The sequence below is a fragment of the Chenopodium quinoa genome, unplaced genomic scaffold (assembly GCF_001683475.1).
Source record: "Chenopodium quinoa cultivar QQ74 unplaced genomic scaffold, ASM168347v1, whole genome shotgun sequence".
NCBI lineage: Eukaryota > Viridiplantae > Streptophyta > Magnoliopsida > Caryophyllales > Amaranthaceae > Chenopodium > Chenopodium quinoa.
In genome coordinates this window covers 83,564-155,652 of record NW_018744589.1, presented here as the reverse complement: position 1 = coordinate 155,652, position 72,089 = coordinate 83,564, and the positions used below count along the sequence as shown (strand labels likewise).

Here is a 72,089-nt window from a genome sequence, read left to right as displayed (position 1 = left end):
TGATTGAGTTGAAGGAAAACGTGGTCAAAATTGAGATACTCGAAAGACCGAACTCCTGAAGAGCACTCTACATATTTCGAAGAGTCGGGAGTAAAGTGAATGCCAGATAATTATCGGCGCCGACATTGGAGCTAAGTAAGGGTAGAAAGGGATGATGTGGTATCAAGTCAGGCAGCTGCGTTTGACTGTTTTGTAGCTAGAGAGTAAACAAGGGAGTTGGGGATAGAAATTAGGAGTGAAACATTAAAGTTGGAGAAAGCTCGGATGAGGTAGGTATATAGGTTAACAAAGTGTATGGCGGCGATTTTATGGAGTTTGACGGTGACAGCGATGTTATTAGAGGTGGTGGAAGACGGGTGGTGGTGGATCATAAGACCGATAGTTGGCCATGAGTCGGTGGTGCCAGTAAAGGTGGTTAAGGTTAGTAAAAGTAAGAAAGAGAAATTCAAAATTTCCATTGTTAGAAGCTTTAGCTCAAATGGTGGAATGAGTGTACGAGGGGGAGGGAGGTTGTCAATGGAATAATGGTGTTTTTTTTTTTTTTTTTTTGGAATTGCAATGAAAATGTGGAATAATGTTTGTTATGGGGAGATTTCGTTAAAATGTTACTCCCTCCGTTCAGCAATGATATTCTTGTTTGGAATCTTTGACTTTTTTAAAAAACGAAATAATCCTCTAAATTTCTCTTAATCTATAAGAACAAATATAGTCATGTGGGATCTAGTTTAATTTGATTCGCCTTTGTGAGTAGATTATGAATAGCTAAATTTTACAATTTTTGCTAGTGTGAGATTAAAGATATTTGCGGTCAAAGATGGGTAAAAATTTGCATTGATTTACGAAACAGGAACATCATTCTGAAACGGACGGAGTATTTCTTCTTTTTTTATTTAAGTTGTTTCATTAGAAAATTAATTGATGATTTTGGGTCTTTATCTTGTAGTCATGTTAAAATTGGACGCGCCGGAAATAAACGCAAAGGCATTTTTACGCTTTCAAAAACAAAAAAATTGTATGAACTATTTTTCCAAAAGCCTAAAAATACAATTCCCCGATCGTGTTTCTTCACTCAAAAAAATTAAGCTGTTTCATTTATCAAGTTTGTATGTATATAACTTAGATATCTAAGCAATTGTAATTCCTAATGAGTAAATAAACGCATTTGTATGAACAAATTTTCCGAAGCCTACAATATAGTTTCCCGATCGTGTTTCTTCAAAAAGAAATTTAGTTTTCTTCATTTATCATATCACGTTTGCTCCTAAATATATCTAAGCAACATTTTTTATTCCTAATGAGAAAAATTATAGCTAATACTACTATGCACTCCGTATATATTGTGATAGAATGTATAAAAACATAGCATATTGAAATTGGAGTGGAGTATTGGTATTGATGTCTGGTGACTATAGTTACAACATGTAAGTTTTTGGTGTTCTTATGTTCAAGTAGTACTACAAGCAAATACTAATAGTACTTTTTTTTAAGGAAAATTTTTAATTTACCACCCAAAAATGTAACCATTTTCTATCTAACCACCAAAAAAAAATTATTTTAAATTACCACTCCATAATTTAATTATATACTCAGATTACCACCCAATTTGATTTAAAGTCGGAATTCTGCCACGTGGGCCCCATTCAACGGCTAAAAATGGCTAATTTTTGCCTCTATTAGTTTTCCTTCCCCGATATTTCCTATAAATCAGTTTGCCTAACTCAATTTGCCATCCCATCTTCAATTTCTCCTCAAATTCTACAAATTGAAGCTCAATTGTAACTGCAGACGCAACCCTAACTGCCAGAGAAATTCATTTCGCTTTAGGTAACCATTTTTTCTGTAAAAATTAGGGTTCTTGTTTAATTAAATTGGGGGAATTTGTGTGGTTACTTAATTAGGGCTTTGCAGGCGATTTTATTGATTTATGTAGGTTATTAGGTTATGTACTACTATTGAATTGGGGTTTCTGTTAAATTGTGTGGTTGAATTTGAAATAATTTTGCTGAATTTATAGTTAAAAATTGTTGGGATTGTTTGAGTTGATTGCTTACCTCTTGCAATGCCATTCAGGAAGCAAATGACTTCTTACTGACCTAAGCAACTGGTCCCCAACAAACAGGCCCAAGATGGCGATTTCTCTTCAGCACAGCTTCTCTAGTAAAACCAACTACCCTTGAATAAATGCGTTGCAGAACAATTAGGGTTTAAAAAGAAAATTAGGGTTCTAATCTAAAGATGTGTTCAGAATTAAGAAGAAAAGGGGAATTTGCTGTGAATTAAGGGAGAAAAATGAAAAAGAATGAAGTTGGTTGACAGAATTGAATGAGAAAGAGAAAGAAATCAAGAAAAAAGAAAAAAAAAATTGGAGGGAAGAAACTACTGTGGGGCCCACGTGACAGAATTCCAATGAAAAATCAAATTGGGTGGTAATCTGAGTATATAATTAAATTATGGGGTGGTAATTTAAAATAACTTTTTTTTTTGTGGTTAGATAGAAAATGGTTACATTTGTGGGTGGTAAATTAAAAAATTTCCTTTTTTTAATGGGAAATCTTTAATACATACTCTGTAGTACATGACAATTGTCAATTTGTTCGTCTCAACTACAAAGATATTGACTTTGGAGGGTACTTTATTATTTGATTATATGTTTGAAGCCTAAGGCGACTAATTAAGCTAAAGGTGTTTGGTTCAATGATCAAGGGCTTGCTGCGTTGAACAAAGTCTAAAACCTTTTTCTTCGTTGCAAACCATGAATCGAAAAGGCCATGAGATTGAAGTTAAAGACCCAAGTTGGATAAATTATAATTTCAACTAGGTTTTTTTTTTTTAACAAAATCAATTCATTTACATATTAAATCAAAATTAACAAATACATAATTTCAACAAGGTTGTAATTGAACAAATGTTGCTAATAGTAATTAAAAATAATACAATTACCTTTTTGTAGGGAATAAATTCAAGCATTAAACCCATTAGCTTGAACTCCACTGTAATCATACACTAAAGTACGGTGGCGTCCAAAAGGGAAGAAGATAGAGCAAAAGAATCGCCAAAAAGTTTTAGGAACTTGTAAACCGTTCACGAAGTGAAGATTACACCCCTTAACGATCCAAGATATCTTCAACTCCATAAGGTCTAGAACCAAATAAGGGTTCGGGGATGAAGGTACAAATCCAACCTAAAAGAGATTGAACCTGCCCTAATAATAGGCCTCTACTTTATTCTGATCATATTCATGTGCGCTTTCTAATTAACATATAATCAATAGGATTAACCCTAAACTTGTTTATCTATGTTGGTTGAATTTAATGCACAAATAAACTATTATTGGCGATCACTTGAATCATAATCAAAATTAAACCTAAACAAGATTATTAATTATCTTATTAAGCGTGATTACAAATACCAATTCCCTTTAAACATGCATAAAAGGTGTGATCAAACAATAACAATAAATATCAAGCAACATAATAAATAATCATCATAATTATCATAACAATAAAATTAAAATCATCAAAATAATAATCATAATAAATAAAATAACCATCATCGAAATAATAATAATAATATTCATAATCATCATAAATTATAACAATTATAATCATAATCATATTCATGTTAGAATTAAAGCATAATAATAATAGCAAGATCTTAGGCATGATACTAACAAGATTAATAACAAACCCTAGCATGTCACTAAGCAATAAAAATCAAATCTTTAACCCTAACATGATACTAGCAATCATAAATATTAGGAAGAACATAGGAAGCATCGTAACAATCATATTTAATATTAAAATTACCCTAGACATGATACTAGGAATATCATAATAACAATATAAACATGATTTCTATATCATAACATCAATAAAAACCATTAAAGTACTTACTTTGATGCCTCGTACCTCTTTCTAATAACAAAATACACACGTTAGTAACTTCAAGGAAAATAATAAACAAACAATTAAATTAAATAATTGAAATAGAGATTTGGGACCAAACCCTCAGAAATTAAACCTTTCACGTCTAGGGCGAAGACAACTTCGAAAATGGCTAGGTGTTTCTAGATCTTGCGAATGCGGAATTTTGTATGTAAAAGCAAGTTTATAAAAGAGAGAAAGAGATGAAGAGAATGAGAAAGATGGTGAATGATTAGAGAAATCTTGATGAGAATTAGCGAATGATTAAAGAGAATGAAAGAGAATTGAAAACTGATTGTAGGTGAATGAAAATGGAGTTTTTACTTCATTATTTATAGAGAAAATCAGTCAAAAAGATAAAATTAACAGAACAGAGTCCTGGCGTACCTAAAACAGAGCTGGCGCCAACATTGGCTAATTGGCGCCAGACGCCAACACTGGCGCCAGGGCTAGTGCCAAGCGCCAATGCCTGGCGTCAGGCGCTAGTCCTGTTTTTTGACGCGTTTTAGAAAATCAGATAAATTTTCCGTACTAGAGGATAAAATCTTATCTTTTTCTCGAAAATGCTTTTTGATTTTAATTAAAACTCTGAAAAGTCAACAAAGGTCAATTTATCAATGCTAATTGAATTAGGAATGAAAAGAACCTTCTAGAAGAATCTAGAAGACTAAAATTATTCCTAATTGCATTAGGAATGATAAATCATATTAGGCCCTCCCCTAGATCATTGGGCCGTACATAATGCTCAAACCGGGCCTAGTTTAGTAAATTGGCCATAACTTCCTCAATATTCATCGGAATTGGGCTTATAATATATCGTTGGAAAGCTCTTATCAAGCCCCATCCAACTACACTACTATTAGACCCATATCATGGACCAACCAAACTGGATTGGCTATTTTCTTAAAATAAGTTTTCAAAAACAAAGAGAAGAAAAGAAAATAAAACTATCCGCAACACTAAGCTTTCCACACTTTCGCTTCATTCGATTATGATTCGACGCGAAAGGTACTCATCACTGGGTTTGGTTTTGGGGAGACACATTTGGGTGTCTACAGAAGCCCCCACTTTGACTGAGTTTGGAGAAACGCAAGTTTCGAAAACAAAAGTCAAATTAGCGATAGGGACGGAGAATGGTTCAGAACGTTTTGCGATCCTAAATCACTCTTGTAACGCCGATACCTACAAACTAGCGTTAGTTAAACAGATAAAAGTGTTAAGAAACGCGTATCTTGCACCGTCGAGCACACGTCTCTGAAAGTAACCGATTTGCTGCCGCTTCACTGTTGTTTTGATGACCTCCTGCAAGCTAGAGAATGTCATCCCGCTTGAAAACTGCTATACCCGTAACTGCTTCCAATTTGGAAGATTGCTTCGCCTGAAACGATCCTCCTCCGCTTTGATAATATTCCACGTCCAAGGGAATACTATCGAAGATTGCTTCTCTTGAAACAATCCTCATCCGCATTGATAATATTCCACGTCCAAGGGAATATTATCGAAGATTATTTCTCTTGAAACAATCTCCAGTTTCTTGTTGACAACTTTCCACAATCTATGGAATGCCATCTTGCTGTTTGTTTTGACGATCTTCTGCAATCTAGGGAACGCCGTCGATCAATGTTGCTACATCTCGAGCCTTTTATAGTGACAACCTTTCCAATCATAGCAAAAGTCGTCGAAGACCGCCTCATCATGAACCGCTCTTCTCATATCTTGGTGACAACCTCCACAATCTTAGCGAACGACGTCGAAGACCGCTCATCTCGTGCTATCTTCTCAAATCTTGGGTGACAACCTCCACAATCTTAGCGAATGCCGTCGAAGACCGCCCATCTCTTGCTATCTTCTCAAATCTTTGGTGATAACTTCCACAATCTTAGCGAATGCTGTCGAAAATAACTTTACTTGAAGTCATCCTCAGTTGTTGCGATAATATTCCGAAGAAAAATTTCCGAAGACCAACGACTGTCGATCTTTAAAGCTCGTTTGAACTTTGCTTCCGCTAAAACCAGTATGTCGGTGTCTCCGTGATGAGCCAATTCTTAGGCGCTTTAAGTTAAGTGAGACGATCTTTCATCAGGTCGACCACTTATGTGCGGTTGTAATCAAATCGGCTACTGAATCATGTAAAATTGCTGATAGGGGCTAACTGGCATACCAAGGAACCCGAAATTTTTGTTCTGTTGCTACTGAGATATCTCTGGCGCCAGGAATTGGAGTAGGGTCTTCCCTATTCTGCTGCACCTGTATTTATTTTGACTATAGAACTTTGCCAATCTCTTTAATTATCTTAGGGTTGACCTAAGGTTTAATGTCTCTTGACTCATCGACTTGACACGACTCAAGGTATAAACTTGACTCTCTATGATTGACTCGAGGTTGACTGGACTCGAAGTACACATGTATTAGACTCAAATCAAAGTGATATGACATGACATGACTCAATGTGTACATGACTCGTGTGTGCATTGTAATGTGATCGTGCGACTCGAAAATGCAAAAAAGCAAAAAATTTCCGTCATTTTTGTGGAGGGTACCGACTTTCTCCCGAAAAAGAAAGACGCGAAAAAAGAATCAAAGTTTGAAGGTGCATGTGGAATGAGCTTAGTCAAATGTTGTTTGATACTATCTCTCAAGGTGCAAGGATTAAGTCATCCTAGGCTATCTCAATTGTTGATTCAACGATGAAAGTATTTGGGTAACTTAGGCACGGAGGCTAAGTATTTCATACTTCGTGATGCAATGACAATTATGAGTGATTTTGACATGACAAGGCATGCTTCAACTTTGTGTTAAGATTTCATGACAAAGGGTTCCTACGGGAAGTATATTTGGTCATGTATCTGTGCAGTGTGTGAAAGTGACACTAAAGTTAGGCTGCAAGAGCTAAGTGTGTGGAAAGATATTATTTTTAGAAGAGTCAAATAATGGTGACTCTTAGGCTAGGTAAGCTAATGATGTAGGGATCAATCCCCCAATTCTAGCTCTACATGAATAGGGATGAGCATAGGATATCTCTTGATATGATCATGGTGTAAGTGTGTGAATGTGAATATGAATGCATGTTTATTACGATCACACCTCGATGTGAGGTTGCCTACGTATCCGTTAGGAATCAGGCCGAATGTAGCTCTAGCCGAACCTCGCACAAGTGTATGTATACCTCAAAAGGTCTTTTTAAGGGTTGTAACGTGGTTAGGCTAAAGGTTTGAAGAAGAAGGGGATAAAGGCTCAAGACCCTAGATAAGCCCCCAAGGTGTGCAACTTTGCTTTTGAATCTTTGTATTTTGTGCTTGAGTTCCTACTCTTTTTTAGCTTTCTTTTTTTTTGCTTTATTTGTTTATTTCATTTTTATGAGTGTGGGCAATCCCGATCATGCGGTCTATCACTCACTTGACATTCATATTTCTCAGGCACGGTACCGAGCACTCGATAAGAGACACAATCTGAGACGTGTTCTTATCGAAGATATTTTCATATCAAAGACATTAGAACACTTGCCCTTTTGTACACTTTTATTTATTTTTTGCTATTTTAATCTTTTGAATTCACTCAAGCCTTTTTAGAATTGCATAAGTTACACACCATCCCATCCCAAGGTTAGGTAGATGTAGGTTGAAGAAATGAAAGGTTTATCGTTAGACGAGGCTCAAAGTGGTTTATGAAGAAAGGATGTATAATTGAAGGGTGAAAGGAGATATGATGTGGCTACAAGGGGTGCCTCAAATCATTGGTATACCTTGTGCTTGATTCAACATGGATTTTTTTTTTATGCAATGTAATGAAATGATCATATATAAGGAAATAAATGCTCATTTTATTAAAAGAAAATATATAATGATCCTACAAAATAAATCTAAGGACAATAAAAAGGTGCCTATGCTAGACTTATTGGGTAAGGGGTAAAATGAAAAAGAAATAGAAAAAGAGGTCATGAAATCTTGTCGTTAAAGCTCGCCTCTTGTCTTGTGTTGTTTCCTTTATCATCACTCGCTCTTCTTGTTAACTGGAGGCATGGGAATCTTGTTATTATCAATCAAATGTTGGATAGCCTACTTTAGCTTCCAACAGCTCTCAGTATTATGACCCCTACCTTGATGGTACTTGCAGTGTTCGTTTGGATTCCAACTAGGCAATCTCTTTTCAGGTGCGGGATCTTGAATAGGTCCAATGGGATTAATGAGTCCTTTGGCATGGAGTCGATCGAAGGTAGTATCGTAGCTCATCCCAATGGGGGTGAAGTCTTTCCTTAGTTTCTTCTTAGATCCTTGGTTATCCATGGCTAAAACTTCAATGAGATCAAAGGTACTAACATTGTTACTAGAGTGGGCGTTTTCGGAAGAAGAAGGATTGTCGTTCTTCTTTCCTTTCCAGCCATCGTGGTTACTATTGTTAGTAGCTTTTTGCTTTGCGAGGTCATCTTCGATTTCAATTCCGATGTCATAAACGGCCTTGAAAGTATTCAGATTGTGTTGATATTTTAAATGCTTCGAATACTTCTCTTGGAGATTCTTGATAAGCATCCTCACAGACTCCTTTTCGGTGGGGATCTCAATCATCTTAGCGGAAGTTTCCCTCCACTTATTAAAGAAAGAAGTAAAGCCTTCATTCTCTTTTTGTCTTAGCATCTCAAGTTGTCTATGATCGGTTTCAACTTGAATATTGCACTTGTACCTATCAGTGAAAGTGTTTACTATCGATTCCCAGGTAGAGGTTTTCTCTTTGTCAAGGGAGAAGTACCATTGTTGGCAAACGGTCTCAAGAGATAGTGAGAACAGAGAGGGGAAAACCTTCTTATCGATACTCTTAATGTTCATTATGGTTTCAAAAGCTCTTAGATGAAAGTAAGGATTATATGTTGCCTTGAATTTTGGGATGTCAGTGGCGTTGAACTAATGCGGAAGAAGTTCCTTGTCCAGCGAGACCCCTTGTGAACTCATGCCTTGAAATTTATAGTCGCTAGATAGCTTGCTTAGACTCTCTTGCATGAGGTTCATTTGTTGTTGCTTCACGGGGTCATCAATCTTGAGTGTGAGTAGCCTCAGTGTCTCAGTCACGGTAACCAATTGGTTCCTAAGCTCATTGACTTCCTCTTGAGTTGCCATTATCTTCTTAGCCTTCCTCTTTTGACGAATCGGTTTATAAAAAAGCGAGACCTGAATAAAGAGGTTGTCCTTGATTAATCGCCCTTCTCTCCTCGACCAAGTACTGTGGAAAAGGAATTTGGGGATATTCATTGTTAATTATTTGACTCAAACTTTATTCAACATGCAATGGATGGAGGAAGTGAAGAAAGATTGGAATGGAATGTGAAAGAAGAATGATGTAGATGGAGGGATATAAAGAATTAGGAATAGAATGTACCCCCCAACTCAAATGACGGAAAAAACCGACAAATGTATGAACCTAAGACATGGTTATGGTGATAGGTGTACTCAAAGTGTGTGCTAAGACTAGTGTGTGTAGGTGATATGTTAAGACTCGTGTCATGACCATGTGGCTAGACTACGTGACTAGACTCAATTAATGACTCGACAAGGCATGATTGACAACGAAAATTAACCGAATTAATTAGCAAACTGGTTAATTAGATACTAGGTGATGACTCGACCAATAATCTGAACTGTCAGCCAAGCGAAAGAACTGGCGTCACACTGTGTAGCTTGGCGCCAGACGACAGAGCTGTCGCCAGGCGCCACACTGTGGCGCCAATGGTGGAGCTTCAATCTGATACTATTTTCGGTATTATTAATCAACTGGGGTATGCCTAAAGTCGTACTAGGTCAATTCCGATTAAAATATTAGACTTTATTTACTCAAATTAATTAATTAATTAATTAATTAGGCAAGTTCTTTAAGTCATTAATTTATTTAATCTCAACACAAGTCAAACAAACGGTTAAGAGAAACATAGAATATATGCACAACTAATAATGCACAATTAGTCAAGTAGGCACAATATGATGCAATGAGTTTGCAACCTAACCATGGCTCTAGTTCTCTAAAGTTCGGGATATGGTTTAGTCAATAGAGGTCCATGGTTAGTTGTCCGGATGCACCGCGCGAAAGCCTAACCGTGAAGGGTTGGCGCGAGTGGATGGGACACCGCAAGTTTTAGAAAAAACTCGCTTCCATGGTTTGGTGAATTCAACATCTCGGATGTACCCTTTGTTGCACGGAGCGTTCAATCAGGTAGATGGAGCATGAATTCCCATAAGGTTATGTCCATATGTAGAACACATATGGGTTTCAGAAAAGTGAGAAAAAATTCAATCAGGAAGTAGGATCGAGCAAACAATACGAAAAACCGGTCGAAATTAGAGCGCATATTTCTAGCTCGGTATTAGGGGAAATTGGCGCCAGAAATCAGAGATTAGCGCCAGTTTTTAACTGTAGCTCCTAGCGCCAATGCTGGCGTCTGGCGCTACGGCTAAAAATCTGGCGCCAAGCTCTGGCCTCCGGCGCCACTTCCCACATGCCTCAGCAGCTTTCTGTGCTCGATAAAATTTTCCAGTTTCGCGCGGTGTTATTTCGGTCCTAGTTGTGAAAGATATTTCTCAAATTTCCTACGTGTAAAATCCTATGTTTTTAATTCATTACGGATGGTATTTCCAATGAGATCTTTTTAATGCATATGACAATAATGTTAATCAAAATTACGCACATGAAATACTTAGAACATTTCGAGTCTCATCCACTCATTCTAAATCGTTGCCAAAACAAATTCAAGAATTAAAATAGAAATCCTCCCCAGTGGAGTCGCCAAAATCTGTAGGGAATAAATTCAAGCATTAAACCCCTTAGCTTGAACCCCACTGTGATCATACACTAAAGTACGGTGGCGTCCAAAAGGGAAGAAGATAGAGCAAAAGAGTCGCCAAAAAGTTTTAGGAACATGTAAGCCATTCATGAGCTGAAGGTTACACCCCTTAACGATCCAAGAGATCGTCAACTCCACAAGGTCTAGAACCAAATAAGGGTTCGGGGATGAAGGTACAAATCCAACCTAAAAGAGATTGAACCTGCCCCAATAATAGGCCTCTACTTTATTCTGATCGTATTCATGTGCGCTTTCTAATTAACATACAATCAATATGATTAACCGTAAACCTGTTTATCTATGTTGGTTGAATTTAATGCACAAATAAACTATTATTGGCGATCACTTGAATCATAATCAAAATTAACCCTAAACAAGATTATTAATTATCTTATTAAGCGTGATTACAAATACCAATTCCCTTTAAACATGCATAAAAGGTGTGATCAAGCAATAACAATAAATATCAAGCAACATAATAAATAATCATCATAATTATCATAACAATAAAATTAAAATCATCAAAATAATAATCATAATAAATAAAATAACCATCATCGAAATAATAATAATAATATTCATAATCATCATAAATTATAACAATTATAATCATAATCATATTCATGTTAGAATTAAAGCATAATAATAATAGCAAGATCTTAGGCATGATACTAACAAGATTAATAACAAACCCTAGCATGTCACTAAGCAATAAAAATCAAATCTTTAACCCTAACATGATACTAGCAATCATAAATATTAGGAAGAACATAGAAAGCATCGTAACAATCATATTTAATATTAAAATTACCCTAGACATGATACTAGGAATATCATAATAACAATATAAACATGATTTCTATATCATAACATCAATAAAAACCATTAAAGTACTTACTTTGATGCCTCGTACCTCTTTCTAATAACAAAATACACACGTTAGTAACTTCAAAGAAAATAATAAACAAACAATTAAATTAAATAATTGAAATAGAGATTTGGGACCAAACTCTCAGAAATTAAACCTTTCACGTCTAGGGCGAAGGCAACTTCGAATATGGCTAGGTGTTTCTAGATCTTGCGAATGCGGAATTTTGTATGTAAAAGCAAGTTTATAAAAGAGAGAAAGAGATGAAGAGAATGAGAAAGATGGTGAATGATTAGAGAAATCTTGATGAGAATTAGCGAATTATTAAAGAGAATGAAAGAGAATTGAAAACTGATTGTAGGTGAATGAAAACGAAGATTTTACGTCATTATTTATTGAGAAAATCAACTAAAAAGATAAAATTAACAAAACAGAGTCCTGGCGCACCTAAAAAAGAGCTGGCGCCAACACTGGCTAATTAGCGCCAGGCGCCAGGGCTAGTGCCAGGCGCCAATGCCTGGCGTCAGGCGCTAGTCCTGTTTTTTGACGCGTTTTCGAAAATCAGATAAATTTTCCATACCGGAGGATAAAATCGTATCTTTTTCTCGAAAATGCTTTTTGATTTTAATTAAAACTCTAAAAAGTCAACAAAGGTCAATTTATCAATGCTAATTGAATTAGGAATGTGTAGACACCTAAAAATGTCTCCCCAAAACCAAACCCGATGATAAATAACCTTTCACCGCCACTGTTGGTCGGGTTTAGTATTTAATCCCGAGAGTGCTTGAAAAATCGTATTTTATTAAATTCATACCTTTGAAAGATCCATGGATTAGTCTTGATGTTTGGTAAAAGTATAGTTTTAATTTTAGCCCAAGCTTGTTAATTAATTTTAAGCCCAAACCATTTTATTTTATTATTTTATTATTTATTTTTGGCCCAAATATTTTATTTATTTTTATTTCATTATTTTCTTATTTTAGCCCGAATAATAAAAGTCAGGAAAAAGCCCGAAATTATCAATTGGCACTTAAAAAGCCGAAAGAAATTAGGGTTAAAAATGAATTGAGACGGAAAAATAGACTGGAACTGACCGTGTCACGGTACAGCCTGACCGTGTCACGGAAACCCTTCCCGTCTGACGGTGGGACTTCCCGTGACACGGGAGGTCTGTCGTGACACGGGATGTTCCGTGTCCTTTCCGCGTAAACCCTTAACGCGTTTTTCATTCCGTTTTCAGAAAATTTCCCGCGTCACTCCAAAACTGACCGTGTCACGGGAAAGTGTACCGTCTGACGGTACAGTCTGACCGTGTCATGGTACAGTCTGACCGTGTCACGGAATACCTTTTTAGGGTTTTTATCATTTTAGGGTTCCGTGTGCTCCCTCAGCACATTTCCCTATAAATACCCCCTCATTTCTGATGTACGGGGCAACCAGAATTTTATTATTCTTATTTTCTCTCTTCTATGCTATTAATCTAAACCCTAGCCTACCCTTTTCACTTCAAAATTCCTTCTTCAAGCACTCAAAGGAGTCCATATTTTACTCGAGGTTTTTTCCTTAAGCCAAGGCGTGAAAGGTAGAATCGTTTAAGGGTTTGGCCCCAAAATCAGCCTTATTTTATTTAATTTAATTTAGTTATTGTTTTATTATTTCCTTGGAGTTACTAACTCGTTTATTATTTTGTAGTTGCAAGCAAACAGATTCAAAGTAAGGATCATGCTCTTTTATTATTATTATTATTATTCTAACAATTTTATGTTGTTGGGATTGTGATTAAATTGGTTTTAATCTTAATGTTGATTCTATTATTATTGTTATTATTGATCACAATATTGCATGTTTAAAGGGAATATGTGATTGAAAATCACGCCTAATAAGATAATTTGGACAACCGGTTTAGGTTCCTTTTTAATCTTGTTATTAATTCAAGTGATCACCAATATTTTAGAATAATGTGTGCATTAATATTCAACCAATTTAGCTAAATAATAGTTTGGAGCGAATTGAATATTTTGTTTGTATGCCTTTGAGATCACAGGAATGCTTTTCAATATAAGAATCGAGTAGAGGCCAATACGGGCGAATGTGACTCCATGACTCACTTCGTACCATCATCCCCGATCCTCCTTTCGTGGTTCCAAACCATATGGAGTTAGTAATCTCATGGATTATGAATGGGGTGTAACCTTCACGGGTCAATCGTTGTTGCCTATCGTTGTCCCTTATCGTGGTTGCCTTTTATGATCCGTGAACGGTTTACAAGTTCCTTAAAAAACTTGTTGGCGGCTCCCTACTTTATTTGTCCCTAATCGTAATGTCAATTCCCACTTCCTATGAGTGCCAAGCATATTCACCACATGCTTTTAACGTAGGCGCACTTCGAACGACGCCTACAATTTGGCGACTCCACTGGGGAGGATTCTAAATTATTTATCGATTTGAGTGATCGGTATTTAATTAAGATGAGTAGATGAGACTTGAAAGATTCTTGAAAAAATATTCCTGTGATTAATTTGGCATTTTTTGCATCTGCATAGACGTTTTAACGTCGCATTCAGGTCTGTCCCGTACGAAAAATTGGATAACTCGGTTGCGCGCAAAAGCAAACAGGGCACCAGTCAGATTTTCTGACTGCCGTGTCACGGTACAGTGTACCGTCTGACGGTATACTGTACCGTGACACGGGAATTTCTGTCGTGTCACGACAATCCTAAAATCTGTCCGGTGGCCTATTTTCTTTTCTCACAGTCGACTTCCTTCGATTTTTCTGAAAAAATGTATGTGTTCTACATGCGTCTTAGCCCCGGGGGATTTAAGCTCTATCAACCTAAAAACGCTCATGGCAATAAGGGTTCATCCGAGTCATTAAATCCACCCAAACCATGGAGTCGAGTTCGATTTCATCACGAACTCGCGGAGCCGCCCGTTGGCATACACCCTCAAGGGAGGCTGCCTTGCTAACGCGTCCAAACTCTTAACCATGGTACCCTTTTGACACCCAAAGCTTGACCAATAGTTGAACATAGATCTTGACTTTAGGTTGCGAACTTTTTTACATCATCGTGCCTAAATGCTATGTGTTTGTTTGGTGCTAACCCTCATGTGTTTGCTCTTTTTGTTTAACCCATGACCGAGGGTTTTTATTCTCACATAGTAATTAGTACGGACTTAAAATCGATTAAAATTTGAAAAATCACAAAACTGACCTGGAACTGCGCACCGTGTCACGGCAGGTTCTGCCGTGTCACGGTGAACAGTGCCGTGACACGGGAAAGTCTACCCTCTGACGGTAGACTGTACCGTGTCACGCCAGTCTTCACCGTGACACGGTGCCCAGGACAGTCTCCTGTCAGTCTTTTTTCTCGATTTTTGTGTCCAGTATTGAGTCGTGTCTAGCTATCCGATCAATACACGCGTCTATAACCTCACCTAATCACTCACATATTATGTCCACTCACTTTTTTTTAGTCATGCACCACTTTTGACCGTATTTTAGGGAAGTGCCGTTTTTTTTTTCGGAGTAAGTCGAATGGTATCCTCCCATGTTTTCTTTTTTAATAAGTAGAGCTTCAATAATATAAAAAAAAATCTTTTTTTTTTTAATTTGGATAGGTTAAGGTCAAGTTTGGTCATTAAAGGTGTGTTTGTTTCGGTGTCACGGCACTTGGGCAAGAAGCAAGGGTAGATTGTTACGGTTCGAGTCCATACCTCAACAACCTCTTATACCAAAGAGGCGTACAAGGAAACCACCTCAGTCATCTCCACAAGATCTGTCTCCAGTCTACTTTCAACCAATGGCCACTAAGGAAGACATCGAGAACCTCAACAGGACAATCGAAAGATTGTCTGACATGATGCAGATACTCACTACTAGAGTTAGCACTGTAAAGCAAGACAAGCAAAACAGTATCACTACTGCTGCGATGGATAAGATCAAGGAACAGATGAGCAAGATTTCCGAAGAGTTCACTTATGTGGAACAACCTATCACCTCCTCGTCCATAAGGGAGAAGCTTCCTGAGAAGTTTTCCACTGCTGATATTCCCAAGTTCAAGCCTACTGATAACCCGCTTTTCCATTTGAAGGCTTTTTCTGCAACTATGGCTCTTAAGGGAGTAGATGTGACACTCTTCCCTACGGTGTTTCCTCTTTCCTTAGAGCATGCCTGTCAACAGTGGTTCTATTCTCTGGAATCCAAGCATGTCGCGACCTGGGAGGATGTTACTGAAAGCTTTATGAATCGGTACAAGTGTAACATCCAGGCCAAGACTTCTGAACGTGAACTCTCCATTCTCAAACAGAAAGAGAATGAAGGCTTCACCACTTACCTAAGCAGCAGGAGAGAAACAGCTGCGCTCTTGGTGGATCCTCCCAAGGAGAAGGAAATGGTTCGCATGTTCATTGCCAACCTGACTCATAAGTACAAGCAACACCTGAAGTTTCTACCCCTAAGTACCTTTGATGATGTATACGATATTGGAATCAATATCGAAGACGAACTGATGAAATATGTTGGTAGCAACAATAACAACAGTACTTGGAAAAACAAGAAGAACGACACTCCTTCTTCTTCGTCTTCTAAGCCCAATAATGCTACCAACAATATCAACATCAATGATGTGCTGGCCCTTAATGCTCCTCCTCAAAGATTCCAAAGGCAAAGGAGGGTTTATACACCTTTGGGAATGACTTATGATGCTGCTTATGACCGTCTTCATGGTCAGGGACTGATTATGCCAATCGGACCGTTTCCAGAACCTCGACCTGAGAATAGGACCGCTAACTATGACCCCAACGCTTATTGCAAGTATCACCAAGGCAAGGGTCATAACACTGAGAAGTGTTGGAGGTTGAAAGACGCAATCCAAGACCTGATTGATGCTAACCAACTTCCTATCCCTCCAGGGGGGCAAGAAGCCTAACATTCAAACAGGTCCTCTTTCTGATGCTCTGGCTATCATGGGAGATGAAGTCTCCTTTGATCCGTCGATACTCATTCAATTTGTGAATGAACCTCTGCTGGAAGTTGTATTTATCTCAAGCACTGAAGAAGTGAATGGGATCTGGGATAGTGATGATGAAGACGTCTATCTCAAAGACATATCCTGTTCATCTCTCGGCACCAGTGAAGATGTTTGTGGGGACCTTGAGGTCAAGGTTCTCACCAGAAGTGGACGGTTGCAACAACCTAAACCACCTCCACCTCCACCACAATCAAATCCGATAGTTGATCCCATCGACCCTATGAATAGCGATGTGGTCAATCAGCTGCAAAAGACCAAGGTGGAGATGAATGTATGGAAGCTTTTGGCCACTTCCCACGAGCATCGAAAGGCTGTAATGAATGCTCTGGTGAAGATAGGAGTTGATGATGACATGACTCCTCAAGGATTGGTCAACTTTCTCACTACTGAGCTGCCGAGTACTAGCAATCTGATCTCCTTTTCTGATAAGGATCTACCCCCGGAAGGGGACCAACATAATAAGGCCTTACACCTCACTGTAGTGTGTAGGCAGATGAATGTTCCTATGAGCCTGGTTGATAATGGCTCTGCAATCAATGTGTGCCCACTCCGTACTGCAAGGAAGTTGGGTAAAAAGAATGAAGAGTTGACTCCCTCCACTCAAGGGATTCGAGCTTACGATAATACTCGCCGTCAAGCCGTGGGTACTATCATATTGAATATAACTACTGGGGCCATTGAACGTCGCACCAAGTTTCAGGTGGTGGACATTAAGGCCTCTTTCAATCTGTTGTTAGGACGCCCTTGGCTTCATGAGCTAAAGGCGATTCCGTCATCGCTGCACCAGAAAGTGAAAGCCATAGTTGGAGGGGTTTCGATTACTATCGATGCTTCTCCTATGCGCATTCAAGTTATTGATACTCCTATCGTCCATGTTGAACATGACGAAGAAGATGAAGATCTTTGGGGGTTTTCACTAGATGATGTTCTTGTGATCGAAGAAGAGGAAAAGTGTCATCTCGACTTCGATCCCTATTCAAACACCAGTATCAACGCCATTCTGAAGAAGCAAGGTCACTTCCCTGGAATGACCCTTGGGCTCAAGAAGAAAATGGCTAAATCTTGGGGCCATCCTGGTGCGCTCAAGAAGGATACTTTCGGCTTGGGGTTCGAGCCAACAAAAGAAGATCTCAAACAAGCTGCATTGAAAATGAAAGCTCGCAACAATGCTCGAATCACAAAGACGGAAATGGCCATGGATCCATATCCGTTCACCCTCAATGGCCAGTACATCAAAGAAGGGGAAGACTTCCCATGCTATGAATTCCCTGAACCATTTGTCCATAATGGGATCCGTGAACCGGGATTCGAGGTGTTCCTTGATTGTGACTTCATCGATGAACAGCTCTCCACAGTCGAGAAGTCAGCTAGCCTGAACTCTGATGATCTGGGAATCAACCTTCTTTTTGGAATGGAGAAGAATAAATCCAAGCCGGTCTGCAATGATAACTCTGAGCTCGTTCAAGCCGTCATAGCAAACAAGGATTTCAACCCCTCTGAGTTAATCGTCCAAGCTGACAACATTTCAAGGGGATGGCGCAAGACATTGAGGATCACTACGCCGAGTGGAGAGAAGTTGGAATTAACCGCTGGCGAGGGTCCTATGTTTGATGAGTCTGAATCGTCCGGGTCTGAGTCCGAGTCTGAGTCTAAGTCTGTAGATGAGTCCTTAGAGTCTGAGGCTGACCCTCTTTCTGCTATAGAGTTCAACCCTGAGTCTCTTGTTGAGTCCTATCCTTCTAGTCCTAATAATTCTGGTGAGGTCGCAGCCGACCTTGCCTCTCTTGATGTGTTAGCCAATAAATTCAATGAAATGAATGCCTTTGCTGACGATGCATGCCATTCCCCTAGCCCTGATCAATATTGCTTTGCTAATGATAAAAATGACAAAGAAATAATAAAAGCAATGGAAGAACACGAAAATAAAACAACAGTTATTGAAGATACAGAAACAGTTAATATTTCCAATGATACGACTGTTAAAGAAGTAAAAATTGGATTAACACTAAGTCAAGATGAACGCAAAGAGCTAATTAACTTGCTTAGTGAATTTGTTGATGTATTTGCTTGGTCATACCAAGATATGCCAGGAATTGACAAGGATATAGCTCAGCATACGATACAACTCATTCCAGGTATGAAGCCTGTCAAACAAAAGCTGCGCCGAATGAAACCAGATGTGGCTCTTAAAATCAAGGAAGAAATCAGAAAGCAATTGGCCGCAGGTTTCATCAAAGTATTCAAGTATCCGGAATGGATAGAAAATGTGGTTCCAGTTCCAAAGAAGGATGGAAGGGTCAGAATGTGTGTTGATTACAGGGATCTCAATAAAGCAAGCCCAAAAGATGGGTTCCCTCTACCTCACATTGACATTCTAGTCGATAATACAGCAAACCATGCACTCCTTTCATTCATGGATGGTTACGCCGGATATAATCAGGTATTGATGGCCGAAGAAGACATGGAAAAAACCACATTCATCACACAGTGGGGTACATATTGCTATACGGTAATGCCATTCGGGTTGAAAAACGCGGGTGCCACATACCAAAGAGCAGCTACAACATTGTTAAATGATATGATGCACAAAGAGGTGGAAGTCTATGTCGATGATATGATTCTCAAGTCTAAGGATCGCCCAGGCCATATCGTCACACTTCACAAGTTTTTTGAAAGACTCCGTAAGTACAACATGAGATTAAACCCAGCAAAATGTGCATTCGGAGTCACGTCAGGCAAATTACTTGGATATGTGATCAGTTCCCGATGGATTGAAATAGATCCTTCAAAAGTAAAAGCGATCATGGCCATGCCTCCACCCAAAAATGAGAAGGAGATTCGAGGCTTCATTGGAAGGTTGCAGTATATAAGTAGGTTCATATCAAAGCTCACAGCGATATGTGAACCTATATTCAAGAAGCTTAAGAAGAATGTCCCAGTCACATGGGATGATGACTGCCAAAAGTCTTTCGACAAAATCAAAGAGTATTTGGCAAACCCACCCGTGCTAGCGCAAGCAATACATGACTTTCCTCTTCGACCCTACCTTACGGTCACAAGAGAAACGATGGGGGCAATGCTAGCACAAGAGATCGAAAGCAAGGAGAATGCAATTTATTACCTGAGCAAGAAACTCCAAGGATATGAGACGCGATACACGCCTCTCGAGAAGTTATGTCTCGCACTCGTATGGGCCGCACAGAAACTAAGACATTACATGCTAACTCATACGGTGCATGTCGTGTCTAAGATGGATCGTCTCAAATACCTGTTCGAGAAAGCAACACTCAACGGCAGATTATCAAGGTGGATAGTCAATCTGGCTCAATTTGACTTGAGATTTGTGCCACAAAAAGCCATCAAAGGTTCCGCAGTTTCTGACTTCTTAGCAGACTTCCCGTTCGAAGAAGCTGAAAAAGAAGAAGATGAGTACGATTTCCCTGACGAAGATTTACTCATGACCAAAGACGATAGTTGGACGCTCTATTTCGATGGAGCTTCAAACCAGAAAGGATGTGGTGTGGGAGTCTTGCTCGTATCGCCCAATGAAGAACACATCCCAATTTCCATGAAGCTCGACTTTGATGTCACCAACAATGCCGCAGAATATGAAGCATGCATTTTGGGATTAGAAACAACTGTCGCCTAGGGAATCAAGAAACTCAGAATCTACGGTGACTCTTCACTAATCATTAACCAAATCTCTAAGAGATGGAAAGTGAGGAGTGAAAGTCTCGCTACGTATCAAGCTCATCTGGAAACTCTCACGGAGCAACTAAATGAAGTGGAATATACGTATTTGCCAAGAGAAGAAAACCAGTTCGCCGACGCACTAGCTAAGTTAGCATCAATGGTGCGAATTCCAGCTGACACGATCAGGATGCCACTGACCATAGAGAGGAGATATGAACCAGCTTATGTTCATGCACTCGATGATGAACAAAAATCACAGGAAGAAGATGAAGAACCATGGTATACAGACATCCTTAATTATGTGACAAGAGCAGTATATCCTCCTAATACTGACAAAAGGGCACGCCGTGCTTTGAGGCTCCTGGCCTCACAGTATGTGCTCATCAGGGGAGAACTCCACAAGAGAACCGCAACGGGAAGGAATCTCTTATGTATAGCCAAGAAAGAAGCACATAAAACCATGGAAAACCTTCATGCTGGTGTATGTGGAACTCACATGAATGCAAAGATGTTAGTCTAAAAGATTCAACGACAAGGTTACTATTGGACTACTATGGAGCGAGACTGTCACGAGTACGTCAAGAAATGTATGAAGTGTCAAATCTACACAAATTTACAGCATGTTCCACCTTCTCTTCTCTACACGTATACTTCTCCATGGCCTTTCTCCACTTGGGGCATTGACATCATTGGAAAAATCACACCACCAGGACAAGGGGGGCATGAATTCATTCTTGTAGCAATCGACTACTTCACCAAATGGGTCGAGGCAGCCTCATATGCCAAGCTGACGGCAAAACATGTAGCTCAATTCATTGAGAAAAATATTATATGTCGTTATGGGGTACCACATGAGATGATCAGTGACAATGGAACACATTTCCAAGCCGAATGCGCGGAATTGTTGCAGAAATATCATATCAAACATCATCGATCATCACCTTACAGACCACAAACGAACGGAGCAGTCGAATCGGCCAACAAAAATGTGAAGACCATCATCGAAAAGATGACGGAAAATTATAAGGATTGGCCAAGTAAGCTACATTTCGCCCTTTGGGGTTATCGAACCTCTGTTCGTACGTCGACAGGGGCTACCCCTTTCTCTTTAGTCTATGGCGTCGAAGCTGTACAACCAATCGAGCTCGAGATACCTTCTCTCCGAATCACATTGGAAAGCCAACTAGATGAAGCCGACTGGATTAGAGCAAGATACGACGAACTGGTCCTGCTTGATGAAAAACGCTTGGCAGCTTTGCATCATGTCCAAACCTACCAATAGCGTATGGCACGACATTTTAATAAAAAAAGTCAAGACCAGGAATATCATAGAGGGTGACCTAGTGCTTAAGGCACTTCGTAAAAATGTGTTAGATCCAAGAGGAAAATTTAGACCGAACTGGTCAGGCCTGTACATTATTAAAGCCATCCTGTCTGGCGGAGCGGCACAATTAGTAGACATGGACGGTAACGGCTTCCATAATTTAACTAACTTGGATCAACTCAAGAAATTATACGCCTAGTCGCATGGTTTCATGACCCAATAGAGCTACGTCTAGCCTAATTCCTTTTTTTAGGATACGTAGGCAACCCCTCAAGGGGGCCCGGCCACTTTAAAATAAAAAAATCCTCCTTCTATTGATCTAATATGCGCGTCGGTTCAGCATTGCGTCACGGCAAAAAAAAAAAAAAAAAAAAATTTGCCGTGACGCGGGAATTTGAACCGTGTCACGGGACCCTTTGACCGTGACACGGCAGATTTCTTCCCGTCTGACGGGAGAAATTCCAGTGTCACGGCAACCCCTGAACGGCAAAAAGGACATTGTGACTCCCGTGACACGGGATTTCTTCCCGTCTGACGGGAGAATTGTTCCGTGCCACGTCACCCCTGTCTGTCAAAAAAAAAAAAACTGCAGATTCCCGTGACACGGCAGTCTTAACCGTGTCACGACAGACCCCAACCGTGACACGGCGACTGTTTTGTGTCACAGGGGCTATTCAGAGCGTATTTTTACCTGTAGTAGTACCAGAGAGTCCTTCCTGATGGCTTTCCGGTCAGCTTTTGCCTCGTCAAGACCACGAAATGTTTCTCCAAAGCACGTCAGCATAGGAGATCTTCCGGATTCTACATGCTCAAGTACAGACGCTAGACAAGCATGTCCTACCCTACCGTTTGCAAATAGTAGCTTGCTAAACATGCAAAAAATATATGCCCTTCTACGATACACATGATAAGACTCATAGATAGGGCGATTAAAATATAAATTAGCAAGTTTTTCTAAGTCTACTTCATTACCACAAACAATTCTATTTAAATCTGGATCTGTTAGATTCAGATGGCGGTCAAAGTCTTGGTAATAATATTCACGTAAGGTAGGCATGGCAATAAGATTTCTAGCAGAAAATCCAAAGATTGCACCAAATTCCTCCGGCAGAGGACATATTTCATCATAATCAAATTTGAAACAGTGTGTTTCTGGACTCCAATAATCTAATGCTGCTCTAAGAAAATCATGTTCAATAGCTACATGTCGCAGGGCTAGCAAACCCCTGACATGAAATAATTCTAACTCTCTTTTTTCAGCATTGGTCAAAGAGTAAGACAAGTCGCGCAACGTATTATCAAATTCTAAGACATGATTATTGAAATATGAAATTCTAAATTATTTTGTGTTTCGTAATTATGCATATCATGAATAATCTGGTCTTATTTTATAGCAAAAGCGCTCGAAACTGCCCAGAATTTATCTTTTCACACGCGTAAAACAAACCGCGGAATAATACGCGTCCCGTGACACGGGAAATTCCACCGTGTCACGGGAATCTTTGCCGTGACACGGCAGGTTTTGCCGTGACACGGTGAACAGTGCCGTGACACGGCACCTTGCGCGCTATTTTTTTTCATCTTTTCCGTATCTATCCGGATTTTTTGTATTTTCTTATCTTTAACGTTTATTTTTCAGTCTTTTCTGAGAGTTTTATTTCTAATAAAATTCTCACCTTTTTTTATTTTTATCTTTATTTTATTTTAAGATTTTATTTCTTTTGCTTTTTATTTTATTTTTCTTTTGGGGAAGATATTTTTATTTATTCATCATTTTATTTTTATTTCTTTTCTTTTCTTTTCTTTTGGGGAAAGTAATTTTATTTTGAGTGTTTTTTATTTCTTTTCTTTTGGGGAAGGTCGGTACCCTCCATTACTCCACTTATATTTTTTCGTCGTGTCATTAATAAGTACACAATCACACACAAAGAGTCTCAAACACACACTAACACACACAATAGTAGATATATAAACTGTAAATAATGTACAAAGAGTCGTAATACATAAATGTGTCAAGTGTCATCACAGTATGCACAAAAACCCTCGGTCAAAAATCTCTAGAATCAGAATCAGTCTCATCTTGACCCTGTGCATGTGGACCTCCCTGTGTGTATGGGAACGTCGAACCGAAGAGTCCCTCGACCATCCGAGTACAGGGAGTAGCGTCCCTACTAGTCCCCGTAGGCCCGACAGTAGCTAAGCTCAAGGCAGGACCCGTCCAACCGGAAAATGGAGTAGACTGGTCCAAAGATACTGGAATCGTCAGCGAAGGCATCGTCCCATACATCAGAACCGAGAACAAGCCCGACAGCGGTGGAGGAATCCCGGATAATGGAGCCGAGAATGAACCAGGATCCAAAGGAGACCCAAACTCGGGAACATGAGGCTGTGAAAATGACGGACGCTGAGAAGTCTGAGGCTCTCGCTGAGAACGCCGGTGAACCTCAGGAGATCGTCTACCACGACCAAGCTCCTCCTCGTCCGAGCCTCTGGGCCTCGAGCGCGAGCGGGACCTCCGTCGCTCCTGAAAAACACAAAATCAAAAGGTGTCAATGATGCAAAATAAAACAAATGGCAGAAATGAAGAAATAAGTGATACCTCAAGAACGTCGCTAGAGCTCCGACAACTCGTACCACGCCGAAGCTTAATGATGCAATACTTCAGCGCGTCCACCAGCTTTATAATTCCCATCACCTCCGGGCGGTTAGGCTGAGGATAAAACAAAGAAAAATCAGTAATAAGCAGCATTAAAAGAGTGGATAATGCGTCGAAGAAAACTCACCGGCTCAAAAACCTCGGGCACTGACTCCTACGCCTGTCTATAACCCTCCGGTGCGTCAGCAATATGGTCCTCCGTGATACCGATCGGCCTAGGGTAGCGAACAGACTGAGGAGGAATCTGAATCCTCCCCACAGGGTGGATGGTCGTCTAAAAATATGATCGAATAATCAAGTTATTCGACTATTTAAAACAGAGACTAGCAAAGAAGATTCTCGAAAGAAATCATACCTCGGGAAGACGGGGTGGAGGAGCCAGATAGGGAAGCAAATCCCGCGCATAGTCGCTCTCCATGTGAACGAGCTCCTGCCACGGAAGAGTGTAGCGCTCTCCCCTGTTGATCAACCCTCTAATCAAGCGAGAGTCCAGCATCGACTCTGGCGGGGATGAAGGCACCACGAAACGATCGCCGCTATGCTGACGGATGACTCGCTCCCCCAAATACCAGACGAAGCGCCCAGTACCAACCAACATGGTACTGTACACTGAAAGACGTAGGGCCTCGGGTAGATCAGTCATCCCGGCCCAAGGACGATACTGGACATCGATGGGAACCTGGAAACCATATAAGATAGAGTGAAACAACAGAAACAACATCAGAAGGAAAAAACGCAACAAATCTAATCCTTACGCCAACGGAAGAGGTGCCTCGGCGTAGTAGCCCACGAAGCGCCGAAACAGACTCCACCCGTGACTCTCCTCGGTCACGCCAGCTGGCTCTGACGGGGAAGTCATGGACCACTCCCCGATGCCGGCGAGGAGCCAAGCCGGGAAGTACTCGTAGAACCATAACTGCAACAAAAATAACATTCAGCACACGAATCGAACAAGCCGAAATGAAACAAGAAGGGAAAAGATCATCACCTCTACGACTCTCCACAGGCTGTAAACGGTGATAGGGGACTCGTCATTCAGCTGACGGCAGCCATGACGTAGAGATAAAAGAAGATCCGCGTACCCAAGACTGGCCCAACTGTAGAATCCTATCTGGGGAATCCTGGCCAAAGAGGGGAGGTAGCAGAGGAGCACGCGTGAACTCCTGTCGGGAGAGAGGGTCATAGAGATCAGGATCAAGATGAAGATCCGCACCCGCTGCTCGGTCGTCGTATCCTCCATATCGAAGCCGCGAGAAAGAACTGAAGCCGACTCCGATCGTCCACTCCTAGGACCACCTCGAGACACCGGTCGGGTCCTGATGTGCTGAACGACCGGACCCAACAAATCAGCTACCTCAGCCGATGTCCAACATAGATCAGACATCTGGCCTACTGCCCGGTCAGTAAAGCGCAACCCGCTGATAATGCTGAAGTCCAAGGGGGTCACCGTCATCTCCCCCCAAGCAAAGTGAAACGTGTTGGTAGTATCCCAGAAATACTCCAACAATGCGCGAACGACCGTCGCGCCGCAACCCCGGGGGCTGCGAAACCCTACAACCGCCGCGTAGAAATCGACCAAGCCAGACGACTCCCATAGGGCGCTCGTAGCAGGATCCCCCGTAATGACCTGGTAAAGTCGAGGGATCAAATCACCGGCCCCGGAACCATGCTGGGGAAGTGTGCCATCGACTATGCCGGAGAGTGCGCGATGAGAGATGTGGTTTTCACGGTAGAAAACCAACTGGTCTGGGGTCCACGGAGGTGGAACCCACCTACCCCTACTCGTAGAAGTCCGAGGCTCGGATTCCAAGACGTCGTCGTCCACACCCTCAGGGATAGTGGGAGTGTCCTCTCAAAAAGCTCGACGTCGGCCGCGGGTCGAAAGGTCGCAATCTCGTCGTCTAGGCATGCTATTATAAAAATCTAAATGTTTAGCATCATTTCCTAAACATTTTTTAAGGTGCATATTTATAATAAAAAAATAAATATCTAAATACTTAGCATCATTTCCTAAGCTATTTAGTTGTTTATTGAATTATATGCTAAATTTTATCTAAATGTTTAGCTTCATTTCCTAAACATTTTATTCAAGTTGCATATTTAAATGTTTAGCATCATTTCCTAAACATTTAATTCAAGTCGCATATTTACAATAACAATCTGAATACTTAGCATAATTTCCTAAGGTATTTAGTTGTTTATTGAATTATATGCTAAATTTTTACCTCAAGGCTAAAAATTGGCAAAAATTATGGTATTTAGTTTCTCCATGACAAACTAATACTACAGTTCTCCTAGCCGCATGATACTATATTCTCCATGACAATATAGTACATATTCAAAATATGAATCAACACATCATTTCACAAGATTCACCACCATTTTTTCACCATTTCAAAGCATGAACATTATTTCACAAAGTAGCACCCAAAAATGGTGATTTGCTCAATTCTCCATCAAATCTTGCAATTTTTGTCTCAAATTTCTCACAAACACACATGTACACATATACAAGTAAAATCATGGCAAGAATTTCAACATAAAGCTTAAAAATAAAAAACCCCCAAATTGATTTTTTAGGGTTTGTCATGAAATTGTTAATGTGAAGCAAATTCAAAGCAAAAATCAAAGGGAGCTTACATGAATGTTTGTAAAGGGTCGAAAATGAGGAGAAGATCGAGAAATTACAACAAAATTGGTGAAATTCGAACTCCAAAACTCGAAAACGTGTTCCGGCCACCAGCGCAGCTGCCGCGACACGGGCAAGACTAACCGTGTCACGGCGACCTTCAAGCCTGACGGAGCTCCGACAAATCTGGGCGGCAACTCCGGGACAGAAACAGAAGCAGCAACGGAAACAGCAGCAGCGCAGTACAGTAGCCAAAAAACCGCAGCAAAACAAAAAAAGGGGGGGAGAAGAAAAAAATCACACTAACCGTGTCACGGTCGCCGTTACCGTGTCACGGCGAGCTTCGACGGCCGGCGGTTAACCTCAAGCGTGGCGCGGCAATTTTTAGTAAGAAAGGAGCAAGAATGGTGAAGGGTGAAAGCAAGTGTGAAGGAGAAATGTGAAATGGTGAAATGGTGAAATGGTGAAAGCAAGCATGTGAATTTAAAGACAGAAAAGGACAAAAAAGAAAAAAAATAACCGTTGTTGACTGATTCAAACAGCGAAAAGAAAAAAAGAAAAAAAAATAAAAAAAAATAGGAGTCCCGTGACACGGGATACTAGTCCCGTCTGACGGGAATCCCTGACCGTGTCACGGGAACCTGATGACGTGGCACGGCAAAACTGAGCTTGGTCAGGGAATATTCTTGGCTTTTTGACCAGTTTGGCTGACTTTCCGAGTTTATTGGGCGATTATTTTCCGCTACAGTTACGCGGAAAATCCCAACTGATATTTAAGGGGGGGCTAAAATTACCATCTTACCCCTGGCAAGCGTCAAAACCTAATTTTCGGCATTTTAAGCATTTAATATGGTCGGATAATCGGCTTAAAATTGTGAATCATCTGCGGCCCACGTTCGGGGATAATCGAACCACCATATACTTATCAATTTTCCACAATCGTCGGCTTTCCTCAGGCTTGGAAAGCGTTATCGGTGGATTTTTCTTCAAGTATAGAAAACCGCCAAGTCGGCTTTCCTCAGGCTTGGAAAGCGTTATCAGTGGATTTTTTCTTCAAGTATAGAAAACCGCCAAGTCGGCTTTCCTCAGGCTTGGAAAGCGTTATCGGTGGATTTTTCTTCAAGTATTAAAAACCGCCAAGTCGGCTTTCCTCAGGCATGGAAAGCATCATCAGTGGATTTTTCTTCAAGTATAGAAAACCACAAAATTCCTTTGTCGGCTTTCCTCAAGTTTGGAAGGCATTAGCGGTGGATTTCTTCAAGCATAGAATGACACCAAATTTGTTCGTCAACTTTCCTCAGGCATGGAAAGTATTATCCGGTAGCTTTCTTCAGGCTTAGAAAGGTACCAAACTCTTCAGTCGGCTTTCCTCAAGCATGGGAAGCATTTCAACAAATGTCACTCGGTGGATTCCTTCAAGCTTAGGAAGCTGCCAAACTCGTTTGTCACCGACACACTGGTGCCAGATACGTTTCTATCCCTTTACTCTCTTATTTGTGGAATTAACATTTTTCTGCAGGTATCGGCGTATGTAGAGTGATTTAGGATCGCAGAACGTCTTAAATCATTCTCCGTCCCTATCGACTACTTTGACTATCGTTTTCGAAACTAATGTTTCTACAAACTCAGTCAAAGTGGGGGCTTCTGTAGACACCTAAAAATGTCTCCCCAAAACCAAACCCGATGATAAATAACCTTTCACCGCCACTGTTGGTCAGGTTTAGTATTTAATCCCGAGAGTGCTTGAAAAATCGTATTTTATTAAATTCATACCTTTGAAAAGTCCATGGATTAGTCTTGATGTTTGGTAAAAGCATAGTTTTAATTTTAGCCCAAGCTTGTTAATTAATTTTAAGCCCAAACCTTTTTATTTTATTATTTTATTATTTATTTTTGGCCCAAATATTTTATTTATTTTTATTTCATTATTTTCTTATTTTAGCCCGAATAATAAAAGTCAGGAAAAAGCCCGAAATTATCAATCGGCACTTAAAAAGCCGAAAGAAATTAGGGTTAAAAATGAATTTAGACGGAAAAATGGACTGGAACTGACCGTGTCACGGTACAGCCTGACCGTGTCACGGGAATCCTTCCCGTCTGACGGTGGGACTTCCCGTGACACGGGAGGTCTGTCGTGACACGGGATGTTCCGTGTCCTTTCCGCGTAAACCCTTAACGCGTTTTTCATTCCGTTTTCTGAAAATTTCCCGCGTCACTCCAAAGCTGACCGTGTCACGGGAAAGTGTACCGTCTGAAGGTACAGTCTGACCGTGTCACGGGATACTTTTTTAGGGTTTTTATCATTTTAGGGTTCCGTGTGCTCCCTCAGCACATTTCCCTATAAATACCCCCTCATTTCTGATGTACGGGGCAACCAGAATTTTACTATTCTTATTTTCTCTCTTCTATGCTATTAATCTAAACCCTAGCCTACCCTTTTCACTTCAAAATTCCTTCTTCAAGCACTCAAAGGAGTCCATATTTTACTCGAGGTTTTGTCCTTAAGCCAAGGCGTGAAAGGTAGAATCGTTTGAGGGTTTGGCCCCAAAATCAACCTTATTTTATTTAATTTAATTTAGTTATTGTTTTATTATTTCCTTGGAGTTACTAACTCGTTTATTATTTTGTAGTTGCAAGCAAACAGATTCAAAGTAAGGATCATGCTCTTATATTATTATTGTTATTATTATTATTATTATTCTAACAATTTTATGTTGTTGGGATTGTGATTAAATTGGTTTTGATATTAATGTTGATTCTATTATTATTGTTATTATTGATCACAATATTGCATGTTTAAAGGGAATATGTGATTGAAAATCACGCCTAATAAGATAATTTGGACAACCGGTTTAGGATCCTTTTAATCTTATTATTAATTGAAGTGATCATCAAATTTTAGAATTATGTGTGCATTAATTTTAAACCAATTTAGTTAAATAATAGTTTGGAGTGAATTGAATTATTGTTTGTATGCCTTTGAGATTACAGGAATGCTTTTCAATATAAGAATCGAGTAGAGGCCAATACGGCGAATGTGACTCCATGACTCACTTCGTACCATCATCCCCGATCCTCCTTTCGTGGTTCCGAACCATATGGAGTTAGTAATCTCATGGATTATGAATGGGGTGTAACCTTCACGGGTCAATCGTTGTTGCCTATCGTTGTCCCTTATCGTGGTTGCCTTTTATGATCCGTGAACGGTTTACAAGTTCCTTAAAAAACTTGTTGGAGGCTCCCTACTTTATTTGTCCCTAATCGTAATGTCAATTCCCACTTCTTATGAGTGCCAAGCATATTCACCAATGCTTTTAACGTAGGCGCACTTCGAACGACGCCTACAGAATGAAAAGAACCTTCTAGAAGAATCTAGAAGACTAAAACCATTCCTAATTGCATTAGGAATGATAAATCATATTAGGCCCTCCCCTAGATCATTGGGCCGTACATAATGCTCAAACCGGGCCTAGTTTAGTAAATTGGCCATAACTTCCTCAATATTCATCGGAATTGGGCTTATAATATATCGTTGGAAAGCTCTTGTCAAGCCCCATCCAACTACACTACTATTGGACCCATATCATGGACCAACCAAACTGTATTGACTGTTTTACTAAAATAAGTTTTCAAAAACAGAGAGAAGAAAAGAAAATAAAACTATCCGCAACACTAAGCTTTCCACACTTTCGCTTCATTCGATTATGATTCAACGCGAAAGGTACTCATCACTGGGTTTGGTTTTGGGAAGACACATTTGGGTGTCTACACTTTTCTTTTGAGGACATGTTTTATTTTTCTTATTTGTAACAATATATTGTATTCTTTGTCAAAGATCCATAGTAATCTAATTTTGATAACAAATCTTTGTAAATCTTTTAAGCTTTTGAAGGTTTTTAAGGGTGGTGTTAAAAATATAGAGAGATCATGGGAGGTTAGAGAGAGAAAATGGGTTTTAATAGTTTTAAAAAAGAAATATGTAGTATTCATATATGATGTGACAAGTTGACAACGCAGTACTGGATGTAATATCACTCACTCTATGTTATAAAGTACAACAAAAAGTTTGTTTTGGTCGTAAGACCATAAATTAGTAGTGACTACTCTATTTGCTCTTAAATGCTTTGTGGTGTTTCTCATATTTCATGGTAATTAAGGAGAAACTAGCTTTTGGGCCAGCAATGCCTAGAGTCATCCACTGCCTAACAATTAATTTACATTTAACTAATGACTCAATTATCAATTCTTGTAATTAAAATTGTTATTTATATTATTTTTCACTATATAACAAAAAATTGTGGTGATCATAAAAGATCATAAAATATGACTTAGCTTGATGGTAATACGTTCAGTGTTTCAATTGGAGGTCACATATTCAAAATAATAACATTATAACATATATACATAGAGTTGGGATCTGGTGAGATGGATCTTAAAATGAGAAGAATGAGAAGGAATCTCAATCGTACAAAAAAATCCAATGATTCACGTTCACCTACGCAATATACATATGTTGTACAAAAATTATGCATATTAATTTTAAAAAATTGCACATTAATTTTCACCTTTATTTTTCCGAAGTTTTTCCTCTTCGGTGCGACAAACTTTCTCTTGTCTTCCATTAATGCTTGTTCTAAGTTTTAATTTTTCAACTATAGTGATGAGAAACTAATTGTGGTCATGAACCTCTTGCAAACACAACAATAAGCAATGAGTCATAGGCTTCGATACAAATCTAGGTTCTACATATACACTCTCATGTCGAATTGCATTCTCAATTTCATTGCGTCAAATATTATGCACACCATTTGAAATGTATTTGTCTTACCCTGAAAATGATTCATCCTATACCTTTACAAAAATAGGTTTTAGTACAGAAGTCGTCAATTAATTAACCAATTGCAGTTTGATTGCATACAAACATACTTAGTTCATCTTATTCATCTACATGCATAATTTATTTAAAATATATGCAGCTTTATTACAACTGATTTGCACAATTAACTCAATAAAAATGCATCTTTGGTACATAAGATTTGCAATTTCTGTTAGTAAATATGCACATATTATTTGTAAAATCTGCACATTTTTGTACAAGAATTACGCACATTTTTTACGAGAATATTGCAAATTATATTTGAAGAGAGGAAGAGTAACACAGGAGAAGAGAATGGGGAATGGGAAAAGAGATGAATATGGAGGGCAGGAGAGAGAGTGAGAGGAATAGGGACGAGAGAGACTTTGTCGGAATGGGTAAAACAGTGCTCTGGGAGAAAAAAATGGTGAAATGGATGAGCATGGAGGAAAGTTGATGAATAGGGAAGAAAAGTAACGAAGAAGAAGTTGAAAGAAAGATATGAGAATTTTTTTTAAAATAATATTTACGGTTTTGCCATTAATAAAACATTTGATTAGAGCCATTAGATCTCTTACTTAAACGAATAAGATTATATATGAGAAACGGACACATTGATCATGTGGCAATGTCGTTTACTTTACTGCCAAAAAAACAAACGATACCACGATCTTGTTTGGTAAATGACTTATTGGTTAGCTTTTGGATTTTGGTTTTTTTATGTGGTCAAATAGCAAAAAAAATAAAATAAATAAAAATAAATAAATAAATTGGTAATTGACTTTCATTTAGCGAAAAAAAGGATTTTAAGTCAAAATGAAAAAAGTGTTATGAGCAGGGTTTTTATTTTTATTTTATTATTTTATTTTTACTTATTGGCCCACAAATTATCAAATGAACAACCATCAACTAAATTTACCAAATACTTTTATAAATAACTAGCTAAAACAACCAATTTAAAAACTTATTATAAAAACTTATTATAAATAGTCAAACATTTCAACTATCAAACAAGTCAAGTGAACTAACCGACCGCCAATGCCGAAGGGCCAACACCAATTGCCAAATTGCCAAACGAGGCCTGTAAAATTTGTACAACCATGAACCATGTCATTTGACATCCCAAAAAGAGCTTAAAAATTGCAACAATGGAGAGAAGTTCAAATCTACTGGATGAAGCTCTTGGAATCTTCCATAACAACTCATCTTCATCTTCTTCCTCACTTCCCAGTGGCAGTTGTGTGTTGATTGAAGATTGCATCGAAACTAGCGGCGCTTTCGTCATCAATCACATCCTCAAGCGTTCTCTCTCTGCTTCTGCTTCTGTCATCTTCGTCTCTCTTTCTCATCCTTTCTCTCACTATGATCGCATTCTCCGAAAACACGTATGCCCCTTTTGTTCTTGCTATTGTCAATTTATTCCTTGCTTCTTGTTAATTGCATTCTGGATTTTCATTGTTTACTTGTTTTGTTTAATTTTTAGCACTTTGATGATTGTAGAATTTAAATTTCTGGTTTACATTGTGGTATAGCTTGAATTTGAACATTGATGGGTGTGAAAATTAATTAGGGTTTTACTGATAAGTTCTTAGTTTGTTATATTCTGGAAATTATTTCAATTTTCCTGCTATAAATTGTGGGTTTTGGTGTTTGTATTAAAATGAATTGAGATGGTTTATATAAGTTTGGAATTAAATGCAAAGTTATGGTCTGATTGATCACTAATTTGAATTTGCTAAGCTACTTGTATCATAGAATAAACAATTTCAAGCTACATTAGGCTGATGCTTAATTTTCATGGCGCCGTCGGGACTAAACTAGTGAAGAAAGTGTTTATAATGATTTTATGTGCATCTATAATGAATGAAGGAGAATTTTTTGTATTTCAATGGATAAGCAGTCGGGACTTACATCAGATGAAATTATATATGATGACTTGTATTTCCATAGGGGTAGTCATTGTTTCTTCTTGCTTTGCTTTTCGTTTCATGCTTGATTGGATGAAATGATAACATAGCTATTCCTTCCCCTTTCCGAATGGCTAATGTATTCTTCTTCTCGCTTTATTTAATGACTGATACTGTTTGTGAATGTTGGATATTGATATTTGGAGCTGTAACAGGGTTGTAATTTGGCTGCTCACCGCGAGAGTGGAAGGTTTTTCTTCTTTGACATGCTTATGCTAGGATGCACCGGTGAGATTTTCACATCTACGCTTGGGTTTTTTTTTTTTTTTTATCGATCATTTTAACTAAGTTTGCAATCTATCCTATGCCTTGTTAATTCCATTTGTACCTTGCATGGTGTCAGAAGATATCTGTTTTTTCTTTATGTTTTTTAGGCCCTTGGTCCTTTATATTTATGTTTATAAATAATAATGTATCAGAGTCACTTAGGAAATTAGATAAGGAGAACTAGTTTCATGCACTGAAAATCTGGTATTTATATTGATGGATATGTTAAGGTTCCAAAAAGTGTAATATAGGAGAGAATAGATTGGCATTATTATTTGGAAATGTAACATCTATTGTCACTCACTGGAAATGAGTGAATAGTATAACCTTTTCAGTTAGTAATGATACTTTTCCTCCTTCCAGAAGATAATCCCTTTGTATACATTTTTTTAAAGGCGTGTTAGTGATATAGGAGAAAGTGATGAGGAGAAAACAGTTTGATGCGGTTCCAAGGCATCAATATTGTTATTATAATTATTTTTATTGTTATTTTTAGTTTATTATTAGATGACCGAATTTATTAGGATATTTTTGTTAGTTTAATTCGGTTAGTATAAGATAAGCTTAACTTTAAAGATCATATTTGCAAAATATTATCTTTACAAGTTAGAGTTAGTAAGAAAGTTGGAATAGTAAAATTTTAGAGAGGGAGATTGTCCTTTTGATTGCTTTGCGAACCTGCTAATTCAAGAGATTGCTAGGAATCAGATTAATCTAAACAGAAAATCAGAAAAATTAGCCCCAATGATAGTTTGTATTGATGATCAGAGTAACCAACAATACAGCTCCTTTCAAGAGGAAGGATTCTCTCCCAGTCTTTACTTCTCACTATTTTTGCATAATTCATCCCACTTACAACTTCTCTATTTATTACAAGATTCTAACAAACTTCCTTCCAGCTAAGAGAGAATAACAAACTAATCACAATTTACTTAATTACCCCGAAATCTCTAACAAATTTCATAACTGCATTCCACCTCGTCATTCAAGTTGCAACTGGATTATTCTTGGCCTTTCTACGAGCGTAAGTGATCACAGGCCTGGGCTGATTGGGCTGACTCCTTGCAGAAATTCTCAAGACTCTTGAGTTAAGATGGGTAATTTGATTGTCCATTGACAAATTTTCAGTTTTTGTTTTATGGCATGGTAGTTATACTAGCTTTTGAAGTATCTAAATCTGCTGCAATTATTGATTAGTTCCCCTCCTTGAGATTTTTATGAACTAATGTATTGGAAATATTTAATTTGCACTAGTCTTGAGTTATGGCATGGGGCTTGGTATGTGGACAAGACTTAAATAGGAACAGGAGGCTTAGGACTTGACTAAACTCATGTTGTTAAAAACTCATGTAGATATTTTGATGATTGATCCTAAATGGCCAGAGTAGATTGATTATAGACTTTGGCTTGTACTCAACTTTTACACTGAAGTATCTATTTCTGGATGTATAGGCCTTTATCAGGTTGAGACATATTAGGACCATCTATAAATTTATACTCTTAGAAGTTCTTGAAAATGCTCTTTTCTTCTCATTCTTTTTCTCTCTTTTCTGATTTATGTTTGTAACCAGACCAGAGCATGGGAAACATACAGTCTGGTGGGCTGATTGAGTTTTACGGGAAAATCCAAAAAGTTGTAGAAGACATTATTTCCAGTAATGGAAACAGTAAAAGTATCACTATTATGCTTGATGATTTCTCCCTAATCGAGGTCGCTGCCAAGGGCTCTTTCAATCACAGCTTGGACTTTCTGCGATATTGTTACACTTTGACTTCAGAATTTGTAAGTTGATACGTTTTTTCTTGGTCCATGCATTGTTGTTTTTGCTCCCCCTCACAACTTAAAGAGAAAGAGAATGTTTATTTTAGTGCATGCTGGAAGGTAGCATATTGGCTTTGTGAATTAGTTCCAACTTCCAACTAGATTAGTTCAGTTCCCATTCTGGTACAGTGTTAACCTTTGTACCTGCTAGTCATAACTCATAAGTGCTGCAGGCCCGTGACCTGGAAAAATCTAAGAGATGGTCAAGTACTATATGGTATTATACTTTTGGGCTTCATACTAATCTTGGTGTTTTTATTTTGGACATTTGAGGTTGCATTACCTAGGTTGAGGAGAACGTAAATGAGAATAAAGAGAGTCGATTGACTAAAATTATACAAGTACAATGTTGATAAATGGAAGAACATAAATTTGGAAATTTTGTAATTCCTCTGTTCCATAAATATCATTTTTTTAAATAAAAAAATAACTTTTACTTATGGACCATTAAAGATATTAATCAATAAAGTTGTGTTGGGAAGTGTAAACCAATTCATGTTTTAATGATTTTGGAATGGAGGAAGTACTAATTAATTTATAATAAAACTCGAAAAGTAAGATGAAAAATATAATATAGGTCTTGGATTATGATGTAGAGAAAGTTGATAAGCTCATGCCCTCTTTGAATAAAAGATTATCCATTGTGCACCTGCAACAGGCATGTCCTGCACCTGTTGACTCATATTGAAGTAAAGAGATCCATTGTGCACCTGCAATAGGCATGTCCTGCACCTGTTGACTCATATTGAAGTAAAGATTTTTTTGAAAATTTAAGATAATTTCACTATGACAATTCAATTATGAGTTTGATGTCTTGCACAATTCGATGCAATCCAGGTTCTCAATAAAGTATGTTTTGATCTTCTCATTCGCCTTTCTCCAGGGATGTTCCCTTGTGATCCTTAACCATGAGGATATCTATCTTGGAGAGGAAAGTTCAACACCCATTGTACAGATGGAGTACCTAGCTAACATATTGATTAAAGTTGAACCATTGGCGACTGGTCTGGCAACCGATGTCCATGGACAGGTATTTGGGCAAATTTCAGTATGTCTGTTAGTTATGCTAAATCTCAATGTTCTGTAATCTGTATCATCTTATACTTGGCAATCTTTGGCAAACTTATGAGATTATAAGCTGCTTGTTACTTTGTTAGATTCTCATGCATGAGTTTTTGGGTGGGGTGGTGCAAGATTTCTTTGCCAAATCTCTTATATGAAGCTGTTATAAAAAGTTGCTAGGCAAATGAAGCGATTGGCATAATGGCCACGCAGAAATTTGAATCTCCTCTCTAAATTTTGTTCTGCAACTTGCAGTTGACTATACTGAACAAAGGAATGCTTGACGAGTCAAGGAGTTCAACAAACAAGGTGCAAAATTTCCACTTTAAGCTCAAGGAGAATGGTATCGACTGCTTTTATCCAGGGACTAGGGCGTGAGGATAGAGACCTTGGTGCCGCCGTACAATTAAGTATTCATCTCATTGGTGTGAGAACAATAGAATGCTGAGGATTTGGAGCCTTGGAGTATAAATTTGGTTAATGGGATTTATGAATTGTTTACTTCCCATTTAATCCTTGTAACAGAATGTATGAAATTTCCCTTGTGGGGTCTTAACTAATCAACTTATTTTCACTAAACAAGAGATTTTAAGTTATAAAGCAATTAGTACAATAGGTGGGTAGCAATTTCAAAAAGAATTGATTTGTCCTTGTCATGCTGGAATTGAAAAGGCAATTAGAGCAACAAATAATGTCCACAGTTTTGATTACAGATCTAGTTCAGTAACAAGTGTTTTGTGTTCAGACAACCAAAAGAGAATATACATTTTTTGGACTGTATGAGTAACATCAAATATTCTATTTAATACATCATTCGTTTTTAAAGTTGCAAGTTTTTTAATTTTTTATGTTAATGCATAAATTCTATCACTAATGTAGTAATGTTCCTCAATAAGAGCTTCACTTTGTATTTGGAAAATACTATACATTAAGATCCCCATGTATGTTTTTCCTTCAGCCTTCAGGTGAACTGCCAAAGATAGACATGAGAGAGAAAAGACCTCATTAACTCAAGTCATGAACGGGGATGGACTAAGATTTAGCTGCCTCCTCGAACCCCTTCTCCTTACGTAACACCTGCCCCTTCACCACCACCACCACCGGACCTCTTTTCACCACACTATAACATTGATTTTTTCCATAAACATCCTTTCAATCAATGTATTTACATGTTCTAATTGAACCATAAAGAAATTCTGAACCCAAATCAAATGTAGATTTGCATTTAACTCAAACATAACTTAATCTTAATGACCCAATTATAGATTGGATTATGCTAATACTCTTAGAAAGTTTGGATCAGCTAAGGATAAGGTCCAAGAGAAAACAAGGTATAAATACAACAAAGAAATTTTAGTAGTAAGCATGAAATTACAGTGATATTTACATAAATGAATAAATACAATTGTAACCATATCATTTTAATTTACAAACACAGGTAATATATCTACAATTCTTCCAAATCAATTGGTAAAACCCTGTTTTTGTAAAGAAAATTTTGCTTATCTTCCATTTCACATGTCAATTCCTCATCATCATTATCCTCCATGATTTTATATGAACCATAAATTTTGTTCATAACCAAATAAGAACCCACACCAAAAACCATCATACCTATGAAAAAACAACTAAACAAGATGTTAACCAACGCCTTACCGCGATGCAATGATTCGTGTTCATCACACTTAATCACATGCCGACCATAATGACCCAACTTCATTGAGCAACCTTTGGGAGCGAAATCCGGAGTCCATAGCATGAATCCCATGACAATGAGCCAAAGTCCTTGAAATATTATACCAAGTGACCTAATGTAGCACAACATGAAGCTCTTAGGCAACCATATGCTTAGAATAGTGGAAAATAGGCACACCATAACCACTAGTTGTTGGAGCAAATGGTATTGGCCCTCTAGGCCTACATGATCCGTTGTGTGGAAGTGAAAGAGGAGAAGCTCTTGGCCAAAGGCCATGGTCGCGAGGAAATGGCTTATATTGACATGAGCCTTGGTGCTAGGCCTAATTTTGTCAAGGATGATAGCAAAGAGAGCATGGAAGGAGAATGCCAAGGCAATGAAAGAATGCTCAAAATGGTGGAGATGAGTGGCTAGGATTGCTCCATTATGATCGAATGGCGAGCTATGGAGCTCCATGAAGATGAATATAGAACATCCACTCAAGATCAAGTAAAGTTCCAAATACCTTGAGAATGAGGAAGGAAACCAAGTATAGGATTTAAAGCATTTTAGAATTGCATGGTTTTTTAGATGATTGTAGAGATGCCAAAGACCTATTATTAGAAACACTAATCCTAGCAAAACATGACCATCTCTACCTCCCATGTTGTAGGTACCGTCTTGGTGGATTGATGTGGAGCAATGATAAAACACTCCGAGGGATGGATCAAGCTTTCAGGTCCGAAAGATTATGTGTAAAGGTCGTTTTGATATTTATAAATTTTGACTATATAGGAAGGTAAATTTGGAATAAAAACACTTCAAAGTTTTGAACTTCGTCATTGATGGGCTAGAGAGATTATAAACGGGGCGAAAGAGGGAATATTTTAAGAAGCATACTACAATAATGGTATGGTAGCATAACAAATGAGTAAACACCATTGTTAGTTAGTTAGTTATGTAATACAAAATATGCATGGTTGAAGTTTGCTGAGAAGCTAGGCAATGTTTGTCTCACTTTTAAACTACTCTTTCAAATTCACTTTAAAAACTAATTATAATCTCTCTTTTAAAAATTTGGTTTTGGTGCGTTTACGGTAAACTAATTATAATCTCTCTTTTAAACTACTCTTTCATTTTCACAATAGAAGAGAAATCCTTGTACTCTACCTATCAAGTTTGTTTGATGTGATATTTACCATTAACTTATGGAGTTTAGTTATTGGTAAATTTTGTTCTTGTAAACCAAGGATAATCATTTATCTTATCCCAAAAGCAACAACATTTAAAAGGAGGTAATTTATGTAGAGAGAAGTTTGGTAGACCAAACCTCGTATATATATGTGCAAAGCAACATACGAAGTATAATACGAATATTAAATTTCATATTACAAGTGTTTCGGGTGAAAACAATGGGACCTTGCCGAAGGTCTGATGAAGTGGATGAAGACTTATCCGGTCCAAATAATGCGGGGCCGAAGGTTTCCTGCACAGCAAATACACGTAAACTGGCCTCGGGGGTGGATCCGAGGAAGACCCCTCCGATGCCAAAGTCAAACAGTGTTTAGAGAGAGAAAGCTATGCGAGAGATTTTGTGCTTGAGGCTTTCATGTGTGTATATCATAAATGAATGAGTTGAAGGCTTTTATACCTTGGCATGACAAAAGGAGGAGAATGATTGGGCCGGATTGAGTCATGGGCTGACCATGACAATTTGGACCAATTGATACATAGCTGACTTGGCTTGATTGGAGGCTTGGGCCTTGACCTTGGAGCATTGAATCATTTAATGACTAGGCCCAATTAGATAAATTGGACCCAAACAACTTGCCCCCCAGACCCGATTTGGAAGGATGACGGGTCGGGTTTGAATCCAATAAAAATGGAGGGAAGTAAATGATTTAATTAAATCAAAAGATTTAAATTTTAAACAGTCATTAACTAAATAAATGTAATTAGGATGATTAATGGGAAGTTGAGTGGATAGTGGGCGGTTAATCAAGAGAGAGAGAGTTTAACGGTTACTTAGGAAGGCTTTTAAGAGGAATTAAGCATTCTGACCTTTGAATTTCTCATTTTCTGGAAACATAAGACATTTTCGCCATTTCTCTCCTCATTTCTTCACCAATCCCATCTCGAATCCTCTCAAGAAACCGTTGCTTCCACTTCGAAATTCCACTGTACACCCGAAATCAAATCTCGACGCTTGAACTCGCTGCTCCGACTAACTGAATCGGCGAGTTTCGATTCTCATAAAGGTAATTTTCCTCGATTTTTCCTTGATTCTCTTAGTTTTCTCAAAGAACTCCTCTTTTCCCAACTTCCTTTCTCGCGAATTTGTCCATGACTCGTTTAAGAGGTCGCCGGACTGGGAGACGAGGTCCGGTCCGGGATCCCCGGGACCGCGCCGACGTCTGGAATGGAGAACGTGTCGAGGAAGACCCAGAGAGGGGGATTCCGGCGGTCCCCCTGAACGCAGCTGCTCCTTAGCAAGGGGCCGAGGCTGGACCTGCCCCTCAGCAGGGTGCCGAGGCTGGGGCTGCTGAACAGGGGGAAGATCTGCCTCCTGTTCTATGGGATTTGCTACCTGGGCATGCTGAATGGCAGGATGCCGAAGCCCAGAGAGCTATGACTGACAATACCCCTTATTACTGGTGGGTAAGGCATGCCGAAGCTTATCGGTTTGCCGAACAGATCGAACTACACTACGGCATTTTCGAAGAAGACGGGTATTGGTGCCGAATGCCCTCGCCTACTCACAGAATTCATCGCCCTCCCCTGGGTATGTGGGAGTATACACTCGGCAGTTGCAGTACGGGCTTCGGTTCCCTTTGGATCCCTTCATCAGGGATATTCTAATAAAGTATAGGATTTCACTATGCCAATTAACGCCTGTCAGCATTCGGCGGGTGATGACTTATCTCTGGGTGTGCCGATTTTTTTCCGTTGAGCCGAATTTGCATTGCTTCCGAAGGATGCATCAGCTAGTGCAGAACACCCAGAGTGTGTACGGCCAGCACGGGTCTTCAGGCTGGTGGCGAATAGAGAGTTGCCCTCAATATTTGACTATGTGGCCGAATGACTCTTCGGATAAGGACTGGAGAGGGTCAGTGGATCTGGGTGAGGGCCCCTGCCGATCCGGAGCACCCCTACTTTTTCAGGGTCCCTCGCTATCTCTCCAGGCCCGATCCGATCATGCAAGATTTGGGTCCCGAAGACCCTAATGCCGCCAGCCATCCAAGTTATCAGCAGATGAGCTTCTTCGGGAAGCAAAGAAATCCTTGGGGGACCGGCCGGTTGAAGTCCCTCCCGACCCGATGGCTTCCCGATAAACATTACGTCTTCCAAGAGAAGATGCTTGCAGTTGTCGGCCTCAGCCGAAAGTATAGAAACGGTAAGTACCTTCGGCTGGGGCCGGGGACTTTATTTTGTCTTTGCTTTATTTGTTTTGTCTGTTTTGGGGCTAACCTTCGACTTCTCCTTCCAGAGTTGAGTGAGGCTACCTCTGGCATTGACTACGGTCGGCTGGGGGTGAACGCTGAAAGGGTCATCCTAGACCGAGCTCCAGCTATCACTGCTCCGAAGGATCGTACTCTGCACCTACACTCGACGGGCCTTCAGATCGAAGCTGCTGCAGATTATCTGAGGCAGAAGCCTTGGTGGGAAAAGTGGGATCCTTTGAGGCCATTGCTCGCCGAGGAAATACTCGCCGCTCAGGCTGCCAAAGAAGTGACTAGGGCCATCAACTCCCTAGAGAGTGGTGAGGGGACTTCTAGAGCTGCCGAGGTCCAGCCGAAGACATTGGTAAGTCTTTCAGCGCTTGCTTGTTGTTTTTTTTTTTTTTTTTTACTGATCCCTTCTTGCTCCCCCACTTCTGCAGTCTGAGGAAGAGAGCAGAAGGAGAGAAGGAAAGAGTCCAGCATCGTCAGACGACCTTTCAGAGTTGGAAACTTCTGACTCTGACGATATGGACGATCAACCTCTGGAACAGAGGAAGAGGAGAAGGACGGGCCCAGCTGTCATGGGTCCGGGAGAGTTAACGCTGGGGCCGAGACCCGGCGTAGTAATAAGGGAACCGGCTGCTGGACTGGGCAGGGTTCCGAGAAGTACAGGGGGTCCTCCGCCCCCGGTTCAGCCACCACCGCCGACCCCGTCGCCGCCGAAGACTCCCCCTCCAGCTGCTGACATGGAGGTGGACCAGCGGACTCCTGATCCGAAGGCAGGGGTTCCTGAAGGGGTTTCCAACAGGGGGAGCGCTGCTGAGCTCCCTGAAATTGAGATTGCTGAAGTACCCGAGGAGGCGGCTACTGCTGAAGCCGGGGCCCCTAAGGCCTTCACTGAAGAGATCCAGCGGGAGGTTGACGCCTGGATTAGTCAACCTATCGGCGGGGCTGAAGGGGTCCAGGCCGGAGGAGACCAGACTGAAGGAGGGGAAACGACTGAGCCCAAGAAAGTTGATGAAGTTCCGTCAACTTCGTTCCCCTCTTTCAAATCCTTCCAATCTGGGGACATGGGGTTCTCAGCCAAGAAGTGCTCTATCCCTGCTGGCGTTAGGGCCGAGATTTGTGGTAAGCACAAGAAAAGCACTGAGGCTTATTTCGGCGGGTGCTCCGACTTATCTGAAATGGAGCAAGTCCAAGAATGGTCTGTTCGGGCCACTGCTGGAATAGCCGAAACTGGTCCCTCAGTGCCAGATCCTGCCCGAGACAACCAGAGGCTGCTGATGCAGGTATGCACTTGCAACTAAATTCTGCACTTTCAGCGTCCCCGATTTATTCCATGCCACTTTTATTTGACTTAGATTTAATTTTGGTGTTGCAGGTTGTCTACAACCACACCATGACCTGTGAGATGATTGTCACGCTCCAAGAAAGGGTGGACATTGCTGAATCAGAGGCAAAGCTCGCCCAGCTGAAGCAAGAGAAAGCCGAGCACAGGGCTCAAGTTGTGATTGACTCCTTTGACACCTTCTGCGCTGAAATGGAGCGGGACATTCTGCCTCCAATAGATGAAGGTGAGGCCCTGCTCAACGCCTTCGGCGCGGTTGACGTTCCCAGCCTCAAGGCCAAGATCCAGCAAAAAATTGACACTGAGGTCAAATCTCAAGTGCTGGCCCGAGACGAGATATCTCGGGAGAAGATCAAGATCTTGGAGGGTAACGTCAAACAGCACCTTGAGGCCTGCGAAATGAGGGAGAAGGAACTGGTTGAGGCTGGGATTCAGCTGGAGTCTCAGCGGCAAAGCATTACCGGTCTGGAGGTTCAGCTGAAGAGTCAAGAAGAGCGCTTCTCCCAGGCCCAAGCCCAGGCTAAGCAGACTGAGCAGCGGCTTGCTGATGCCGAGGCCCAGTTGGAGAGACAACGAGAGACTTCCCAGAAAGCCATGGAGGAAGTGCAGAAGAAGCTGGCCGATGCTGAGGCCCAGCTAGCCCTCAGGGTTTACACCCGGGAGGAGTACTCGACTGCCTACCTCAACGGTTATGGGGTAGCTCGGAGACTGGCTCTTCATGCTGCGCCTGGCTTGGACTGGTATCAGTGTGAAGTCTGGGCTGAAGACCCCGCGGATCCTCATATGCAGCAAGCCAGTCAGCCTAAAGTTGACTTGTTGGCTCGCCTCCAGGCCGAGGATGCTGAGATGAGGGAGGCTGAGCTGAGAGAAGCTGAGATGAAGGAAGCTGAAGTCCAGGCTTCAGTTCGACCTGCTTCTTCTGCAGCTGGGGCTGATGTCACGCTAGATTCCACCCCCATAGGGATGCCAGACCCTCCAGCTGAAGCCTAGGGACTCGGGCAGTCGTCTTCAGAATCTTGCGGATCAACGTGCTCTTAAAATGAAAGATGCCGCTTTCTGACTGTTTTTTGCCTGTTTTTGCTTCAGCTTGCCTCAGTGTACAAACTATTTCTTTTTGCCTTGTACGCGTTTCGGCAGCTGTTATTTTCCGCTTGTGGGCGGCTGCCGATATAATCTTTTAGCTTATTTGAACACTTAAACTTTGTGGCTCGTTATACGAGCGTGATTTCATCAATCTGATATTTTTTCTTCACTTGCTTTGTCTTGTCTTGAATGCTTTACTTTTTCTGAACTTGAGAAATTTCGCAAAAATTTGCTAAGTACGAAGCTTTCGGCTTGAAGGATTCTGCTGAAGATAAACCTGCACTGATAGTGCCTCTTGCCCCCCCCCAGAAATCTGAAGACTCAAGTCTTCGGATTGCTGAGTTGGGTATTGTTTCTTTAACTTTCAGACAGAGCTGAATAAAAGATTTCTGACAGCTGCTGTTATCCTTGATTTTCTGTCTATCTTTTGAAATGGATATCCGAAATACAAGGCCAACTGAAGGCAATGTTTCGGATAATGGCTTTCTGGGATACAAGGCTCAGTTAAGGCAATATCCCAGATTTGTCCATGGACTCATGTCTTTAGAGAACAAGTCTTACTGAAGTTTGACTTCAGCTGAAAGACCAGAGTTCTTAAAAAAGACGAGTTTGTCAACAATCTGAAACCTAGTTACCCAAAGGCGAAGGTTTCAGACGAGGCTGAATAAAAACCCTTAAAGAGTAGATAGAATAAAGAAAACTTGAAAGAATAGAAAGTTGCAAATAATTATAGAAATGGTAGCTCTGAGGCCTCTCATTAATGATTCGAAATGTACTTACAAAGATTGTTCTGCCCCAAAGGGTTTACACATGATATTTCTTAAGTACATCAGCATTCCAGTGATTTTTCATCTCCGTTCCATCTAACTGACGAAGACGGTATGTCCCTGGCTGAAGCTCATCATAGATTTCATAGGGTCCCTCCCATGCAGCTAAGAGTTTCCCATGGATTCGGCCTTTCTGAACTGCAGCAGCATTCCGAAGGACAAGGTCTCCAATTTTGAGAGGCCTTGCCTGGACCCTTCGGTTGTAAAATTTGCTGATTCTCTGCTTATAAGCAGTCATTCGGTCTCGGGCTGAGTCCCTTACTTCGTCGAGGAAATCGAGAGATTCCTTCATAAGTTGCTCATTCTCAGCCGAGAAGTGGTGCACTCGTAAACTTTCAGAGCCGATTTCCACTGGAAGAACGGCTTCGGCACCATACACCAGCTCAAAAGGTTAATAGCCCGTTGCCTCTTTTTCAGTCGTCCGAAGCGACCAGAGGGTTCCTGGGAGCTCCTCTATCCACTTGGAATTTTGATCTTCAACCCTTTTCTTCAAAGCGTTGAGGATTTGTTTATTTGCAGCTTCAGCTTGGCCATTACTTTGTGGATGACACACTACTGAATATGCCAATTTAATGCCGAATTGATCTGTGTACCGCCTTAGCGGTAGATTATCAAATTGCCTCCCATGATCGAAGACAAAGACCTTCGGAATTCCGAAGCGGGTAATAATGTTCTGCCAGATAAATTTCCTAACAGTTTGTTCTGTGATATTCGAAGCTGCTTCAGCCTCAATCCATTTGCTGAAATAGTCGATACTGACTATTAACCATCTTTTTTGGTAAGGTGCATCTGGAAAGGGTCCCAAAATATCCAGCCCCCATTGGGCAAATGGAAGTGGATTAAGGATCGGCTGAAGATTTCTAGCCGGCTGATGGATGACTGGTGCAAATTTTTTGACATTTTTCACATTTTCGGACCAACTCATTAGCATTTGAGATCATGGTGGGCCAGTAATATCCGGCCCTCAATGCCTTGTGGGCTAGGGTCCTTCCCCCAATGTGGTTCCCACAGATGCCGAGGTGAACCTCCCGAAGGATGTAATCTGCATCTGTTGGTCCCACGCATTTTAGCAATGGGGCTGAGGACTTTTTCAGAAGCTCCCCTCTGAAGACGATGAACCTTAAGCTGGTTCTTTTCAGTTTGGAGGCCAAAATTCTATCTTCGGGAATTTCTCCCCGAAGCTTGAAAGCTAGGATGGGATCCATCCAGCTGGGCTCTGGGTCAGCGCAGCACACTTCAGGTGCTTCGTCGACACTTCTTTCTCGGCGCACCTCCACATATACAGATCTGTTCAGCTCAGTGAGAGTTGAACTGGCAAGTTTGGAGAGTGCGTCGGCTTGAGCTTTCTGACCCCTTGGGATCAGCTGAACTTCAAAAGTTCTCAGCTTTGCAATGACTGATTTGATCTTGGCAAGATAGGCTATCATGGAGGGCTCTTTGGCCTCGTAGCTGCCACCGATCTGATATGCAACTAGCTGAGAGTCTGTTTTCAGGCAGACATGTTCGGCTTCCAGAGAGATGCACAATTCTAGGCCAGCGATTGCTGCCTCGTACTCAGCTTCGTTGTTTGAAGCCTTGAAAGAAAATTTTAGTGCATATTCAAAGGATTTGCCTTCGGGAGAGGTTATCACTACCCCTGCCCCCGAACCATTTACGGTGGAGGATCCATCCATAAACACGGTCCAGATTTTCTTTTCATCGTCTAGCGTCTCTTGGTACGAGCATACGGCCAAGAAGTCCGCTAGAGCTTGGGCATTGATGGCTGCTCTCGGCTGGTAGCTGATGCTGAATCCGGTGAGCTCGAAAGCCCACTTGGCCAGCCTACCAGATTTTTCAACTTTGCCGAGAACTTTTTCCAGCGGCTGATCAGTTAAGACCACTATCTGATGGCAATCAAAATAGGGCCTCAGCTTTCGAGCAGCTACCACTACTGCAAAGGCGACTTTCTCGAGTAGAGGGTAGCGAGTCTCGGCATCCGTCAGAGTGTGACTGACGAAGTAGATCGGTTGCTGAATTTTATTTTCTTCCCTCAGCAACACCGCGCTGATGGTGGCTGGGCTGACAGCCACGTACAAATACAAAGTTTCTCCCTCTACTGGACTAGCCAGCGTCGGGAGTTGAGCTAGGTGCTCCCGAAGCTGCTTGAAGGCTTCTTTTTGCTCTTCTTCCCAAACGAGATCTTTTGTTTTTGGGAGTTTCAGGGCTTTGAAGAAAGGTAACCCCTTTTCCGAAGCTCTAGAAATGAACCTCGAGAGGGCTGCCATTCTTCCGGTGAGCCGCTGAACATCCCTCTTTGTTTTCGGCTCAGGAAGATCGAGCGCTGCTTTGACTTTGGAGGGATTGGCATCAATCCCCCTCTTGCTGACCATGAACCCAAGGAATTTCCCTGACTTCACGCCGAAGACGCACTTCTTCGGATTCAGCTTCATTTGATGTTTTCTTAAGGTGGCGAAGGTTTCAGCCAGGTCCTTAACATGGTCTTCAGATTTTTTTCTTTTGACGATTGAATCGTCAACATAAACTTTCATGTTTCGGCCTTTTTGATCGGCAAAAACTTGATCCACCAGCCTTTGATAAGTTGCCCCCGCATTTTTCAATCCGAAGGGCATCATTTTATAATTGTACACCCCGACGTTCGTGAAGAATGCCGTCTTTGCTCGGTCGTCGGGGTGCATGAAGATCTGATGATACCCCGAGAATGTGTCCATGAAACTAAGCAAGGCATGGCCACTTGCCGAGTCGACTAGCTGATCGATCCTCGGCAAGGGATAGAAATCCTTTAGACAAGCCTTATTTAGGTCCGTGAAATCAACGCACATTCTCCAGGTACCATTGGCCTTCTGAACCATCACCACATTTGCCATCCATTCTGGATATTGACAAGGCTCGATGAAGCCTGCATCTAGCAGCTTTTTGACCTCGGCTGCGATGTCTCGTTTCTTATTTGCGGAATAATTCCGCTTCTTTTGCTTAACTGGCCGACACGTTGGGTTGACGTTAAGCTTATGGGAGATGAGGTCTGGACTTATCCCAGGCATGTCAGCTGCCGAGAAAGAAAACACGTCTCTGTTGTCCCGAAGGAGTTGAATAAGTTCACAACGGGTGCTCGAATCAAGGTCCATCCCGATTGTTACACGTTTCTCAGCGTCTCCTTCGGTCAACTCAACCGTTTCAGTCTGCTGGTCCAGGTCCATTGTTGATGGGCTGGACTCTTCACAATCTGGTCTGTTGTCTATGTCAGCAGGCGTCCCAGACTTTTTCTTCTTCGGCTGGCTCCCAGAGTCTTTCGGCTCAGATGAAGAGTTAGCCCTTTCTTTTTCTGGCCCTTTTTCTTTGGGCACAGAACCTTGGGCCGAAACACTTAAACCTTTCAGCTTTTTTGTACTCGGCTCTCTTTCTTTTTCTTTCTCCTCCTCATCCTCATCGCCGTCATCTGGACGAGTAGTGGATGGCTTGAGGTAGTTGCACCTTTGGGCCTCCTTTTGGCTGCCCTGGATCCTTCCGGGGAAGCCGGCGTCTGAAACGTAGATCATCAGCTGATGATATGTTGAGATGACCCCTTGGATCTTGTGAATTATGGGTCTCCCCAAGATCACATTGTACACTGAAGGAGCGTCGATGACCAAAAATTCAGTCATGACGTTCCTAGCTGCTTCATCGCAGCCGATGGTGACAGGGAGCAGAACCTTCCTATCAGGATAAGTTGAAGCCCCATTGAATCCGGATACTGGGTAGGATACCGGCGTGAGGTGCTTAGGCTTCAGCTTGACTTGATTATACGCCTTTCGGAACAAAATATTTGCTCCACTACCACCGTCAATTAGAACTTTGCTGACGTCGTGGTTGGCCACCGTGGCGATGATCACCAACGGGTCCTCATGAGGGAACGTTACCCCCCGGCAGTCGGCGGCTGTGAACGTCATGTTCGGCACCGGCGACTGGGGAGGCTGCATGCTAGCGTTGTTCACCTGGTGGGTCAGAGCCCTAAGGTGCCGCTTGCGTTCCCTCCGAGAGCATACTCCTCCCGAGATAACATTGATTGGAGGGAATTTTCCCTCCGCATTTTTACTGTTCTTCCGGGGGAAGTCAAGGTCCTGCCGAGAGTCTTTTTCAGACTTCTCGGCCTCTTTTTTCTCGCGGTGATCCGCGATGTATTTTTTCAAGTATCCCTTCCGGACCATGTCTTCGATCTGGTCCTTCAGCTGGATACACTCTTCAGTGTTGTGTCCCGGGGCTTCGTGGAACTCACACCGCTGATTTTTGTTTTTGCGCTGATACCACTCGGGGAGTGGTCTCGGCTTCCTATAACTCTGCTCCTCCTTCGTCACGTTGTAGATCTTAGCGCGCGGAAGGGCTAACGGACTATAAGACTCGTATCTGCCTGCGTATGGGGCAGATTTTTCTTTCCTCGGCTCATTGGCCGAAGACTGCTACGAGGCTTTCGCCTTTCCTTTCGTCTTCTGGCCTTGGCCTTCATACGGCTGCCTTTGCTTCCCATTCCCAGATTGGGGTTGGGATTTTGTTTTGTTCCACTCTTCGGCTCGGATGAATTTATCCGAGGCATTCAGAGCCTCCTCCAAGGTCTGCGGGGTGTGCATGACCATGAAGTCTAGGAACTTTCCGGGCTGAAGGCCGTTCTGCATTGCAAAAACTGCTAGCCCTTGGTCCAGCTGAGACACGCTGGATGACTCATTGCTAAAACGGGTCAGGTAGTCTCGGAGACTCTCGGTCTCCCCTTGCTGCATGCCCATGAGCTCAGCAGTGGTCTTCTCTCAGCGGTTTGCCGTGGAGAATTTGCTCTTAAGCTTGGTGGACAGGTCGTCCCACCCCGCTATAGAGCCTTCCTTTACTCCCTTGGAGTTCCACGCTTGCGCAACCCCCTTGAGAGTGGTGGGAAAATATTTGCACCAGGTCGCTTCGGACCTCGGGCAGAGATGCATGTGAGCCTCGTAAGAGGCGATGTGGTCCTTCGGATCCGAAGTCCCATCGTATGTAATGTGCGACGGTATTTTAACCGTGGGCACAATCTCTTCCAGAATCCATTGCTCGAATGGGGAACTGGTGGGTAGTATAACGGCCTTGCTCTTGTTCCTGGCCGAAGGGACCGCGCTCCGCCCTCTTAGAGAGTTTGGAGTGGTTTTCGTCCCTGGCTGGGAAGTTTGGGCCTCGGCTACAGGGAACGCGAGGCGGCTGTGCACGCTCGGCTCCCTGCCGCCGATTCGGTCGAGTACGCTTCGGCGAGCAGTCTTAGGTCGCTCTCGGTGGGCAGATTCCGGCCGAGAGGCTGAGCTGCTTCTCTTGCGCGTTTCTGGCCGAGAGGTAGAGGATCCTTTGAAAAATTGAGGGTTCTTTTTCCTCTCTCTTTCAGTTCTCCAAGTATCCTCTTCCCACTCTTCCAGCTCCCGGAAGGAGGGAGGCTTCCCTCCGTCATGGTCTAGCTTCCTCCGCTGATGCCTTGTATGCGGAGGAGTCCGATCACGAGGTGGAGGCATATTTTGTGCCCTCATTGCCTCCATGAGCACCGCCAGCGCTCTTTCCACTTCTTCCGAGCTGGGCCCCGTCAAAGGGGTCCTCGGCTGAGCGTGAGAGTGAGAGCGGATGGTCAAAGGTTGGCTTTGTGGCACTGAATGAGTCCTATGATCGGACTGACTTTTGTTAGACCGAGGGGGACTCGGTCTATGGTGAGAATCGTGAATTACGGGAGAAAGGGAATCCTCCCGGTATGATCCTCCCCCCGAACTGGCACCCTTCGAAGAGTTCCTGTTCGGCGAAGGTGATGGTGTAGGAGTTTTAGGCCTTTCGCCCACTCCTTGACGTAGGCTTTTGTTCTTGCGGTTCTTAGCCATTGCTACTAAGATGATTGCAAGATGATTTTGATTGGCTTAAAGATTTTTGAAAGTCTTCCCCACAGACGGCGCCAAATTGTTTCGGGTGAAAAAAATGGGACCTTGCCGAAGGTCCGATGAAGTGGATGAAGACTTATTCGGTCCAAATAATGCGGGGCCGAAGGTTTCCTGCACAGCAAATACACGTAAACTGGCCTCGGGGGTGGATCCGAGGAAGACCCCTCCGATGCCAAAGTCAAACAGTGTTTAGAGAGAGAAAGCTATGCGAGAGATTTTGTGCTTGAGGCTTTCATGTGTGTATATCATAAATGAATGAGTTGAAGGCTTTTATACCTTGGCATGACAAAAGGAGGAGAATGATTGGGCCGGATTGAGTCATGGGCTGACCATGACAATTTGGACCAATTGATACATAGCTGACTTGGCTTGATTGGAGGCTTGGGCCTTGACCTTGGAGCATTGAATCATTTAATGACTAGGCCCAATTAGATAAATTGGACCCAAACAACAAGTTTCCAAGAGTTTAGTCTTGTAGGCATCCTCTAAAAAAAAAAAAAAAAAAAAAAAAAAAAAAAAAAAAAAAGGAAACTATGAGGTTATAAAATTTCTTGCATTTTTAACACACATAAGACAATTTTTTGGCGTCATTATAATTGAAAGATATAAATTTGTAGATATATGGCTAAACACAAAGTCTTATATGTGGCTGGCCTCACAGGCCAACTACTATAGGGGTTACTTTGCTAGTGTAATGGGGGTTACTTGATCAATGTTAAAGGCAGTGGCGAACCTTGACAATTTTCTTTTGAGGGGCCGAATTAAAGTTTAATTTCTAAATTTAAACCATAGCAGATACTAATACTATAAAATAGTTAACCTTATTTTTTTTTTGTAAAGTAGCTATTAAAAAAAATAAAAAGAATTATGAACAGCAAATACAGTACATATATATCATTGCTAATTGCCTAATAATTTTTTAAACATGAATAACGTAGTACGAGTACTTTATTATTGTTTATATAGAATTTGTTTTTTTTTTAAAAAAAAAAAATTAAAAAGTTGTACTTGACTGCCAATAATACTGTCATTTATGTATTGAAAGATGGGCCAATTTGTCATATGTCAAACTCACATAGGAGTTTGTGCCAAGTAAAAACATATAGAGGAATACTACACATATTCTTAGGTGCACACTTATGCACCTAGAAATAGGTGTAACAACAGCACAAAATGAACATTAACTTTTCAAAAAGTTAACATTAGGTTTCTTCTCCTTTATTTTTCTCCTTCATTTTGTATTTTCTCTCTCCTCTGTTTTTTTAATTTTTCCCCTTTTTTACACTTTTTTGATTGAATTTGTTTCTTACAACATGAAAGTAATTATTAAGCATGAATTTTTGTGTGAATTTTGATTTTGTGCTTTAATTTCGATTGATTAAGGTATATATGAATCTTTGAATTCACAAATTATACTCTATTTTTTCTCCTTCCTTCTTTAATTCCTTTTTCCTCTGTTTTTTTTTTCTATTTTTCTCGTTTTTCCTATTTAACGATTGAATATGTTACTTACAATATGGAATTGGTTGTTTATCTGATTTTTTAAATTCATATGAATTGAATTTTTTTTAGCTTCGATCAATTTCATTTGTGTATGAATTTCATTTGATTTTCTGCATTTTTTTTTATCAATGAACATAATCACGCAAAATATGAACATATGCATAGGTTCCCTTAAATGTGAACATTAGCTTTTCAGAAAGTGAACATAAGCATAAAACATATGAACATATGCATTTCAGAAAGTAAACATAACAATTCAAAATATGAAAGTAAGCATTGGTTTCCTTAAAGTGAATATAACCATTTAAAAGGTGAACATATGCGTAAAAACTATGATCATATGCATTTAAGAGAGAGAAGATATGCATAAACAGACTTGTTGAGAACGACAAATATTTACTATGAATATTTACATTATGAACATATAAAATATTATTATGAATATAAGACATTTTATTATGAACATAAAAAATTGAAGAAATAAAATAATATGGTTATGAAACATATGCATCATAATTCATAAGTATTAAAAATATGAACATATGCATTCAAAATATGAACATATGCATTGGTTCATTTTGAATGCGTATGAACATAATTAAGCATTTCAGAAGGTGAATATATACATAAAAAATATGAACATATGGATTTAGAAAGTGAATATAAGCATTTCAGAAAGTTTACATACGGATTCAAAATATGAACATAAGAATTCAAAATATAAACATATGCATTTCGAAATGTGAACATAAAATATCCGTTTGATTTCACTAATTTTTTTGACAATTTCAATAATAAATTTTGAACAATATTCAAACAAAATTAAGTGATAATCATATAAATTCAAACAAAATTAAGTGAAATTTACATAAAATTGCCTTTTTGGGGAGGATCCTTTTGATTTTGCATCTCTTTCCTAATGTCCATAGATGTTTTTGCAGCTTTTTTAGTGAAAGAATGAAATAGAGGAGAGAGAAAGTGAAAAAGAGGAGAGAGAAAATCATATAGAAGAAGATATTTGAGTTTGAAAATGACGTTACATTTATTGGGTGTGGGTGGGTGTATTGCATTTTTCGTATTTTTTAGTTTTAGAGCTTTTTTTAATTGGGTTATGTGTAATTAGGCTTTTGGGCTATGTTGTTACACCTATTTAAGGTGCACAAGGATGCACCTTAGACTAATTGGGAATACTAGATGGTACATAAGGTGTTCCTGAATTTAAGTCCAATGGGCTACAAAGTGGGCTTTTTTTTTTTTTTAAACTTGCTTCTTAATAGAAATTGGATCAGATCTAAGGGGGGCCAAGCCCAGGCTAGCCCCTAGAAGATCCGTCCCTGGTTAAAGGGGTTACTTCATCATTGTTATAGTCCTTATAAAGTTACTCGGTCAGTGTTATAGAGGTTACTTATTGGTATTACATGGTTACTTAATCAATGTTATAGGAGTTACTTTAAGTGGTCACACGGTGTGGCCGGCCGCACACAAGACGAGCTTAATCTCATCTAAATAACGTAAATAGGTTAAAGGTGATCTATCAACGCCCTATAAAAGTATACAAGTCAAAAACCTGTTTACATGTTAGATTTTTGTGACGATATTCTAACTTTATCCATTCAAGAGGAACCATAGCTACATCCCAAAAGAATTTTGGAACCGTCATTAAGTAGATTAGAATTGCTTGTACGTTTTAACAGTAGGTGGATTTAAGACAAAAATTGTAAAGAGAGAGGACTATAGAAAAAGAGTGGAGCCTTTTAACACGTTCTAAACTTCTAACCCATATTACTAATGACCATTGGATCATTGCTTTAATTTGATTGTTCTTTCTTTATTTATGTTAACGTTATTATGTAAAACTGCGATTTATAATTTTTTTTTTCTATTAAGATTTTATAAACTACCTTCGTTTTATGATATTTGCAATGATTATACATTTTCCAACTCTCTCATTTTATATCAAATCGCTACAAATAATATGAAATCAAGTTTTAGTTTTATAAGCATTAATATACTGTCTTTTGGACTTGAATTAATACATACACGGTGCATACAAATATACAATAATGTCTTGCAGCAATATTATTAGGTGGATTTACAAATATGTCCATGAACTTTTTATGGACTTTTAACACTTTTCTCATTAGTTTGTTTATTAATTTTCTTATACTTTTGTTTTAATTCATTTTTGTCAAATTTCTTATCTCACAATATTTACACTTTTTTTTTTCACTCAATTTCGCAATTTTCTTACACTCACCCACCTTTTTACTCCCTCCCTCTCTTACTTACAACACATTTTCCACCACACTTTAATTCTCTCCAATTGCCTAAATTTCCGAAAGAAAATTAGATGTTAAGAACAAATAGAAATAAATGTCTTACAAGTACTTGATTTTCTCATGTTTGACTTTTTAAAAGAAACGAGTTGTTGTTTGTCTCATTCTCTAACCAACAAATTTTAGTCAAGGCTCCTATTTAAAAGTGCTACAAGCAATTTTGTACGATTCTGAGCAAAACATGGTTTTAATCTTTGAAAATGTAAAAGAACATAAGTTACATAACTTCCCTAAACTCATTAAAATAATTACTTTTTATTCGAACTATCATCTTTTGTAAAGCTAAGGACTTACGAGAACCTAGCTCCTTAATCATGTGTTTTGTATAAATCTATATTTGAGATTATTGTAGTGTTCTATTCTACATGTTTTACAAGCTCTCTAAGGTAGATGAAAAGGTGTCATGTCAATTGTACAAGATTGAACAAGCTTTATTGGTAAATTTAAGGGAGCGAAACAATACCTGAAACAAGTACAAATTACGTCTACATCAATGCTTACGTAGCTTTTTACGTCGTTCCAAAAAAAAGGTACACCTATACGGCTATACCTCCCTTCAGGCCTTCACATCCTTCAGTTTGGACGGATTGGCAAACACTTACAACCATTTAGGTACATCTTTGTATTATGAGGTATGTACTATGTACTATCATTTTTTACAAAAATTGGTATGTACCATCACTATACAAATAGTGGCAATATTTTTTCAGTACAAACTTTGTATTCATATGGCATATTGCATATATGTGTGGAATGTTATTTGGGAAAGCAAGAGGGTATAAGCATACTCGTCTTAGTTCGAGTGAGTATAGATATGATTTTAGTTTATAGTAGGCGGTTATAAAAATTAAAAGCCATACTCATCATGGATCTCACCCGCTCTATTATTGGAAGCCATACTCAAATCTCAAGTGAGTATAGATATGATTTTAGTTTATAGGTGATGATAAATTTGAAATACTACTCACCCAGCATCTCACCCGCTCTATTATTATTATTATTATTATTATTATTATTATTATTCCAACTAAGTATAGTTGTATAAAGGCCTAAAAAAAATGTATAGTTGTATAAACTGGTAGTAACAAGATAATAGTTGAGTTTATATATGTAGAAAATAGACGGGTAGTGAATATCTATATGGGTGGTATAGCAAGTTTAGATTTATAATTATACCTAGGCCACTTGGGTGTGTGGATATAGATGTTAGATATATGCGTAGCCTTTGTTTGGATATCTATATTGAGTGATGCATAATCCTTTGTTTGGATATTAAATGCGAGGGAATGAAAGGGAATTATAAGATCCATTTTTCTTCTCCTTTTGTAAACCAAATTCCTCCAATGTTGGAGAGATTATGAAGGAAAATGAAAGGTCACATTCTCGCTCCCCTCACTTCTCCTTTCCCTTCACTATTGTTATTCAAATAGAGAGTAAATGTATAAAGTAAGAAAGATGGTGTAATGATGGATGGATGTACCGAACAAAGTAGATAAAAGCATGAGAGAATGAATGAATTAGTGTAAATAGTGTGGGACGAGTCTTCTAAAAACTCATAGCAGAAAGTCAGAATTTTAAGAAATCTTTTGTTGCTTGATAATATGAATTATGAATATAGTGAATACCCTTGTGAGGATCTCTTATCCTTTCCCATCACTTAGCAAAACTGGACCAAAAAAACCTTGAGCATTAAGGCCTGATCAATCAAACTATATGAAAAAAAAAAAAAAAAAGAAAAAAAAAAAAAAAAAAAAAAAAAGAAAGAAATGGTGTAGTTGAAGAAATATGTACTGTATATATGATTTTTGTTTTTTAGAGCATACGGAGTGATTTGAAGATTATGAAAACCCAGATTTACTCATTTTGTATGAGTCTGCAGAATCCCTCTTAAGAGTACCGACAGTTAACTTCGTCTGAAGGCCTGAAGCTCAGAGCCCTTGATTATTTCTATATACGGAGTACTACTCTGTTAGTCTGTTTGTACAACCTGTAGTTTTGACAAACTCAACATGAATCTTTTCCGTTTAGACTAACCTTTTCGCGGTGAAACCCATCAACAGTATTACTGAGGATTGGGTCGTAGAAAGATCCCATAGGCAATCCATGAAAGCTTGAAAATTGTCAGAAGATTTGACACCAAAACAAGTAGTTAAAGCAGCACACCTTTAAGGAGAAGCTTATTTCCAGAGGCAACCCTGGGGGCTACCATGTTTAACAGTAGTGAACACAGCTCAAAATAGGAACCATGAAAACACAAAGGAAAACATGTCTTCCTACAGTCTAGACGATACAGAATCAATGAGGTTTGACAGTATTTCGCACCTCATGCAGTCGTGATTTAAAAAAAAAAAAAGGAAAGAAAAGAAAAGAAAAAAGAAAAAAGGGCAAATTGAAATCTTTTACATATCTGGACAGCTAACACTAATATGGGCATAAATGATCTCGCCTGCGGCTTCTGTAATGAGTCGTGTTAGCTCTCAGCAAACTTTCCTTTGGTTTCTCGCTATTGGCGCACAAACTGTCCACGAACACGGGGTCTTTCATCTGCCAACTTCTTTCGACTTTGATATCGCACCTAACGTCATAAGAAAGCACTAATCAAAATGCTGTTGCTTGATAATTAAATCATGGCTTGTGAGTTAAGACAGCAAGCTTCAGGCAAATGTAAGTACAAATTCCAAACCAGAAAACTAATATTCACGTCTTAATTTAGTTGTTGCATGAATAAATAAACAATGTGAGTCCCTATAATACGCTCTGCATATATGTGTACTATTTATACTTCTAAGATTCAGCTTTGAATATGATACTTTAGAACAAATGGCATGACCATAATAGATGTCCAAGTATAAATACGATGGACATAATTAGTAGTGTTACCTTTTTGTCAAAGCATCTTTCTTTACGCTTCAATCGAAATTTGTTCCAGGCAGCTTCTCGTTGTGCTGATCGGTTTTGATCTACACCAACACCACTACCACTTCCACTACCACTACCACTTCCATTATCAACACCATCCTTTGCAGTTATCCCACTATCATTGACCTTGTTCGACCCTTCAGCATTTACAACAGCACTACTTCCATTACTCCCATGATTACTTCCGCTGGCACTCCCATTTAAACTGCCATTGGTAACATTTGCTTCAGTTGGCACTCTAGAAGCGTTTGAGGAGGACCCACATTGTAGGGTGCTTTTCGACGTATCATCTTGAGGTGGAACCTTCTGTAGTTGCTGTACACTATGAAAATTATGATGATGATGATAGTCATGGTGGTGTTGGTTCTTGAGTTGCTGATCACTCATCTCATTTTCTTGCAGCAGAGCAGTATTTAATGGTCCACCAGTGGTCTTACCACTTTGCACTGGCTGAAACACAGATGATTGTTGAGAACCATGGACTGTTGATTTTGCAGGTGTTTTATCAGTGGTCATAACAGGTTTTGTGAAAGATCTATTAGTAGTAGAGCCCATGTTGTTATTGTTACTGCTGCTATTCGAAATTTGGTTAGGAGGGTCAGAATTGGATTGCTTTGCTGCTTCTGAACTGTTATTTGGTGGAGAGCAACTACCAACATTACCAGTTTGACCCTGGTTACCAGTTGAGCCTGTATTGTACCTACAATAAATTCATAAATTAAACGTGGTCCATAAGTTTGTTTTAATATGCGAGATGGGTCATGCCAGGCCCAGATTTCACTTGTACTGATTAAAATATAATTAAATCAAATTCCAACTTCTCTAGCACACATTACCTGGTGAAGGCTGAAAGCTGTGATTGCCTGAGGATATTCTGGTCCAAGACATTAGTACTTGCGTCTGCAACATCACCCACCCTCTTCAGACTGAGCTCAAGGGAAGGCAAGTCCTCATCATAGTTCATGACTTTGTCTTTGTTTTTGGATGTTTCAGAAAGAACAGGTGGTGCATCAGATACTAAATTTCCATCAAGATGTTCTTCATTGCTGATGGCTTCTCCAGGCAAGTTCATAGCCTGAGTATTTCGTTCACCTTTAGGATTTTCATTGTTTATCTCTAGATTTTCCTCATCAAAATTCTGACCATCATTTTTCAGGTTCAGGTCTAGCTGTGAAGTTTGGAATTTCTCAGCAGCAGTTGATAGGGTCAACTTTCTGTTTGGTCCATTAAGCGAAGAATCTGTATTTCTAGGCACACCAATCTCCAAGTCTTTTCCCATCGGGACATTGTCTGATATAGGTGGACACTAGGTCATTGGATGGTTCAAATTCACACAGTATATTAACTTTTAGCAAATGCAGTAGTAAATACCAAGTTGATTATCCTGTCCATCATGCTCTTGCATGGCTCCAGGCATCCAGCTGCTGGCATATGCCTCAGGCATTGGATAAATAACCTGAGCACAAGTGCTATCAGGTGGATCAGTTCCTTGGTCCCAAGCTGATGGCCGTTGGGGGCTGTCAACTTCTGCAGCCCTTTTTGTCCATGAACTCTAATTGACCAAAAAAGAGAAAGGGGAAAATTTAGAAAAAAGCAAAAAGGTAGGAAAGAAGGCAATAAGGTTGGTAACTTCTAACAGACTAACACCAATTAATATGCACAAATATAGGCATATTGAGACTATAAACTAAAATGTGTGTGAAGTGCACAAAAACATTTGAGACACTGATGTGGGAAAAAAAAAGAATTAATCCATATTCTTGCACTGCAATATAATTGGTTTTGAAGGCAGAGACATACAAGTTATGGAATATGATTTACATAAAGACCAAGCAAACACATAAAATGCAAAGGAAAAATAAGCCAGCTTGTATTTAAGCAAAGCACGCCAATCCCACTAAGGGTCAAAAGTTGTTATAATGAATGAGAAAACCTTTCAAAGGATAGGTTTAATAATTGCATAAGCAACAAGTGAGTTAACCGATTACAAAGAAAGTTAAAGCCAATACACCACTTAAGTCAGTCAAACTGCCCAATGAAACAAAATCCAAGAATGCGAAACTTTAAGTCAAATATACATATTTTTTTATTTGGTGTTTATAGAGCCACAAGGGCGGGTGATGAGAATCGATCCCGGGATCCCCTGGAACCGGGAGGGAAGCTCTAACAAACTAAGCTATCCCTCACTCTCAAGTCAAATATACAATGAAAGTATACATGCACTAATTTTTAAGTCTAAAATAAATCCTTTTCATACAAAAATTATTTGTTTATTTTTTACAACCAAAGCAACCTTATTCTAAACACCATAATCAGGCCAAGTTTAAAATTTAGAAAAAATTGTAGTTGCTGAAGTGGACCTTTACAAGTAATGGATTTTGCAAAGACATTGTATTTTTTTTTTTTTTTGGATATTCTTATTATGAAGCCATGCAATATTTGATTAACAAAGTTCCTATAGAATGTCCAGATCTAGCTTCTAGGGGAGACGGGGAGGGGAGTGGCCTTAACATGAATAACACCTGACTGATCTGGGTGATTTCAGATATACTTATTAGAGGGAGTGATGGACGACCATCAGCTTCACAGATGACCAGCCTTATATCACTTAAGTGTACATCCTAAGGAATTGAGGGGATATGAAAAAAGAATCTCAATGATCCTCGTTTAAGCTAAGGCAGAAACCAACCAGAAATATAATTTAAGATGAAGAACAGAAAGCAGATAGGCCAGTCAACAATTCTCAGATGAAACAGAAAATTGCTTATCCTTAGACACCTGTTGCCAGATTAATGACTAATATGTCATAATGGACAAAATAGATGATCCTCAGGACCTAAAGGACAAAAAAAAAAAAAAAAAAAAAAAAAAAAAAAAAAAAACGCAGAGATAAAAAGCAATCATACAGATAGGCAGGGCTAGCAAGCTATGGGGAAATTTGCATGTCTACTTCAGCCTACTTAAGCTTCCTGTAAATCCTGTCAATACACTACTAGAATGAAAGGGTTTTCAATAGATACAATAAGTTACACATGCAAACAATTTGCCAGGTTTAACCTACAGGAATCAGCCAGAAGATGAAAGGTCGAGTCTGAAAGAATTTCCAACCAAGGTACGTAAAAACCTAATGTCTATTATTAGAATTTACCAGTTGAACTTCCAAAGACAAATATTTTTCGAACTCTGTTCGGCACAAGCTTCAGCCCCAAATTGAAAGTTCTATACAAACTTTGGAAAATAAGTTGGCAATGGTGCTCATCCATATTTTCCCAAGTACCTATGTTACCCAACACTTCCAACCAGACACTTCAACCATCTTGTAATACACGTATAGAGAGAACATGTCAAGGGAGAGGGAAAGAGGAGAAATTATGCGATACATGCTTATAAAAGTGCCTGAGATTGTAAGTATTACAAGAATTAGCAAAAACAAATCAATCTGAAATGTGTGCAAATGCTTGCTACATGAAAAGTGCATGCACAAAGTCTTCTAGATCAAGAAAATATTTCATGAGTGATGTGTCCCCGCACCTGTGTCCTATACTCTTATGGACAGTGTCCCTGTGTCTGAATTTTTGTATCCTGACATGTGTCTGACACTTGCATATGTACTCACCCAACAATTGTACCCATGTCTGACTAACATAGATAACAGGAAAATTAGGATGTATATCTTCCATTTACTAAGTACATATTTCATTCCCTTAAAAGGCCAACAGTTGGACATCATGTTTGCTAACACACAACTTAGACCATTAATATCTTTAATTTTTATTAGTAAAGATTTTAACATTTATGATTTAAAAAATTACATGTAGACAAATCCAACATCATTGTAAAGAGTACAAAATAACATTTATTCTTATTTATAATTATTAAAACATGTTGTCAAAGTTAATATGTGTACACTGTAGAAGTCAAACCATTGCAAGTTTAAAGAAGTAGAGGAAGTATAACCATAGCTTCCTCATAAATATTGAAATGACATTCAAATGAGACTAGTTCAGTACAAAATGCAGACTGCCTATCAACTACTAATGCTAAAGCGTGAGATCATTGAGGCTGAAGCAAGAAGCACTTCAGAAACAAAACAACAATAGAGAGGGAAGTATCACAAGTTCAATCTGTTTCAATATATAAGCATAATTAACAATTACTAAAGCATAGTGTCACAAACACAGAAGCAAGGAGAGGAAAATGCAGCTAACTTCCAAACGCACACAGCTCAGTCTATTCACAAACATACTTGAATCTAGAAAAACATGTAGCATAAATTAGCACACACCAAAGTCATAAGTAAATCAAGTGCCAAGAAATCCATAAAGATTCTCATTTAATCTTCAGAGATTTACAAGCAATGACCATAAAAAATTAATCACATTATTCACACATAAATTAACAATGTTAATTTACTTTAATTACGGGTCATGTTACCTGAGTACCACTCCCATTGTCGCTTCCATTTCTAGCTTGTAAGCCAATACTTCTGTTGTCCTCTTCATCATCACTGCCAGTGTCATCGTTCGACTCTTCGGCCCATTTGGCTCCTATAGATTTTTCATTCCGGATGAAGCTTTCACCCCCACTACCACTAGACTAAGAAAAGAACAAAAAAAATGAAACAAATTAATGAAAGCAACACCAATACATACTGATAACTAACTGTATTAGCAACATATTAATTTATATAGGAAAAGGATGTATAAAACAGCTGAAAGTTTTTATTCTACATTTAAAACAGAAAGGCAGTAACCATCATGCAGAGTTTTAAATTTCCATTTTTGTTACAGCCTCCAAAAAATGAATGAGTGATATGTCAACCAATATGACATCAAGTTCACAGCAAGCTGGGAAGATTAAAAATTGCTTACATAGTGACACCTCCTCCATATATGCTGCCAAAGGTTTTTAAGTTCATTTTTCCTTATCGGCTTCATCAGAAAGTCAGCAGCACCCTTGGACAAACATCTAACGACTAGACCCATTGAATCAAGAGATGACATCACTGCAAACAAAAGCATGAACGATTAAACATCTAAACCTAAATAAAGAAAGAACAAAACATACACATAGAGAGATCAAAAAAGCACAAATCAATATAGAACATACAACAAAGACTACAAGTAACTAGAACTTACTAATAACTGGCGTATTATGGCAGCTTGTGTGACTCATAATCTTGGACAGAAGACCAATACCGGATAGTCCAGACGTGACAACCTCAGTCAAGACTAGGTCAATCTGATTGTTTAAATCTTCTAAGATTTTCCAAGCTTCTATACCACTTGACACCGCTGTGACTGCAAAAGTTAAAACCATGAGTCCATCACCAAATGAAAACAAAGGTGTAGAAAAACACACAAATTGAATTTACTTTACCTTTTTTTTTTAATGAAATCAAAATCTAATATTACAAATATATTCAAATCCAAGCACTACTTCACTACAGGACATTAATGTGATAGGTAAAAGAACCATATACAAGCCTTTCTGAGAGCCTTATTTTCGCAGAGAGCTAGTTACTTAAATCATCTAATAATCTTCAGCGATTGCATATAGCAATAGACACAGTTTCTTTCTCTCTAAAATGACCATGAAATCGATATTACGAAATTCCTAATTGAGGAAACAAAAATAGCCTTTAAAAGCTTGATTGCGAAGAAAGATCAAACAAAACCAACTATAAAGGTACAAATGGAGCAGGATGCATTTACAGGCAAGACAAGATTTCCAAACCCAATTCTGCAAACCTCTGTCAGTCAGAAAATAATACACAGCCAATGCCCAAAAGTAAAGAATTCAGAAAAACCTCAAGCCTTTAGAGTGCTTATTGTGGTAAGGATCCACCTATATTGCTAAGTCCTAATTTCAATCCCATCAATTGTCAATACTCATACCTTGTAGGCTGTCCCACACCCCCCATCAGACAATCCTGTTACGTAACAGGGCTTACCCATAAATAGCATGTACAAGCCAAAAGTCTGCCTCATCTTTGACAATTTTTTAGCTAACCCCAGCACCCCATCCCCCTGGCCCCCAAGCACCTTCCAAAAGAAGGATGGAGAAAGAGAAACATAATGACGACATAAATTACATGGGGTGGAGGGTCAGACTCGCAGTTATGTCTTAGGAAGCAGAACAGGAACTGACAGGTGTCACTGTGCAGCTGAAGATATGTACTTCTGAACTTCTTACGCTTCACGCTAGTTAAGGAACCTTATCAAAGGCATTGGTGTGATACTATGGTACCACATACCATGATAAAATAGGACAAAAAATTTTATACTTTTTATGATACAAGTTCTAAATTGTACTAAACTTATATTCTGACAATCCAAACTAAATTATACTCCATTAATCCATTGCAAATGTTTGTAGATTTTGACAATTGACACAAAAAATTCAGATTAATCATTTAAATTTCGGTATACAAGGTCCTATCTAGCCCCAGATTTTCCTCTAGAGTCAATACCCTTGATTTCTTCCAATCTCGTTTTCCCTGTAAATTATATAATTCCTACCCTTATTCTTTCTCTACCCCAACTTTCAGAATTCATTAAATGATACACAACAGGATAACGGTAAATAAAAAAATTTTAAAAAAAATAAAAAAAAAAAACCCCTAGATATAGGAACTAAATAGCTTTTACTTAAAGGCAACATCTTTAATCATAAAATAAATTATTTACAAATAAAACAAAAAACCGTATATGTAAATTTGAGAATATTAAAATAAAGTTAAAATGATAATTCTAGGATAGTTAGGCCAGGACATTTGATGATAGTTTGAGCTCCCTTTTTTCTTTTATTTAATTTAATTATGTTGGAGGCTGATTCCCATGCGGCCATGCCTTTTGATTCCAATATTATCTACATAGTTCTACTAGATCTTTCCCTATCCAACTTTCCTCCATCTAATTAAATTTGTGGACTTACAACAAATATATTGGAGAAGCTAATCAACATTCAACACCGTAAAAGGAGCAAAATTTTGGAGTATTAAAAATACAAACATAAAAGAAAATAAAAGCCAACGCATGAACAATGCATGAAATTTTAAAAGGATAACATCTAGTTCAAATAAATCAAAATTTATTCAGCCAAAAGCCCTTTAAATTGGAGTGTAGAACCTCACCCTCATAGCTACAGTTCCGTAGCAAAGCAGTAACAACATGACGAGTTGAGTCATCACTTTCTACAAGCAAAACCTTGGGGTTACCAACAGGAAGAAACTTGTCCCAACGAACTCGCCCTTGAACTTGTGATTGAGACCTGTGAGTCACCACAGGAAGCTGAACAGAACTCACAGAACGCCTGCTGTTTGCATCCTCACCATCATCAATAATTCTCAATTCATCCTCCTCGGAAAGCCCCTGCCCTTCACCTGCAACCCCACCCCTACCTTCTCTTTTCTCAGCTTCTTTATATTGATTAAGCTCTGCCACCACCTTAACTCCGCCGTAACCATTTTCATTTTTGTGAATGAACCTCATCAACCAGACTCAAAATGATCAATTACAATTATGCAAAAGAATCCATTCTCCAACTTTAATCCAACATGTTTATAAAATAACCCCTGCATCTTCGAACAGAACACACCTTCGACATACGAAAATCCCTTTAATTACCCCTATTCAGATCGCCAAAAAAGGAAAGTTAATATCATCATACACACCCTTAAAAAACTCACAAATACACAAAACTTCCTTCTCCAAACTCACAAAGTCATCAGAATCCAAATCCAATTTAAATTAAAATCAACCACAGCAAAATCCATATAAACACATATCCAAATTCTTAATTTCCCAACTACAATTAAAAAATCAAATGCTTCAAAAACATACAGACACAAACCCTCCACAAAAATCAACTTATCTAAACCAAAACTTACAAAAATAATCAAAATCCCACATAAAACAACACAAAATCAGCAAACAATAACTGTTTTACATAATTTCGAAAAAGAAATCAAAGAAATGACGTACCATCTAAAAACCCCTGTTAAGCTCAGCTCAGCAAGATGAATCCATACCTACAAACTCTGCAGAAAATTTCAGTAACCCATCAAAAAAAAAACCCCAAATCAAACTAAAAATTGAATCTTTATTCACTATAGAAAAAAATCACAAACCAGTTTAGGGTTCTTGTTCTTCGCTCTTTTTACAATTTTCAGACAGCTAAAGTGATATAATAAAATAATAAAATAGAGGAGAAATTATACTTACTTGTTTGGAAAATACCCAAGAAAAAAAAAATGTCCCCAAAGTTTAATCTTTATAATAAAAATTCGAACTTGAACTAGACTCGATTTTTTTTATATATATTTCTTTTTGAATATTTATAATAATGAATGAATGGGTGTCCTGTAAAAGAAAGAGCAGTATACTACCAAAGAAGCAGATCAGAAGATAGTATATATATTGAAAAATGTTTATTAATATTGAAAAAATATAAAATATTTTAATAATTAAAAAAAATAAAAAAGAAATGATGACGTGGAGGAGTGTGGTGTGGGGTAAAATGGGATGCCAGGTACGATGACACGTAGGATAATTTTGCTGATTTGGAAAATTGAGATCTAAAGCTGTACTCTAAGAAGGTTGAGAGGAGGATCTAAATTGATCTTGGTAAATCAGATCTACGACACGTGGTGTCTTATGGAGAGAGTTAAAGGTTTGTTGTAAATCATTTTATATTTTGCTTTGTTGTAAAATCTTTTTATATTTTCTTATATTTCTAGTTAATTTTTTGGGGACAAAAAGGTGACCAGTGAGATGCTTTTTCTTTATATTTTTTGTTGACCATTTTACCCTTTTGCTTTATTTTTGGCCCCTTTTATGGCCCCCTACCTCCACGTCAGCTTCAAAAATAATGGGGCCATCACCCATGAGGTAAAAGCGTGGGAACTTGCCAACTTGGGAAGGGATCAATGTGAGAGGGTTTTTTTTTATTTTTTTCTCCCTTTACACTTCATTTTTAGGTCACGAAGGTATCTACTCTACACTCGGATCAAAATAAGAATGTAAGAGGGTGTAAAATTGTATATGATCGGGTACTCCCTACTTTCACTTTCGATCTCCTTTTTCTAATTAGTTTTGTATTTCTTTCTTATGCTATTAAAAGTATTAATAGCATCATAGTGTGTTGTTTTACAAGATAAAATAATAATTCACCATAATATAATTTTTAGGCACAAAAGTACATATAACTTTGTTTGCTTCAATTTAACGCTGCTACAAAATATTTTGGAGGGGATGAATTCATAAAACACTTTATATAAAAATAATGGTACTCAAACAGTTGAATTCATTTCACGTTTTAATTTTGTGATCAAAGCCCAACATTTAGTTGGTGAAGTCAAATATATTTTTAACATAATCTCAAAACACAATATGAATTGTGAATATTTGATTTACGAACTTGAATTTTAAATTTACAAATGGTGAGTGTGAAAATGTAACAAACAAAGAGGAAAATTTATTTGATCGAGGTTGCAAGAATTTATTTGGGCAAATGGAAATTAAATTATTAGGTGTTTTTGATCCATCATGTACACAAGAAATTAATGAGGAAATATAGAGATAACTTTTTATCAACAAAATTTGTTAATCTAGTGATCGAATTGTAATTAAAAGTAACATATATTGGTGACTCATCACTCACTCATTTGATTAGTCACCCATCACCTTGCTCCATCTTCCTTGATGAAAACAAGCTTTATCGTCCTCTCTAGCGAAGCCAAGTCGCCACCACTGATCTTCCCATTTGCTCACGGAAACTCATCATCATCACCACCAATCTTTGCGGCATAGAGGACATGATCATCCTACCCTTTGGGATTGACCATAATACCCTATGTTTCACCTTTTTTCGGATTTCATTTATTTTGGCGGCAATACTGTCGGAAAAGGGTGAGGTTGTCGATGGAAGCTAGGTGGGTGGAGATAATAAGGAGGAAGATTTGCTTCAATTCAATGGTATCAGTGGAATGTCCATCTCAGCAACAAAGTACAACTAAGCATCAAACATGCTAGCACCATCAATCTGAGCCAGTCGAGGGCTCCGCTATGTCCGGCTACTTTTTCCGGATTAATTAAAGGGATTTTAAAAAATTGTTGCATGGTACCACTTTTCCTTTATTTACAAAATCGAAATTAGATAAATGAAAAATGTTTATCATTAAGGTCAATGGGGGCTTCTCCAAAGTTAATAAGTAATTTTTTCTTTAAAAATAGTTTTAAATTTGAATCTCTCGTAAAGACATATAATTTAATACTTTTTCTTATCCCCTTTACTATATCTCTTCCTTCCTAATCTATCATCACTTTGACCACCGGACCACCCGTACATATCAGCCCAAAGCCGACTCCGATCCGCACCGCCTGACCAAGCATCTAGGGCATCACACCCACCCTATCTTACTTGTATACCATTGTTTCTTTGCTGACAAAATCTTAATTGTATACATTTAACTTCTATTTAATTTTTAATTATAAAAATGATTGCCAAATAAAATTACATTATCTTAATATTTAATTGTGATTGATTTTCATGTCTTATGTAAATTTGGAGTGTTTGCAAGCAACATGTTTAGGCAATTTATTGATTTCTATACACCATGAATGAGACTTTTTGGTTATAAGTAAGCCTGTAAAAGTAATCAATAAGCTTATGGAGTTAAATTGACAAAAGTCAAACCTAAGTATCCTCTTAATTATATAAACTATTAATTAGTAAATTATGACAAATGATCTAATTAAGAAAGCACTACTCTTTGATTGGATCAAAACATTAACTAACTATTTATTTAAAAACCATAATATTTTCTACTAAGAATAATCTCTAAGGGTCTGTTCTCATTCATTGACTGAACTGAACTGAAGTGAAATGAATATTTTATAAGAAAAGGAAATTAGGAGCTGAACTGAACTGAACTAAACTGAGCTGAGCTGAACTAAACTGAACTGAATTTCAACGTATGAGAACAAGCCCTAAGGGTCTGTTCTGATTTACTGAACTGAGTTGAACTGAACTTAAAGGAGCTGAACTAAGGGCTTGTTCTCATACGTTGAAATTCAGTTCAGTTTAGTTCAGTTCCTAATTTCCTTCTCTTATAAAATATTCATTTCAGTTCAGTTTAGTTCAACTAAGTTTAGTCAATGAGAACAGACCCTAAATTGAACTGAAAACAAGCCGAAGAGAATAGGCCCTAAGTGACATAACTTCATTTTTCCAATTTCTATACTCTTAAGGTCTTAATAGTTACCAAAAAAAAGTCTTAATAACTTCGAGGTGTGATGAACTATGGTCCAAATCGATCGTTGTCCAATCCGGTCCGAAAATAATGCGAGTTTGGACAAGTTCAAAAAAATATTTTTAGTTAAAAATCTGAATCTAGCTCGAAAAGTCTGATTTGACTAAACACGACTACCAATTTTTTTTACAAGTTTAGCCATAATGAAGATTTGATATTAAGACCTAGTCCAACCCAAATTTTGATCACCATTAAGGGTCTGTTCACATTTATTGAAGTGAGATGAATTGAATTGAACTGAACTGATCAAACTGATTAGAGTTGAACTAAACTGAATTGAACTGAACTGAATAGAGCTCAAATGAACATATTATGAGAGAAGGGAATTAGGAGTTGAACTGCACTGAAATGAAATTAAGCTGAAGTGAATATGTCCTAATTTCATGATTTGACTTATTGCAATTAATATGTCTATACTTTGTGATTTAGGGTCTGTTATGATTTACTGAACTGAGCTAAATTGAACTGATAAAACTGATTGGAGTTGAACTAAACTAAATTGATTGGAGCTGAATTGAACTGAAATTAAGCTAAAGAGAACATACCCTTACTTATAGTTGACTTATTAGAATTTATTTATATATATTATAATTACCAAAAAGTCAAATATTTATATATGTGATTTACTTATACTTAACCGAAAAGTCCAATTTGTCAAGCTTTTATAATTATTTTTATTTTTTTTGTCTACCAAAGTATATGCAAACAACATTAAGACATTCTTTACCTTTTTTTTTTTTATTTTTTTTTTTTAAGTTTGGATAATCCTTAAGCATGATTTTTGGAATTTATTGGTTGAAAATAAGCCAGGCGAACAACTTTTTATTATTATTTTTAACCGTTGGTGTTCTTGAGTTTGTTTGTGATCTGAAATGCATGGCTTAAAGCTGTCGAACAAAAGTTTAACAAGGCCTGTCATTATTGTTGCACCATTATTCAGACACATTGAACTTCGTGCTAAAAACTACTACGTACAAACATTTATCTAATCTTAAGTGTAGGCCTTTAAAAAAATAAAAATAAATAAATAAATAAATAAATAAACTAATCTTAAGTGTAAATTATTTCTTACGTGAGTAATTACTTGAATCGTACTATTCAAAAAAAAAAATTTATTTGAATTGTATTGGGTGAGAATAATTAAACTATAATAATGCTTATGTAATGTTTTAAAAACATGAATTGAGATAATTCCACTTTTTATTTTGAATTGAGATAAATAAAATAAAATTATAGTTAGATTTTTATCTATTCCTTGCTACAATAATTGCTTCATAAAGATCATCTAGCTTTATAAAATACTTCCTCCGTTTTTACTTAGTTGAAAATTTTCTCTTATCACGCTTGCTAACGCACTATTTTAACGATTAATATCTCTAATTCTCGATATTGTAAAATTATAAAAAGTAGTAATTAATAAAATAAACTTTAATACGATTCAAACAAGATCTCACTTGATTATGCTTTATCGTAGCTATAAATCACAAAAGCTAGTCAAAGTCTAGTTTGTAAATAGTGTAAAAATTAAACAGTGTCGACTAAAAAAAAAAATGAAGGTAGTATGGACTATGGAGTATTAAGTAGAAATAACTTGCTATTAGGTCTTGCTCGCTCTATTTGAATTTTATTGAAATATAATTATTTTGACCGGTTTAGTTTATTGAAACTATTTAATTATTGATTGCTACTCATTAAAATTTGAAGCACTTATATTTACTCATTATATTTTTTTATTGTTATTTTTAATACATGAATGTATTGATTTCACTAATTAAAATTGATTTTTATAGATTAAATACTTTGTTGTAGATTATATTAAAAGAAAAAAAAAAGTTAGTTATTACTAATTTCATTTTCTATTGGAATATTATATTAATTAGTTAAACATAACAAGGCTCTAAGAAACTTCTTCTAGCTTAGCAATTTGAAAAATTTATTGGATTTTACAATATTTGTGATGAGGTTATCTTAATTATATACTGCCTCCAATCCTGAAAACTCTTACACTCACAATCTAAACATATTCGATCATTATTTCCTGAAAGTTCGATCTTTCTAGTGCCCTTCAAACACCAAAAAACACTTTATTTATTTATGTGGTTCTATCCATTTCACATCGAAAAATAAAATATAAAAAATGCCTCGCCATGCATACGTATAGGTATATACCAACTAGTAGTAAGTGAATAAAAGATCACCTAGAGAAGATTGTGGGATAAGTCCTTTTCCATCCTCCCCTTTCCTTCTTCCCTTATCTGTTCGTTGAATCCCACATTCCCAAAAGAAAAAAAGGGATAAGCTAGAAAAAGAAGTTCAATTTTATTTTAAAAAAAATGAACAATTTTTTTTTTGAAGAGTTCAATTTTTATGTTAGATTCTAAAGTACATAAAACAGATGTATACCAAAAAGGTCGAAGTTCGATTAAAATTTCTTGTGGCCAAATAAATTTATAGAGGAAATTCAACAAGTATATAAGGAACTTAGCTTAGTTTTAAGATATTTGCTTTTGCATCTTATACGTTTTATGTGGCTCTTGTTAAATATTTTTCAAGCACCTCTTATTTTTGCACTTTTATGACTATTCCTTCAAAAAAAATGATGCTCTTTACACCATGGAGTTAAAAGTGCACCTCTTTTTTCACTTTTTTTTCACTTTTCGGACTATTCTTGCTCTTTTTCCCTTACAAGTAGAGAAAAAGTGCACTTAGTGAACACATGTACATCATTAAGATTAACTAGGTTGGTTAATTGTGTGATTAACACATGATTAAGTCACATAAATTTGCTATAATAATATTCTCATTAAGAGAGTTTTAGTTAT

The 72,089-nt window shown here is 38.6% G+C and overlaps 4 protein-coding genes across 5 annotated transcripts; 1 reads left to right on the top strand and 3 right to left on the bottom strand.

Moving 5' to 3' along the window:
- Window positions 1–32,835: 32,835 nt before the first annotated feature.
- On the top strand, window positions 32,836–37,744 carry LOC110699513 (elongator complex protein 6-like). The gene is made up of 5 exons (XM_021877005.1): window positions 32,836–33,186; window positions 33,924–33,996; window positions 35,607–35,818; window positions 36,741–36,887; window positions 37,175–37,744. Exons 1-5 carry the CDS (start codon window positions 32,950–32,952, stop codon window positions 37,295–37,297), a joined length of 792 nt encoding a protein of 263 aa, XP_021732697.1. The 5' UTR covers window positions 32,836–32,949; the 3' UTR covers window positions 37,298–37,744.
- Window positions 37,745–38,366: 622 nt separating this feature from the next.
- LOC110699531 lies at window positions 38,367–38,891 on the bottom strand. The gene has a single exon (XM_021877023.1). The coding sequence runs from the start codon at window positions 38,889–38,891 to the stop codon at window positions 38,367–38,369; it is 525 nt and encodes a 174-aa protein (XP_021732715.1).
- A 6,792-nt stretch (window positions 38,892–45,683) lies between these two features.
- LOC110699530 lies at window positions 45,684–48,930 on the bottom strand. The gene is made up of 2 exons (XM_021877022.1): window positions 48,429–48,930; window positions 45,684–46,081 (listed from the first exon to the last, which is right to left on the bottom strand). The coding sequence occupies exons 1-2, from the start codon at window positions 48,928–48,930 to the stop codon at window positions 45,684–45,686; spliced, it is 900 nt and encodes a 299-aa protein (XP_021732714.1).
- An 8,250-nt stretch (window positions 48,931–57,180) lies between these two features.
- Window positions 57,181–66,344, bottom strand: LOC110699512 (two-component response regulator-like PRR73). 2 transcript variants are annotated; one of them, XM_021877002.1, is made up of 10 exons: window positions 66,085–66,344; window positions 65,939–65,994; window positions 65,089–65,583; window positions 63,092–63,253; window positions 62,825–62,958; window positions 62,388–62,549; window positions 59,325–59,505; window positions 58,790–59,243; window positions 57,915–58,653; window positions 57,181–57,609 (listed from the first exon to the last, which is right to left on the bottom strand). In XM_021877002.1, exons 3-10 carry the CDS (start codon window positions 65,444–65,446, stop codon window positions 57,538–57,540), a joined length of 2,262 nt encoding a protein of 753 aa, XP_021732694.1. In that variant the 5' UTR covers window positions 65,447–65,583; window positions 65,939–65,994; window positions 66,085–66,344; the 3' UTR covers window positions 57,181–57,537. The 2 variants fall into 2 exon arrangements, with proteins under 2 accessions (XP_021732694.1, XP_021732695.1); XM_021877003.1 differs by having other exon boundaries at window positions 66,179–66,344.
- Window positions 66,345–72,089: the final 5,745 nt, after the last annotated feature.

Coding starts and splice junctions, on each gene's coding strand:
- LOC110699531 (XM_021877023.1), bottom strand. CDS start 38,891: ATGGCCTTTGGCCAAGAGCTTCTCCTCTTTCACTTCCACACAACGGAT.
- LOC110699530 (XM_021877022.1), bottom strand. CDS start 48,930: ATGACTGAATTTTTGGTCATCGACGCTCCTTCAGTGTACAATGTGATC. Junction 46,082..48,428: donor CGAAGGAGACGCTGAGAAAC/GTGTAACAATCG, acceptor GACCCTTTCCAG/ATGCACCTTACCAAAAAAGA.
- LOC110699512 (XM_021877002.1), bottom strand. CDS start 65,446: ATGAGGTTCATTCACAAAAATGAAAATGGTTACGGCGGAGTTAAGGTG. Junction 58,654..58,789: donor CAGCTTTCAGCCTTCACCAG/GTAATGTGTGCT, acceptor AATTTATTGTAG/GTACAATACAGGCTCAACTG. Junction 57,610..57,914: donor AAAGATGCTTTGACAAAAAG/GTAACACTACTA, acceptor TTATGACGTTAG/GTGCGATATCAAAGTCGAAA.
- LOC110699513 (XM_021877005.1), top strand. CDS start 32,950: ATGGAGAGAAGTTCAAATCTACTGGATGAAGCTCTTGGAATCTTCCAT. Junction 33,997..35,606: donor GCTTATGCTAGGATGCACCG/GTGAGATTTTCA, acceptor GTTTGTAACCAG/ACCAGAGCATGGGAAACATA. Junction 35,819..36,740: donor ACACTTTGACTTCAGAATTT/GTAAGTTGATAC, acceptor GCCTTTCTCCAG/GGATGTTCCCTTGTGATCCT.